General features: G+C 37.5%; 1 protein-coding gene across 1 annotated transcript; it reads right to left on the bottom strand.

The window, feature by feature from the left end:
• Nucleotides 1-35,313: 35,313 nt before the first annotated feature.
• Nucleotides 35,314-57,789, bottom strand: IL15 (interleukin 15). Its single transcript, XM_010219680.2, has 6 exons — nt 57,669-57,789; nt 40,066-40,175; nt 38,361-38,442; nt 37,875-37,916; nt 36,176-36,319; nt 35,314-35,615 (listed from the first exon to the last, which is right to left on the bottom strand). Exons 1-6 carry the CDS (start codon nt 57,729-57,731, stop codon nt 35,505-35,507), a joined length of 552 nt encoding a protein of 183 aa, XP_010217982.1. The 5' UTR covers nt 57,732-57,789; the 3' UTR covers nt 35,314-35,504.
• Nucleotides 57,790-72,089: the final 14,300 nt, after the last annotated feature.

The following is a 72,089-nucleotide window of genomic DNA, read 5'->3' as shown; positions in this document are numbered from 1 at the left end:
TATCTTTGCAATCAAATATATTTTACATTCGTCAAAACATCAGCATTGTAAGATTTGGAACTGGCTACTGTGCTGACAGCTAATACATCTTTATAAATCTACAGCAGTGAAATGATTAAAGTTAATTCTTCATTTGTACTTAGTGATGGTGTTTAGAATTTAGTTTTTTTTACTACCCAATAATTTTCTTTTGACTGAAGGATAAGATAGTAAAGAAACATATTTTGCATCTTCTAAATTCTAGGTTATGTTAAATTTATCAGATGGTTTTATAGGCAAAACAGTGACTGCAGTATAAAATCAATTGTTGCTTAATAATCTCAGCTTTATGAATGAACCAGCATACATTTTATAGACATGTCAGAACAGAGATCTCCCTATCCTTGACTCTGTTTTGTAGTCCATTGGAATAACTAAGGTTGGGAAACTTCAAATCATAGATGCCAGCTTCTTACTGTCATACTGGATGCACCTTAGAGAGTTTTTCAGTCTTCATGTGTATTTTGAACACCCCTTCCATCGTGATGGCAGAAAAACAGCAAGGGCAGATTAGGCCCCAAGTCCAGTTCTAGATGTGGAATTGGCTGTTACATTAAGTTGCTTGGATTGAAGGCAGCCGAGAACCCCTACATGGTAGCAGACATTTTCCATGTTTCATCCCCAGCGTTGTGATGTTCTTTCGAGAAGTGTTCAGGTGTTCAGGTGTTTTTCTTTGGCACTGCCTTGGATCTCCCTGATGTAAGCATGCAACGTTATGTTTGTCCAAATTGCTATGGAGAAAGCATTTCTGGAGGAAAAAAATTCAGAATGTAGATCGTATTTTCATGCATCTAAATGATTGTTTTATGCACTTAGAAGGGAAGTATGCAGAAGTGTTAAAATTCCTGCTGCTATTGGATCAGGTTTCACCAAAGAGCCTATGTGAAAGCTAGTGAAGATGGTACTTGGTATTTTGCTGAGTATCATCATTAATCATTTGTAGTCTCTTAAAAATATTCCTGGAAAGAGGAGAGAGAAAACAGCATAGCTGAAGGTATATTTAACGCCTGTGCCAACAAAATCTGCTTAAAAATTAGATGCATATTCAGTTGGGTGTTTTGCACCCATTGCTGCTGACTTTCCCAAACAAGAGGCTGATGATAAACTAGTGCAAGAATTTCTGCAGGCAAAAGCCTGTGGTGCAGAAATAGGAACAAAGCACTGGAGTCTCTATAAAGACAAGCTGCAACATCCTGGCAGGGTGATGATTTATATCTTCCAAAAGGCTAAGTGGTGTCCGTGGTTCTTTCTCATGTTGTTGCAGTGAAAGATAGTCGTCACAGTGGAAAGTAGTTGTCCATAAACATGGAGGGACTGTCATGAGGGCATTGCCTCCTGCTGTCGGCCCTGCACGTGATGCTCTCTGCAACAGGGCTGTCTTAATGGGCTGTGAAGCAACTGTGCTGAAATTAAACTATTCCAAGGCAAAAGGACAGTAATTTCCACCTAAAGGCAGATACAGAGGGTGTGGCAGTCTGAGTCCTTTGCTTGTGTTTTGGAAATCCTGCTATGAAGAATCTTTTAACTTGAAGAGGGATCACATGCTTCTTTCTTCATTTTTTTTTTTTAATTCTGTATTGCCGGCAGCTTTTGTAGAAAGAAATTCCTCTGATACTGCAGATGAATGCCTAACTTTTAATTAACTCAGTGAATGGATATAGATCAAGTTTGCTGTATCCATTCATCTGTATTTGAATTAAGAAAAGGCATGTGTTGAGAGCTGTAATGTAATGAAGTTTATTTTTAATTAACCTGATTTGCACTTGTAAGTTAAAGCTAATTAGTACAGTTAATTCATCGTTTATATCTTTGGCCACAGGAGGCTGTTTGATTTTCTGCCTGCTTGGTTCTAAGCCATAAGAATATATTTATTACCTGCAAATTTCAAGACTTCTATTGAGCTGATACAAACATTGGTAGGACTTCATATTCTATGACAGTACGGTTTTCTTAAGGATAGGTCAGGGAATTCAGATTTCTGAATCTTTGTCCACTTCAGCTTGTACAGTATATAAATGATGGATTTGAGTTTTGCATATTGGACCTGTTTTAATTTTTCCTAAGTAGTTGTAAATAGTCCATGAATAAATTCCCCTTTTGATCCTTGGAGAACAGCACATGGAATCACAGAGAAATGCAGCCTGTTTCCTATTTCATTCCTGAGTGATGTTTAATTTGTTCTCAATCACTGAGGACTACTGGGATTCCAGGAGGGAAAAAGGTAACTCTGCTAGCCTACGATAAGAGGATAACGCACAAACCTCCTCGCATGGTGCAAAGCAACAAGCCGTTTCTGGGACCTAAACAGATGGGAGGAAAAAAACAAGTTTGCAGCATAGGGCAGAATAGGAGCCTCCCAGGTGGTCAGAGGAGCAGTGAGTTGTGAATGGAACTAAGCCCAGTCAGTGCCTTTATTGTTATGGTCAGTGTGAGGTTAAAGGTGCTCGTGGATAGAACAAGAGAGGTTCTTGCTTTTGCTAAAATCATATAACCAATACTTTTTTTTTTCTTCAGATACTGCATTAACTTTCAAACAGTAAATTTCCTGAACAAGCCTTCCTAAAAGTGCACAGATTGCACTGTTCAACGTAAGCTGTGTTTTAACAAATGTAGTTACGGCTTTGTAAAAGGTTGTGTGGATCCTCTTGAATATATATTTATTGATGTTTCCAATGAGTTACCTTATAAGTAAGGCCATAAGGATTCGACCATTAGAAATAGAACCACAGAATAAGTTATTACAAACATTAATTTTAGTCAAAAACAAGCACTAACTTAGAAGATCCTTGATGTGACTGTCTTTGACGGTCAGGAATTTTCATGGTCTATATGAGATGGATGTCATTAGAAAAGACTTGGTGGAGAACTATAAGCAAACAACAGAGAGTGTGTTACACTTTCAGATAGAGAGCATGTTAATGAAGTAGAACCATTGTATACTTCTGTTGCAGTGCTGGCATTATTGTAACAAATCGAAACTTCCTTTCCAAAATCTTTTATATAAATATTTTCCAGGGGCAAAGAAGCAATAGTAGAGCTCACTATTAGCGTACTCTTGACCTTTTTGGTCCTCCAACCTCCTCCTGATGATTTAGCAGCATTTTAATTCCTTAGGTGTGGGGAGGGAGGTAGATGGAAAGAAAGGAGACTGGAATAAGGAGCTGTCCTGCTGAGATGTTAATGTTTTCCTTGGGAAGCCACCTGTCAGTGGAGACAGTTACTCACTTTAGCAACTACTGTCTTTATGCAGTGAAAGAGTTTGCAGTTCGTAATGTCAGCACTATCTTTGGGTCCTTTAACTGCATTTCATTTCTCAGAGTCTCTGTAACTGGTGCTTTCCTCTTGGACAGCATTTTCCATTTAGTCTATTCTTATTTATAGAACTTGGCTCTTAATTTCCCGTATGGAATTTGCTCTTTTATTTATTTTTCCTAGACTGAAGTTTTGATTTGCAGTACGATGTAGTCATTCAGTCACAGTCAAAATTGCAAACCTGTGGGTGTAGAGGTTCTGCTAGCGTACACTGTGGCTGTATAAAACCTCTGGAACTGTGTGGATGTTAAATTGGCTACGTTACAGCCAGCTACCGATCTAAGTTTCTGTTGAACCCAGATAAGGTGACCGTAAAATGATTTTTTTTGGTGAAGAAAATCCTTCTATTTGTAGTCATCTCATAGCAGTTTCGAGTTAAACTTTTGCATTCTGAGCTTTGTACGTGCCAGTGGTATGAAAATATAACTAAATCATGAAATGAACACTGGAATGTCACCATTCTGCCGCCAGGATGTTGCTACTACTTTTATTTGTATTGTGATAACTCTTGGTGACTTTGTTCAGAAATTAAGATCATTCTTTGCCTGGCTCTTCAAGCATGCGTATAATGAAGAGAGAGCACTTGTGCCAAAGAGCTTACACTAAAGCGAGCTGAATCGCAAGGGCACGTTCATGTGCATATATATGACGCTACTGGTCCTAGTATCCAATCCTGGGGTAAGTTTTCCTCTTATGCAGTATATGTTGTTGTTTAGCCATAGAAAATACTGTAATTCTTGGGGGAGTTGTGTTTTTAAAATACTTAGTTTCCAATTTTGAAGACATTATTTTTTATAAGTAGGCACTTGATGCTGAGTCATATAAAGACCCATCACCCTGTCCACATATTATTTTCATTTTAGCCTCAGACCAAACTAAAATTGCTGAAGAAATGGCAATAGTCTAATAGGCAATTTTTTGGTATTAGACTCTCCACTTCTCTCAAATGTTTGCAGAATGGATTCAAGAACCAGACCAGGTGTAATAAGTCTGAGAAGCAATAGAACTAGAGAGACCTGGTATAAGATCAGCATGATGATTTTGTGCAATTTAACGTGTTTTTTATTATATTTAGTGGTTTTCTGTCAAGCTCTGATTCCTTAAATTCTCAGCATTCATGAAAATGTGTTTGTATTCACTCCTACCCACATTGGATCTTGGTAGCCTGGATTTCATTAGAAAGTAATCACTGTATGCCATAAAACAGAATGAATGTGAAGTTTCAGTATAGAGTATGGAAAGAATTACCTAATTCTTCTTACATAAGTAAAGCTAATATGAAAAAATATTTTTGGACTAAGATTGGTGTATTTGTTTAAAAGGGGAATTGAAATTTGCTATCTTACAGAGCAGTAGGCTTTTACAATTTGTCTTGTAGCACTGTCCAGACCTTGTATAAGGATTTACACCTCCTACATGGATTATTTATTGTTTAACACATGTACATTATGCTGAACTAGCAAACACTTGCAAACTTTGAGCCAGCTTTTCAGTATGTGAGTGCAAGGTGTATTTTTTTTTTCTTTTGTTTTAAACTTTGTGGTTAGGGAGGTTTCTTTTTTTCCCACAAGTCCTGAATTTTAACAGGAAGAGAAGGGAGTAGACTGTAACACCCTTAAACATTTTTATAATTTCAGACTACCTGGTCAGGTCATATAACCTGGCTTGTACTGTACTTAGCAGTGCCAGGTGGTGAAAAAGACTCCTCTACCCTTCTGCCAATAAATCCATGGCTGCCATGTCACATGTAACTTGGATTCACTTACAGACTTCAAGAGAATTCTAGTTGGGAATTTAACCCTGTATTTAATAGTTTCTGTGGTGCTTATATATGTTGTACAGTCTAGAAAAGATTCCCTAGAAAAGACAGCAAGAGCTAGTATCGTGCTGATTAATGTTCTGACATAAAATAAATTTTAATATTTGTCCCAGTAGTGGATGGGATGCTGTTATTCAGTTATTTGCTCATTCTGGTAGTCTCTGGACCTTCAAGATAAAGAGTTAATATAAATAATAGATGGAACTGTCCGTAAGAGTAGTAAAGAATTGGGCTAATCAAAAAACAAAAGAGCAGGATATGGAAAAGAAAGATTATCTAAGCACAATGTTAACATTAATATTAAGTTAATCTTCTTGAAACACCATGCTTAGTCAGACCACAGTGCTGGCCAGTAAAACTCTGGTGCCTGAGTGCAGCTTGAGGCCTCTCTTGAGAGCACATTAAGGGGTTACAGGCTTGAGAGAGTCAGAGAGCAAATTTCAACCCCATTTCAGTTAAGTGGTGTCAGAGCTGGCCTACACTTGAGAAACACTGCCCGTCCATGGAGGATATAAAGTCGAGATTGCTTTTCCTCGGTATGAATAATGTCCCTAACACTTAAAAATAGAGATGATTTTCCTTACTACCTCATGTTGAGGAAATTACTGCAATAAGTGATTTTTCCAAAGAATTATATGCAAGTCCTATCAGGGACAGAGCAGTGAGTGAATCCATAGACCATTTATTCTTAACCAATGTAAATTGGCAGCTGTTTCCCTGAGGTCTGGTATTTGGAAATGCTGAGACCCTTGAACCTAGCTCTGCCTTCATGAACAAAACATTTTCTAAGAAGGGAAAACGAGGGAGGAGAGAAACAAGCAAGGCTTTTGATGCTGCAAAAGGTGAATCAAGTGCTTGCAGATATGCACTGGATCTGTCCCAAACTTCCATTGAGATAATTGGAAAGTTTTTCTTATTTCTGAAGCTTTGTTCTCACGTAGGAAGCTGCTCCATGATGGAAAACTTTTTACTTTTTTTTCCCCTCTTTCTATCATAGTATTTTAAAATACATTCTGAAAAGCTTCTTGAACAAATGGAGATTCCAGGGATGATGTGTTCCATCTGCTTGGACAGAGTGGGACCAGCAACAGACTGCTGTAAACAGTGGCTTTCTTTGCCCCACTTTGGCTTTGTAAGAGCAATGTTCTGTCTTCTTGCCAGCACTTGGAAAAATTTTTCTCATGAGTTAAATGGGCAGTATGCATACTTTTAAAAACTTCCTGTGCACCTCAGAAACTTCAGTGCTGGAATGCCCTGTTTGAAACAGAACGGGTTTGCCTTGCAATTAGTCTCATCTGAGAGTTACTCTCCTTGAAGGCTTGCTTTCCCATCTTGACCATCTTGAAAGCCCATCTGTGAAAGAGCCTGCATGATCTCTGCCCATGGTGCCCTAACTGAAAACAAAACAGAACTTTAAGAAGCAAGGATAGAAAACAGGAATTCTTCTGTGTGAAAATGCAGCTTTTGGGACATACTGGCTGTCTGGCTCCTATGCGGGGGAAAAAAAAAAAAAAAAGCTAAGCCAGGAGTAGTCTTACATACAACTGTTTTCTCTGAACAAAATATCTGGAGAGATTCTGTGTTCGTCTCGCTGAGTTTAAGTATAGCCATATTCTACTCTTTCTGACTTTCTGACATTAACCATTCCTTGAGGCAAACTGATTTTGTCGACAGCCTCTGCTGAGCAGCTTGTTGGTTTTATGGTTGCTACTTGGTTCATAGAAAAGCTTTTGTTCCTTGCTGTGCCATTAGGATGAGAAGCAACATTCCAGTAGGCACCATTATTTTTGTTTTCCTTCTCCTGGCTTAATGATAGTTCTGTGGAGGGACTGAGAGGGTAAAAGGACGGAAGTGCTGAGAAGCAAATGTGAGAGCTGTCCACTGCAGGTTATTAATGCATGGATCTGGCATACCTGAGAGCTTTATAAGGGATCTGACATATGTCAGGGTGCAGCTGGTTGCTTCTCCTGAAACTCCTTTTCTGTCAGGCATACTTACCTTTCAGACACACTGTCACTGCCCCTGGGTACAGAAGTTTCAAAGTAGAGATCAGATAACTCTGTCCTTGATTTATGGTGAGAAAGATGAGAGAGGATGTAGTGCTCTGTAGGTGAAAAATTTGCCTTTTCCTATATGCCTGAGAGTGGTTTGATCCAATACCACCCACAGAAAGAGGAGGAATCTTTCACATTACTGTCACTGTAGTATTTCTCACAGAATTTGCAGCAGATTAATTTGTTAGCAAGTATCCCTGGAGGTGTTGCTTGACAAATCCCTAACATTTGTGCCTGTAGTAGATTTTCTGCACAGCAAATCCTCAATAATTACACCATTTGTTGATTGGAGTAGAACATAACTTCAGTGGGTTGAATGCAAAACAGGAAATTCCATACTGATTCTGCAAATTGAGTCTTCTTCAAAGATCTTTTGTAGGAGTATTTTTTTGTGGACTGAAATCCAAGATTAACATTTTTGGATCTCTCATTATTTGGAAGGTAGGTCCCTCATTTCCCCACTAAGGGTGAGCTCTATGTATGCTCGATAGAGGTTTTCTTCCAGGGAGCTATCAAAAGCATTAATGTGCTTATCAGAAATTGCATAAAGTCTGAAACTGCATTTTGAATTAAGGTGTTCTCAAATTCAGCAGATTTAACAGATTATTTTCAGGGCTCACCTACCAGATCAGTTGAATGCTCAAGAAAGACAGCCTTTTTCATTGCAGACAGGAGTCCTGAGGCTTGCAGCGTTTTTGGTCCTTTATTTTTCTGTACTACCCTCATCTACCGTGACTGGTGTGGTAGGATTTTGTGAAGGGAATCTCTACATTCCCTCTACAAGGCTTTCTCTGTTGAAAGAGTTTTTTTCCTTCCTGATCTTATGTTTTGTTACCATTTTTTTCCAAATAACCTGCTATCAAATTGTTTAACATAGGATCATCTTTCTCAGCGTTTGAGCTGTTCATTAGCGGCTGTGCTTTATAAATCGTCTATAGTTCTTGATCTCATAAATCTGCCCTAGAATATGACCAGCAACCAAGATGACAACTGAAGTTACTCAAGCCGGCCAGACTGAGAAATTAGCTTTTTTTTCCCTCTCTGCAGCAAACACACATGCAGCCATGAGTAACAGGATCTGTTCTGTTGAAAGCGGTTGATTCAAACTGATGTTCAGGCTTTTTATCTCTTTTTTTGGGAAGCAGTGAATAACCTTCATATCTTTAAGACAGTTTCTTTGCTCTTTTTAATACTTTTTTTTTAATTAAACAAAAAGATTTTTAAATCTTTCAATTTTTTTAAAAAAGAACAATTTAATTGTTTGTTTTGCTTTACCGAGAAACAAAGCAGAAGCTGTGAAATTGAATTAAAGAATGTGGTATAAAATATATTCCATGCTTTTGATTAAAAATGATTGTACTGACAGCATGCATTTCATTTATATCTCCAAGGCTAGGAGTCAAAATGATTAAGAACACTCCACTGTTAATCTGTTTGGACTAATTTTTGAGGTTTCTTCTTTTGTTGGAATTTGAGTTTCTAAGGAAGTCCTAATGTTCTCCTGTCTTCTTCCCTTTTTTTGGAGGATAGCATGTTAGGAGACCCCTCTCTACCTTCCTCCTGGAAACTGGCTAATGGGCACCGAAGCTCATGGTGAGCACTGTGCTGGAAGATTAGGTAACTGGGGCCCCCAGTTGCTTCTGTGTACACAACCCAACAGGGCCATTCAGCCTGCCTGATGTAATCCAGCAAAGCTGAAAAGCAGTGTGGCTTTCCAATGTGGCTGCAAGCAGCAAGCACAGAGCTGGCAACCAGGAGGGTCCAGATTCTCCTTTTGGTTCTCCTGTCAGCAAATTGCGTGGTTTGCTCTCAGTACACTACTACACTTGATCTTAGCCAAAACCCTCATCCCCTTCCAGCCTTAATGCAAAACCTGCACTAAAGGGAGCTCCCTCTCTCCCTCAGTCTGGGCAGCAAGGAGGACAAATATGTTCAGCTGCCAGCATCGCAGAGCTGTTTGGAAGACTCGCTACTAAAAGCCTAACTCATAGCCCTTAACACATAAATCATTGTTAAAATAGATAGTCCAACACAAAACGTAGCAGAGGAAGCCATTGGAAGGCATAAATAGGAAGAAAGCACAAAGTAATGGACAAAGAACTGAGAAAGTCAATACAACAAAGTGAAAACATGGGACAAAGCTGTGCAGAAATGAGGGAGGTGGAGCAGCAAGTGTTTTGGAGGACGATGCTCAACAAAATGGAGGAGATGGCAAAGAACTGAAGACATGAAAACATGCAAAAAGTTAGTATGTATACAAGTGTGTCTATATAGCACTATAATTGATTAATAGAAACGACTTATCGCTACTAGAAAAGCTGCTATTTTGACAAAGTAAAATCTTCCTGTAATGCTAAAGGAAATAACTCCAAAGCAACCAGAGAAGAGCAGCCTGTGCACAAGACAGCTCTTAATACTGCTCCAATATCAGAATAAAAAATAGGGCAGAGGAGAAGTTATAAACAGGGCAAGAACATGGTAGCAGAATTGTTAAAATCTATTTAGATAAACATTATCAAAGCTTTACGTGTTTGCCCACTCATTTGTTTTAAATTCTGGTTCTCGATACCCACTACTTCCTGTGAGGAAATAAGAGAGTCACATGATCTCCATCTGATGCAGGGGTGCTTGGCAAGTCTCTTTGTGCAAGTATGGGACAGTAATATTGGAGTATAGTGACTATAACACCTTTGGAAAAAAAGAGCATAAAGGAAAAGGGCAGTAAAAGAAGCTCAAGAGAAAGTACAGGATGACCAGCTAAAGGTAACATTTATGCCAATTGTGTGCAGAGTGTTTCTGCTGATGATGATTACCCGATTACTCAGGTAATTACACAGAATCTTTGCAAATTGCACAGAAACTCTGAAGTTCATGACGGAAGTTATTTTCAAGGAGTTGCAAATTGCTTTGGGGAGAGGCAGACAAACTCAGACTGCATAGATAATATTTTCAGGGGCTACAGCAAAAACTATCATTTCTTCCAGTTACCAGACATACAGACAGTCTCACTTCCTAAAATAAAAGATCTAGTTCTATACTGTACCACATCTTCACCTTCCACTACATGAAATTCTTCTATGAGTTAGGAAGCCAGCTTATTCTCATTTTCTTCTACCTTCCTGTTATGGTTATCAAAGTTGGAGAATCCCATCGTATAACTGGAAGGGACATTTAATTGTTTGTGATACTACTTAGAAAATTGGATTCAATTTGGATGTAAATCCATGTAGTTGGATTACTGTACATACCATCAGTGCTAAGAAGATGAAGTGGTTGCACCTAGAAAGAAAGAAAATACATATATAGAACATTAAAATGCAGCAGCCATGAAGTAATAGAACAAGTAATATTCGTGGGTGCATTCAGGAGGCTTGATAAGTGCTGACGGTTCAGCCAAGGCTGAGATTAAAAAGACATGCACCTTGAACTAACAAAACTACTGTATGATAAAAATTGTATTTAATATCAAAGTGAAACTCTAGCTAGGTAGTGCACTAATAGTGTTGCTCTCTGGCCTGGGAGGAGGTGCATAAAATGAAACAGAAGACTGTACGCAGAGGTGAGAATTCTGCAAAAGCTGACAAGTGGAACAATTTAATATCAAATATGAGTATTAGAAAAGGAATAAAATCTAAAATCATGGGGCAGAAATAGCTACAGAAAGATTAGGAACAGGATGAGCGATGACCAGACGGGAGACTAAAACTCAAAGAAAAGAGTGGGCCAGCCAAAGAATAGTCACTCTAGGAGACTCCAGCTATGCCCTTCTCCTATAAAGGAACATGCCCATGATGCCCTGAAAAGAGTTGTGAGACATTTCTTGTGTCTGCAGAGATACTTTAAGACAAAAAAAGTTTAGAGATTATTACAGGGACAGCCATTACAGCAGCGACTGATTGAAAAGTACTGCTGTGCCCTTGAATCCATTAGCATCTGTTTGACAAACCATGGCAGTTATGCTGACTACTAACCTGGCTCAAACTTTCGTTTGCCAGGAGGAAATTGGAGCAAAAAGTATTTTATGTCCTCTAAATTATAAGGCATCAGTTAAGAAAGTTTTTATGAAAGTTCTGAATACTCATCATCATAACTATTCATTTTTACACTATAGCATTTGTCATTTATTAATATACTGTTGACTTGAAATGTCACAAAATATTTACAACAAATATTTGGGTATAAAACTGAATTTGTTTCAATTGCATATGATAAATAATGAAATGAGCAATGTATTTTTTGTTGGTAAGTAATTTGTGAAAAGTTATGATAAAAGGTTTCTCAGTGCAGACAATTAAGCTACTTAGTATTTTTCTAACTGAGCTGGAAGGGAAAATCTATTTCCACATCTTTCCTCTGAAGCTTTAAAAGGTCTTCAGCAGAGCTGTATTAGCTTGGGCACACAAATTCTCTGCTCATACAAGTGGAATGCTGTCCTGCAGTGTGTGCCTTGACTTTCTTCTTTCCTTCTGCTACTGTGTCTTGTCACTGTGGCTCATCTTGTTGTGTTAGCCCTTGAGGAGATTCAGGTTCAAACTGCTCTTCTCTGTAAGCTCATGCAAGTCAGGTAGCCCTGCTGTGCCAGGGTTCTCATTAGCATGATGCTGCTGTTACTCACGGAGGATTTTTAAGATCAAAGCTTTCTGGCTAGTAAGTCTCTTAGATACTAACATGATGAATGTAGTCTTGATTCCAAACACAAGGAGTGCAAACGAGAAAATTTTACACACATTGCCATTATAAACATGAAATCTTTAGTGTTATTTTTCCCCCTTCTACCACAAAATGCCTGCCCAAATATCTTAACATCTTTCCCATTCATTTCATTTCAGTTTAATATCATGTCTTTCTGAAAGCACACATACTGAAATTGGTCTGTTTCTAGGATTGCACATAGTGGAATAAAGTTCAGGTTCAACAGCGCAGTGGGATTTTGACTCTGGTAAGTGCAATATAGATGATGACATTCCATAACCTAAAGCCAGGCATGTTGGTTTGGCAGCTGGTGATAAGGAGGAAGTTGATGCTGGCAGGCATGTTTTGTGCAAGTTTGAGTCTTTCTTCAGTTTGTTATTTCTTTGTTTGTTGTGGCCTGTGCTGTTCTGAAGGCCTAGACCTGAGGAGGACTTGTCTGGACAAAGATATGTCAAATGAATAACTTGAATTAGCTTATAAACCAGCACTGTTAAACTGTGCAAAAAGCTGTGCAGGAACACTTAGTTTGGTCTGAAGTTGGATAATTTAATTTTGGTTTTACAAGATATATTTGTATGAAGCCAGATCAGTGAGGTTTCTTTTTGCAATCATGGCATGAATGCATAAGAAACTATTAAGCAGAAGCAGAGGAATAGCATTGCCTGTATGTGCAGCAAACACTTGGCCATTAAAATACGGTGTTTGGTTCTGGTGTTCATATAATACATAATTGAAAAGGAGAGCTTAGCAATGGACTACATAGGTTAGGCAGAAAGCAATCTGTGTGATCCTTGTAGAATTCAATGTACTTTATCAAAAGATCTGTCAATAAGGCTGAATAAGTTTTTAGCACATGTACAGATGCTTAAATATGGAGATGCATTACAGCAAGGCAAGGCAGTTGGATTGGCTTTTCAATCTCAACAAGAGTCTAACAGTATCCAAGGCTTTGGAGTAATGAAATCCCAGCTATTGGAATCTCTTAGACAAGTTTATTACTCCTTTTGGAAAGGTAAGGTAGTAAAATGGTGATTCTCACTTTGGCATCTGTGGAGGATCTGAGTAGCTGAACTCATTCTTTTCCATGTTCTGAATATGACTCCTGTGTCTCCTCATTGAAGTAATGATTACAGTTAATTGTAATGGTCCATGAGCTTTGGTCGGGTGCCTGAAGCAATCATTTTTCCTCACATGCTTCATTGGCTTCTGTCATTTTTGTTTTCCTTTCTTACTTTTCTCTGAAACATCAGAGATGGCCCGGAGTTGAAGAGAGAAGAGTCAGGCAAGCAAACTGAGATCCTACAGAAGGCAATTCGAAGTGCCTTGCTACTATGCCTTGCTCATAAGAGCATAGTGAGTTTTTTCACAGATAAAAATCTAGGAACCTATAGAAATGTTTTAACCTATTTTACTAAGAAAACAAAGTTTTTGTAGACACGTCTGGTTTGCAGTATGCATGGTCTGCAGTAGGCTCAGAAGCTGTTGCTATGTTTAATGAAACAACATGAATATAAGTGTCAAAGATACAGAGTTTCCACAAATTTGAGCAAGGTAGTGACAGAAGTCGAGTTCACCACTGAAACGTTTAACTATGGCAACACATTCCAACAGACACCAAAGAATCCAACAAGAGATACCCAAATATGGAAAACTTAAGGACCATGGACCTGCTCATTTGCTTTTTGGCTTTTTATGTGGTAACGTTTTAGGGATTACCCTGCTATAGTTCAGTCAAATTCCTGCTCCTGCAAGGCAGTGGCACAAGCCTCTCTTTCCTGTTCCTTACCCAAAGTAGGGCCCTCTTCTTTTTTAAGAACTGACATCTTTTCTCTAACTGAAGTATTATGACTTGGTACAGGTCATGTCTAAACTGTAATTCACTTGGATATGAAGGTTGGTTTGCATGATCTGATATTGTCCTCTGGCTTTTATTTTTTTGAGACAAGTTCTCTTAGGAAGTTTACACTGTCACTTTAACACTGGCTGTACAATGGAACTTTCTCAGGTAGTTAACAAAGCCTGTTTTAAAAGCAGTGTCCAATTTATGATCATAAAGAATAATAAAAAAGTGAAAGAATGTTTTCCAAATGAATATGGAGGCCTGGTTTTACTGGAATTTCTTTTTAATACAGTAATTTATCATGTTTCAGAGGTTAGAGCACTTAGTAAAAGCATATGGTATATTCTAGAGAGGTTTGGATATTTGGATTTATCAAGGCAAATCCCCTAATAGTAGCTAAAAGCATGATTTAGTACCATGTCTGCAGCTGAGGAGATAAAAGAAGTATGGTAGCCATACACAGTGTTGCTTTTGATCCTAAACTGTAAATTAATCGGTTGAGGAATTACATCTTTAATGTGCAAGAGAAGGTTCCTATAAAGTCTTTGTTCCATTCATGATTGTGTTTCACTAGCATTTCAGTCCAGTTTACAAATTTACTCCCTAGGCCTATTTTATTTAAAACCAAAACCATGAATTTTATTCTTACGTATTTTTTCTGCGGCAAACTGTAGCGGCAATTTCAGTTAAATTATATAGTAAAAATCTATAGTGTTTCTGGGTGAATTTTCCCATGTATTTGCTTGGATGAAATTAATTCATTCGGTTGTTATGGATTAGTATTTGATTGTTATGGTTGTTAGTCTGATAAGTTGAATCGCATGGCAAAAAAGTTGGTTTTCATCAAACATGCTGAGCTGATACTGAAGGTCTAATTCTCACTCTCTATATATAGTGTATATATATATACACTGTGTGTGTATATATATATATATATTTTTTACAAAATAATACAGGTGATGAAATGTCAGTGAATGTGTCCTAGAAAACTGTCAACTGACTTGTTGCTTCAGTTTTTTTCTTTGGATCCTTAAAAGACTAATAAGTAGTTCACCCTTGGTTCACTGGCAAAAAAAATATTGTCCATTCATTTAAACATTGTCTTCAGCATCAGGGTAATGAAACATCTTACCAAACAAGGATATACATTCTCAAAAAAACAGTCAATGTACCCTATGGGCTACAAAAACTGCAGTAGAAAAAAAGAGCATGTGATCACATCATTGCCGATACCATAGCTGATTATGACTTGAAATGAAAAGTATCATTAAAAAATATGTATTTTGCCTCACTGATTATTATAAAGACTCAAGGTGAAGTAATTTTCAGGGAAAAAGTGTGTTTTCATCTTTTCTCTACTTTGTAACTGTGGGAGTCCATTTTGCTGTTGAATGTGTGTAATTACATCTATGTGTTTCTCTACCATCCCACTGATTTTAGAAGAGATTTCATGTAGGCGATACAAAAATCTATCTGCTTTTACCTAGAGTAGTATATGAAAGCAACCTCTCTCATTGCTTGGTTTCATCAAAGATTTCCAAGAGCATATATGACAGACCAGTGTACAAAAATTTCTTCTGACAGTTCCTCAGAGTAAAATGAGAATTGACTAAGCAGGTTTAATAGATAAGTTTGACAGTCCATAGAGGAAAAGGAAACAAAACCTTTCCTTTTTCAGTCTAGTATGTGTTTCAGCATTCAGTGTGTATTTTCAGGGTTTTGTTTCTTTCAGTTTCAGGTAGGATTTCCACACATTGGAAGTTCAGCAAAAAGGAATATTTCAGTACCAAAATCTTGTTAAAGGCCTGCTATGTATTTTGGGATTTTCCCCAAGTCTGATGAAGCTTCTGAAAAGGGTTACGCATTCTTAGAAGCACTGAAGCAAAGAAGGCTGCCCACATTCTGTGCAAATGTGCAGCTCCTTTTTCCTATATATAGTACTGCCTCTGACACATGAGAAGCTGACAACCGGAAAAGGAGTGTCACACAAATAATTTCATTGGAGGAGGCTAACTTGTACTAGCATTCTTTTCAAGTTGCGTCCTTGTCAAAAAAGTGGTAAGAAAAGGTTCACTGAAGATTTTGTTTTAGCTTTTTTGTAACTGTCAAAAAAAGGCTTACTCTTTCCAATGATTAGGTGAACATGATTCTGAAAACGGATGTCTGGAGAAGGTCTTACCCTGTTTTTTATTTTCCATGTAGGTGCCATCATGGCAACAGCTAAGGGTTTTCAGCTAAGGTAAACAAAGGTAAAAAATAAATTACCACAGAGGTTATTCACAGGTCTGCATGATGCACCTTTGTCTCTACAAAATGCTAATTCCATGTGAAGCAATAATACCAAGAACTCCTTTACAGGAGCTGACAGAGGCATCTCAAAGCATTCAGCTGTGCCCTTCTGCTGGCTCTGTAGGTTTGCTATGTAGGTCACCATGTAATGTCTCACTGGCTCCATGGACCATTTATGTCAGAAAGGTGACAATGACTGGTTCAGTTAGAATTTTAAATGAAAGAGTATTGAACTAGAAGTTGAGACCATCCTAAGAAGACTTCCCACAAATGACAGAAACCTGGTAGTAGGTTTCTAGCTGTGTCGTGGAGATGCAGTTTTCTTAGAATTGACTGCCACCAGGTTTGTATAATGGGAGTAGATTTGTCAGATTGCATGTAGCAGCCCCTATTACTGACTACTTAATTTGTAAATAAAAGAGTAACAGAATAAAACCTGGTCTTTTGTGAAAGTCTAACACTGCCAGTTCTAATATAAATCTCTGTAGGTCATTCCTATGAAGATGTGTTTTGTAACAGGAAAATGGTCATAGAGCCAATATCCCTTTCATATGATTAAGACCTCCTATATCTAAAAGTTCATTAACTTCTTTATTCTTAGACCACAGCCATCTTGGTAAGAAAGCAATGCTGCAGTACTCCCTATGGGGTCTCCAGGATATTTGAATTATGGGTCATAGTAAGACCTGGGGTTGGCCATTTGCCTTTTACCTGATTGTGCCTTCACCTGGCTGTTTAAGCTGCTGATATATGTCTTCTCTAGATCCTGCATCTTGAAGAATTTGCTTCAGATAAGATGTTGTCTCTGGCACAGGTTCATGCTTGCTCAGCTCTACACTGTTGGCCCCACAATTCCCATAAGCAATTCAAGACCCCCTCGGGGACAAGAGAGGAACAGGTGACACATTTGGATAGGCTTCTGCTTGCCTTCTGCATTTTCAAGCGCTAAATAGAAATACTTTCCTCCATTTCCCAATGACTTCCTCTTGCAAGGAATACAGGCAGCCCTCTTTGCTTCAAAGCTCTTTAAGGATGTGCGTCTGTTTTCAGAAGCTTCATTAGGCATGGAGGCCACTGGCAGCAGAAAACAGATTGTTTCGGTATTTTGTTATGGGGCACCAACTGTATTTTATGTGAAATGGAGCAGGTTGGGGTACAGATGGAGAGCTATGTAATAACCCTGGGCAGAAAAAAAATAGCTGGAGATAAGTGATTTTGAAATATCCTTTGTATTCCTAGTTGCCTAACTGAATTTTTGGAGATAGAGTAACTAATACTAGCAGGCCGTGTCAGTCACATTATTGAGAAGGTCTTCAGCAGCTGAGTGTGGCTGGGCCGAAACCCTGGTTAGCCTAAGACCTTTCAGTTTCCTGTGTCGAATAGCCACAGCTCATAGTAAAAAAAAAAGCCATTATTGCACTTGGAAGAGAGCATTAAAGCAAAAACATAGAATTCCTGCCAGAGAAACAGTATGAACAAAACAACAATTGCTCCTTTTGTTATGGTTTCACATAGGAGATTTTTGAATTTCATGTTAAATTTAAAAAAAAAAAAGATTAACAATAATAATACCTGTTTGGTGATTGTGCTAGGAAGTGATCTGACCAGTTTAGATAAGAACTGAGCTCCTTTAAAGAACAACTTGGAGCAGGAGTAAACTGATGAAACGCCAGTCAGAGTTTTCATATCCTCGGGGTATGATGATTTTTACTTTTCAAAAAGTAAAGAAAAAGATAATTTTGAAAGCATTAGATCAGATTTCTGAAGGGCAGTTCTAGTACAATATCTATCTTGCTGAGATCTGTTCACTTGTTATCTTGGTTCTGTTACTAATTAAGCTCTGAAAATATGCTTATCTTTTTGAAGCAAATGATATGACATAGAATTTTGTGAAAAGTTGGATAATTCAGAAGATAAAACACAGTAGGATTCTGAAACAGTAGGGAAGGAGTAATTCTGAGAAGAAAAGGTGGAAAGGGAAGTTTAAGGATTTCAAGATCTTCATTAAAATGGTAAAAATAAAGTGCCCCTTTCAACCTTCCTTTCCAAAGACACCCTATTCTCTCATGCCAATAGTCTTCTTTTTTATAAGGCAACTTCAACTTTCATCATTAAATGACTTTTTTTTTCTATAATATACTAGGGAAATACAGTTCAAAGCAATGATTTTGTGTTCAGTAGGCTATGTCAGAGAGCCTTATATCTGTGTGTAAAACCGAAATGAGAAATTGGTGTTATTCAACAAATGTACTTCATTTCCCTCGACTATCATATTTGAGATGTATTAATTTTTAGACTAACCCAGGAAAAATATTCCCTAAAAATAAAATCAATGCATGAACTTATGACCCTTGTCTCTACTAGTGTCTGTATTCTTCTGAAATTCTCTCCAAAGGGATCAGCTACTTTGCTATTAGCAAGAACTCTCTTGAATAAGGAAGAAGAAATAATCCATTAAGCAGTATCTCTTTATAGCAAAACAACAAAGTTATAGGTAATTTAGACTATGTTTCTCAGCGAGGCAACAGAAAATGAACTTTTTAGCAGATGTTGGACTAGATCATTAGAGAATGTAAATAAGTATAACTACTTTCTTCTTTATGAGGTAATGGCATTTTTTTTAATGCGGTTGAAAGACAGGGATTCAGATTCTCAGATGCATGGAAGATCAATGTAAGTGGGATAGAATGTGTGAGGCTCCATAGGTCTCACTCCTGCTCTGTCCTGGTGGTTGCAGAGGAGGAAGTCTGGCCTTCATGTAATTCAGATCACCTTGAAAGGTAGAATCAGCACAGCCATCATTAAAAACAGGGAATATATTTATAAGGTTATTTTATGACATATGCTAGTCTGTTGTACAGTATCCTCTCTCATGTGTTATGCTTTCCTACTTCTGGACATAGAAATGTCAAAGGATTCACTGCTGGTCCAAGAACATTAACTTGGAACACACTGGCATGGTCCAGGAGTGTAAAGGCAGACAGCTTCTGGGAGCAAATCGGAGAGAAGAAAAATGAAAGGGTTCATTAGACCAGGCATTCTGCTTTCTTTTTGCCCAGAGAGATCAGATATTCCTATGGATATTATAGGAGAAGGATGTTTAAATGAATATTAACTATCTGCCTGAAGACAGAGCTCTTGCTGTGGGAATAAGAAAGTAAGGAATTAATTTGTTGGAAACTTTCTTGCTCCTCTCTGTTACAAAGTTGAAAAGGTATGATTTACATACCTGGCAACAAGATTCAAAGGACTGCCTGTCTGAAGGTGATTTAATGTAGTTCTTGTAAACCACTTTCTCCGAATACAAACTTAACTGAGCAGCGTATGCTTCCTTAGAGTACGCTTATGAAAAGTCATCACCCTTGAAAAAACACCTAAGGCAACATATATCTGTGGAGAGGGAGAAGATACAGCAGTACTGTAGTTCACAGGGTGGCATTTACCAGTATATCTAAGCCTGTAGTTCTGTTGTATCAGTACAGTACTGAGTGTGGTCTGGCCTATTTAGCAACAACTTGCCAGTGCTCAACTGTAAGATAACGAGGGCCTAAGTGTGGTTACTTGCAGGTACTTGTTATTCCCTGCCCTCCCTGCCTCTCCTGTCATCCCCCTGCCCCACCTGCAACTTCACTCTGCATGTGATGCACCTGGCTGGATAGTTAGAGCTGGCAAATGTTTAGGAAACTGTCCTACTTACCAAGCACTAGGCATTGCTTCCTGAAGATTCCATTCACTAACCTAGCCAATGGAAATGTGATGCTTCCATTTTAGCAGGCATCCTGTGAGTGAATTTAAGATCAAGATCTCTGCCTTATAGATGTATAGACCCCTAGTATGCTGAGACTTCAGCAGATACCTTCTATCTGCTCTGTTTCCAGTGCACGTTTGACAAAAGTTCAGAGAAGCATTTGCTGTATAATATAGAAAAAACAAATTATCTATAATAAAGCTACTTACTTATGCATGCAATATTCTATTTCAGTTTCTTAGTAACAAGATGTTTCTTCTTGCTTCAATTAAAAAAATGTTGAATTTACCTAATTTTTACATTTTTTCAGACTACAGGTACTTTGATACGCAGTTTCAGGCAGATGAATACCGTTCCCTAGAGAAGCTATCAGTTCAGGTAATTCAGCTTCTTCCTGTTCATATATTGATATGTTTCTTCACAGGGCATCTGTGCAAGTCAAATTTATTGTAGAACCATGAGGGCAGGGAATTTGAAGAACACGAAACTGCTAAATAGGTGCCAGCTGTGGGTGTAAAAATTTGGAGTTGTCTCCATAGCATACAAATGCAATGCTGAAAGCTCGGTTATGATTAAATAAATATCAGTAAGAATGGGCCAAGGAATTTGTAATAAAACCTTCAAAGACTCTATTTATGAAGTGTACAATGTATAGGGAAGAAAGTAAGGACTTCTGTTAAGCCAAGCAAAGCTGAAGTAAAACTATCCTTTCAGCTGCCTGGAAAATAAATGCTTCCTTCCATTTCAAAGCGAGAAATTTCCAGTGCTTTTGTTTGAACAACTAAACTGTCTTAATAATTCTACAGTATATAAGATCTTGTAAAAGCCTTACTGAAATAGGTTGGAATAGAGTAACTGATTTTAGTGTGCCTTGGAGCAGACCCAGTCACGTTAAAGATTGAGAAACGAAAATTTGTTTTAGGACAGAGTTTGAAAAATACTCAATACAATTCATTTAATAAATTCCAATAATATATAGTCCTGACATATTTGTTTTTTAAAGTTTTCAATTAAAGCATTTTAAAGGCTTTTGCATATTATGAAGTTCACTTGCATTATGTGGTAATATAAGTTGAAAAAATGTTAAAAAAAAAAAGTAAATCCCACAAAATATGTTATATGCATTTTCAAATAACATAATGGTTTTGTTTTAATGCTTTGACTGAAGCAGTTCTAAAACTTCAAATATATCAGCTTTAGAATGCTTTTCAAATTGAACCTTGTCTGTTGAACCTTCAGTTTGTTCGCACTCTTCATATCAAAAATACTAAGAGAAACCAGGGGATGCAGATATGCCTTTACATAGACTTATTTTTCTGTATTGACTACGTTTCATGTTTTCAGTGCTATAAACCATAATTGACTTACATGACCTACTTCCTATTTCTGTTATGAATACTTGCGGTAGCTTCTGCTCTGAATCACAGCAGTGAAAAGGAAACAACAGCTATGCTGAATACAGAGGCTTTGTGTGTCTAGTCCCAGCACTGTGAGATCCGAAGCATCCTTTCAGTATGTGCCTCCTGCTGTAGCTGGATTCTTTAGCTTCTGTCTCAATGCAAGTTGGAAGTGATTGGAAAGGCTACTCTTATGCTTAATCTCTACTTTTGTGGATCTTTATCTTGATTGACCAATGATCACTTTTTTAATGTTTTTTTTTTTTCTTTTTTGCCTTCATGAAATTTGATAGCAAAATGCCCAAAAGGGAACTCTGCCGATTCTTCAACTTTATTCGAAGGAATGTTCTTCTCTCAAAATACTTAGTGGACAGGGCACAACATCAAAGGGCCATGAACTATCCTACTAAGTAATAATATCCATAGACCTCCAACATAAACTTTCTCACTTTCATAGTTCGGTCCTTTCTGCATGAATTCTCTTTGCTTCTGTTTTGCACTTCTCCTTTTGGGTTGGACTCCCAAGAAGAACAAGCTAAATTTGTGGTTCAAAAGAAGCTACCAAAGCTAAATTCAGGCCTAACATGGATGTAGGCCCTGTAGTTATGTTTGACTGTGGGCTCCAAAGAAGTTTATGGAGTAGGGTGCTTTTAGGGATGAGGTTGGTATTGATGTTGGAAGCTAGTGATAAGCAATAATTGGAGATAGAGAAAACCCAGAAGAATCAACAGGAAGTTGATTGGGGTTGATCTTGGAATCAACTCCAAAAGTTGGAGTGACTATGGTACACACTTGTCAAAGTCCTGGTCTAGTAAGACCCTCTGGTCAGGGTTATGTTTAAAGGATCTGCAAGGGTTAGTGAGCTAAATTCATGTTGATTAATGGGAAAATTTTTGTTTGAAATATTTTGTTGAGATTGAGCAGATTAAGGATATCAAAGTATATGTCTTTGGCATTGATTCAGCTTTGAAATAAGCTTTCTAACAATAATAGTGGATTGCTAACTATTCCTTACCAAAGCAGTTTATTAACGTTTGTAATTGTTTTTTTTTTTTTTTTTTTTTTTTCCTGCAGGAACGTCCTCAGTCTTTGAGAGATTTGGGGAATACAGGCCTCATGGAGTAAGTTTTCTTTTCTTTCTCTCTCTCTTTTTTTTTTTCTTTACTAATGTTTTCTTGGTGTTGTGCCCCTGTACAGATCTGTACAGATGTTTTCACATATTTTAAACTTTCTGCTATGTTTTCATATTTTTAGAAGAGATTATTCAGGCTTAATGTCCAGTGCTTTAAACTGTTGCACTGACTAATACAAGTTTTGCTATTTATCTCTGTGCAGGTATGTGCATTATATATACATAAACAGTATTACATATGTCCTTTTATGCACATATATATATATATATATATATGCACACACTCAGGCATACACATGCTATTAACATAGGTTATAGACATCTTTTATAAATTACTAACAAAAACCCAAGCCATAGCATTAGATAAAAATTAATTTCTCTGTAATTATCTCTGTTTTTGCTAGATTATGAAACAGTGCTTATTAAATGAGTATAATCTTTCACTTTCATGGAGTGATTGCATTTGTTAGTGAAAGAAAAAGTGATATTTCTGCTAAAGCAAACAGAAATTGCTCCCTGCCTATGTAGGAATATACAATGCATGAATGTGTTACAAATGTTCTTTGCAATACTTTCCATTAGAATAGGTTTTAGATGCTTTAATATGTTAAGCATTTAGGGAAGAGCAAGTTATGGGTTTTCCCGTACATGCCAATTTAAAACATTTTATTTTGCTTTCCTCTAAAACGTGACTGAGGTAGAAAATAGTTGTGTGGGGTTTTTTTCTTCATTTGGGGTTTTTTTTTGGTTAGGAAGATTCCATAATGGCTCAATCAGTAGGCACATAGAGCATGTTTTGCTAATTTGATTTTTGAATTTGACTATTTAACTTTCTCCCTGACATTCTTGCTGAGAAATTTTAGATTGAACTATAACTTAAATCATCTCCCTTTCCCACATATTGCTCTTATAGAAACAATAAGATAATATTTTGGTTTTGATTTGACACAGCTGTGTTTGACAGAAATGAAGGCAGAGGCTAAGCCTGGCTTTGCAGCTGGGGTCTTACAAAGAATTCAGCTGAGTGTACATGAACAGTAAAGCAATTAAGCTTATTGACAGTATCACCACTGTTTTGATTCATGTCATCATAGTAGTTAAAGGTGCTATAAAATAAAGGTACTATAAAGGTACTATAACGGCACAAATTGTAAAATTTTGTTGTTTATGTAACCCTTGACTAAATGCTCCATAAGTTGAGATGGGTATTTGTAACTGTTACCCTTCAATGATGACCAAGCTGTGTGTAGCTCAAAGAAACGGGTAAATTAGTTTCAAGTCAGGAAGAAAACTTCAATCCTCAAGGAGGACTCAGAATGCCTGGCATTTGACTCAGATGCTCTCAGATATCTGTATAAATATCAGATATCTGAGGCATTTGTAGAAAAAATAGATTAGATTTAATAAAAGATCATGAAATTCTATTTTTAGAGCTCTGTCTGAAGGTTATTACTTTGGGTTTTAAAGTGACTTGAATTGATGTGATCTCTATTTGGTTTAAATGTGAAAAAGCATAACAGAATGGGAGGATATCTTCATCAACAGAAAACTCCTCAGAGAATAAGTTTGTAATGAAGTCATTACTGATGCTGAATTAGAAACTGAGGGAAATCAGTGTTTCAGATTTGTAAGATGGTTGCCATACCCTGTCCATGGCAATGGTGTAGCCTTAAAGGCACGAGCTCAAGCCCAACTGCTTGCATCACTGTCTCTTTTCCATTCATGAAGAAAACACTTTAAATTGAAATAGGCAAAGAAAGTTTCATTGAGAGTAATTGTGATCTTGAAGAAGTCTATCTAGTTAGATTGCAATTTGACTACAGCTAGAGTGTTGGTTGTTTTCTCTCACACAAGGGACAAAACTTGACCTACAAAACACCTGATCCTTCTGCATTCTCACTTCGAAGGATAATTTTGTTGTACTGGAAGTGCTACTTATAATACTAAAGGTAATGGAGGAAAGAGAAAGAGAAAAAATTGCGTAATGTACCTCTGCTATTGGACTACCTTCTTCCCAGTGCTATACCTATATAAAATAATTGGCATCATTATGATTTCATTATATTTCCTCCTCCTTCTTGCAATCATTCTTGTCACAATTACAAATTAACATCACTAGTAGTCAGAATCAGCACAATTTTAGCCATAATATAAAAACTGGCAGCTGTGAGGCCACCATCCTTACTTCTGTTGGGAAGTCCCATGATAAAAGTCAAATTTAAGACCTTTGAAATGCCATTTGCTATTTATAATTGATGTGGCTCTGTGACAGGCAGTGCAGTCTTAAAATAGAGGAGAAAAATGTCTAACATTTTTGTCACTTAGGGGAGTAAAATGAGTTGTGGACATTAAAGAGACTAGGCAAGGAACCATGAGTTCTACTGATACTAAAGCTTAGAACATTATGCTGCATTCAGATGTATTTGAAATAAGCCTTCTAACAAAAATAGGTATATCACCACTATGAACGGTGAATTCTAAACTCTTGAACATGTTTGCATAATTACAGTGGAAAACAATAACAATAATCATACCTAATCATTATTAAATATGAGAATGTTTTACTATTTAAGTACTCTTGTTGGCATTCTGGTGAGGAAGCTCATAGGAATCCAAGATGAAATGTGCCGGGTAAATTGATAAGACAAATACCATGTTTTTGAAGAGATTCAGTCTTCGGTGTTTTAAGATTTGTCTTCAAACCACATTCCCAATATTTGATCTTATGCATATAATCTGTGAGTTTTTTTTTTTAATCAATCTTATAAATATATAAAGCATATAGGATTTTAAATATTCAAATCACTGTGTAGGAATTATTGTTAATCATGTCTCTCTCATTCCTACACAAAAAGAATGATTTCTTACTCCCCAGTGTCCTTTTTCCCCTTCAGTGAAGGGGAATATTCAGTGCTGAATATTGCAAATTTGCAGGACTTCCCAGGTAGTTGCATGATTAATTCATGCATCACATTTGATGAGATCTTTCTATGTCTCTCCTTAAACTGTGTGTGGATGTACTGGAGAATGTCATGGTGTAAGGTAGAACTGTTCAGGTGACAGGAGAGCATAGCTCACATCTGAGCAGGAGGGAAGCAAGGTTCGAGAGGATTAGAAACTAAAGTGCTAAACCCGTGCATTGTCCTGGAGCTGAGTTTTACTAGTTGTCTATGTATGCTGCAGTAATCTTGATCTTAATGAAATAACGTGATTAAAGAAATCTGAAATTTACCCTAACAGGAATTTAGGGTCCATGTCCCAGGAGGTGTTTCAGCAGCCAGTCATAAAGTATTTTGAAACTTTATTTTAAAGTATTTTCCAACATAAAGGTTTGAAACAGGAAAGTATTTAGAAAGGTCAGAGAAGTAGGAGTATTGAAAGTTAACGCAAGGACTAGGAGGAGCTAAGGTAAGAAAGAGACGTCAGGGAAGAAAGCCCTCCTTCAGGAACACTCGGTTTTTCTTGCATGGCTATGTAGCCTTGAGTCTCCTCTGCAATAAGGTAATCCAACAGTTTAAGTGGCGAATAACTTTGTCAAAGCATCATGTTTTTAATATGGACTGTACTTGAAACGCTCTTCCAAATTCTTCTCTGTTAAAAGGTACATTCTGATAGGAGAAAAGAAGAACTATAACCAGACTTAAGGCTAGAAAATAATCATAATCATAGTGAAAGTAGCTATAAGTTCTCCATTTAATGATGGGATGTTGAAAAAATACTTAATGCTGAGCAAAGCTGTCCTTTTCATCAGCATTCTTAAATTAGGGAAATGTAAGTGAAGGGTGAGGGCTTTTCATGTTTGTGCAGTGACTGTTTGCTAAACAATAAATATTTGTTTACTGGGGTATAATTGAAAAGTAATATTAAGATGAAATGTGCTCTTAAATTTCCACGTCTAGCCTTGGTCAAAGGAAAGTATTTAAAAAAAAAAAAAAGAGAGGTTTTAGGTCTGATGTCCGAAAAACTTCCTAGTGCCTAGCAAGATGAACACATGTCAAGGGGAAATGTTCCATTATCAGGCAGGTATGAGGTATTGATGGTTGGCTGGTAGCAGGAAATTACAGCTCAGTGTGGTTGATTCCTACTCTGTGTTTTAATGCACAGACAGCTATTTTCTCTGTACTATTCAGTTTTAATTGCCTATATTGTTGTTAAGTACCCATGAGAGTCATGGGATTTTGGCTGAATGCAAAAATGTACACTAGGCTATTAAATTAAAAAATAAAAAAAAATCTAATCTATCCTTACATGTAAAATACTGCATTCCTCTAGCAAAATATTAATCCAGGTGTGACTTTTGCAATCTGAAATTTATACCAGCTTTTATTGACCATTAAGCAGATGTGCAACCTACTTAAAATCCATTGGATATAACATTAGAAATCCGTTATTTCTGTTCAGAATTATTCCTTGAGATTGGCAGTGTGTACCATATATGTGTTACCTTATCCACAATCTTCTCAGTAATTTTAGCGTATTTTTCATAGGAGGCTGAGGCAAAAGAGGGGCCAGTGTTTTCTGTTTCACGTTTCCAGAAAGGGAAGTCTTAAATTCCTATATGTAGCCTTTGTCTTAGGATATGTATTTATCCTAAGCACACATATCGTGATCACTTTCATTCCATTTCATTCCATTGTGGTGTGCTAAAAATTGCTGTCTCTCCGAAATATATTCTTGAACTCCGCCTTCTGGTGCAACTCTTGACATAATATGAGTGCACTGTTTGCTGGTATGCTACTTTCTGCTAATTTACTATAAAGCACAGAATCATGTGAGAGAAAACCCATGAATGAAAACCAAGCGGGGGAGGGCTTCTAGATTTAAACACGTATTTTAACTGGGTCTTTTCCGAAAAGATATTAACACACATTCCAGCTACGTAGTACTTACCAGCTGTCTTTTCTTAATGTGTTGCAACACATCTAAAGTCAAACCTTTCTTTGATAGGCATTAGCATCCATTTTAAGTTGTAAATACATTTGCCTGGAATATTCTAGTCAATATATTATTCAATTGGCCTTTATATTTGATGAGTCATGAGCTGAATTTTGGTGTTAGCTATGTTGTTTTAAATTCTTATTACTGAGACAGCAGTAAAGAATTAACCATTTTGCGCAGCAGAGAGGTCTTGATCGATTTCCATTCAGAGAGCCCTCGATGTAAAACCCAGCATTCTAGGAAATCGCTTGTCACTGTTTGCCCGCCAGCAATTATTATCTAGCTGACGTTGCCCTGTTACATGTGTGTTAAAATGGATTCCAAATGGTTTTTATTTTTTTAAGATATTTTTTTCGAGAGAGATTTTTCCAGTAAAAATCCAGAGGTATATAGAGATGACTTTAATACAGATTTTATATTTAGCTTCTGCGGTTGTCATTTGGGTATTTGTTTGTGGGATGCTTCAGGGTCTCAGTGTGTTCCTTTTAATTTCCTGGAGTGTACCCAAGTTTTCAAGACTAGAAAACAAAAAGTTGCAAGGCTATCCTGTTTGTTGTATGTAACACTGGTAGTACTCATCCATTTTCCCCCTTTTTGATCAACCATACACTTCTAAAATGGCCTGGCATCTATGGAAATTCCTATTTTGCAAAGTCACTAGAAAAAATACTTTTAAAAGACAGATATGAATCCTTGTTTGTTCAGTCCGTACTATTTCTAGATCTGGAATCCAGGCACACATAATTTATTTTTATTGCTGATGTTCATTTTTTTTAACTAGCATATAAACTCTAATAATTGCATTATGCATGCTCCAGGTTTAAAGAAGGAGAATCTTAAAATATTGGCTAATAAAATTCATATCTCTTGAAAACTTACAAGAAGCGTTCTTTTCACTGAATTCACTGAGCTAGACTGTGCCATTTACTGCGGTCAGGTTGGCCTCTCTTGATATTCTATAAGTCATTTCAGAATTCCTTCAGCATATTTATGTCCAGAATTTGGCACTGATGATAATTTTTCTGTGTGTGTGTGTTTTTTTTAGTAACTGTTCTAGTAAAATATTTATATCCAATGTGCAGCTGCTTAAATCTCAAATACAAAGTCTTTCATTTCAAATATGGAGAAAAAGTCTTTCTAATTCTAATTTGAATCTAAGTCTTGAGAAAACCATTTTTTCAACAATTTTGCTCTGTTTAAGTAAATCATCTTGAATTTTTAAATAACTCTGAGTCTAGAGTCAGCCTTATGCTGTAATTCAGGTTTTAGATATTAAAAAGAAAACCAGCTCTGAAAGATTTATTTTGTTCCAGCTTTCAACAAAGCTTCCTCTGTCCATTTTGGTTATTAAATTATTTAAAACCTTTGGTCCCTGCAGCATTTTCAGAGAGTATTCACAGTCATGACTCATTTGTGTTTTCTTCTGTGATAGAGTGGCTGCTCTATGAGGAGAAGATGCCTGCACACATTTGTTCATTAACACTGGTTCTCTTGGTATGCTAAAAAGCCCTCTCTGGGGCTGTGTGTGCAGAGGAATTGGGAGCACTAGAGAATTCATATTGTTAACCTAGTAGTGGAGTGCACTAATTACTTCCGGCAAAGTAGTTTTATTCAGCTAAATTGGGATGTTACTGGGTGTAGCATCTTAGTGTATTAGCTGAGATATCGCTCTTAAAACAAGTGGCACTTTAAAGATGAAAAACAGATTTAAAAGCTTGCTTATTAAATGCAACATGTTGTATCTTAAGGTAGGTATCTTATCAACACGTTGTATCTTAAGGTAGATCAATATTTATTTGAGTTGCTATTTAAGCAAATGCTTGGATCTGCAGTACTGCTTAATTGGTATTTTCCCCTTGGTTATGTGGGTTGAAAAGTTCAGTTTGTCACAGCCAATCTTTAATCCTCAGCAACTCTCAAATGTATTTAGTGCACTGAATATATTGAGTAGAACATGTTGAGGCTGGAATAATAAATTAAAAGGTCAGTTGTGTGCAATGAAATATGATCAGGGATCTCTGCAATTTGCACTTCTCCGAGCTCAGATATGTTCTGGCAGCAATTCTATACTGGCAGTGCACAGTATGGGCCAAGCTGCATTCTCATGACAGATGTTTACCTAGTTACTTTGCTGTGTTCATCACAGCAATGTAATGTGTACGAGCCTCCCTCTGAAAAGTCAGAAATTCCATGACTTGCAGGTATATACAGCATACACCTTCTGTATATGAAAATAAAGGCCTAGTATAACTGTGATGGCAATAAGGCGGCTTTCAGTGGAGGTGCTGAAGACAGGAATTGTGGCAGTTACCTTCAGATCAGTACTAAAGAAACATCCGCCGTACCTTTGGCTGTCGTGTGCTTTGACTGAAGAAGTTCTATGCTGAACTCAAAACTCTTGGCCTAAAGCATGGGAATTGGGGGTTTAAAACTGTTTTTGCATTGCTTCTAGTGTTACTAGAACTTTCAGTATTCATCTGATTTATCTGTCATTTATAGTTTAATGTTGACTCTCAGATATTGTTTACATGGATCCTTAATAAGGATTAAAATTACGCATCCTTTATCCCTCTTCCTATTAATTATGTATTTCAAAAAAGGGCTATTAGAATAAGCAAGGAAATGGAGTATTTATCCTTTTGAGAAGAGATTGAAAAGTTGACTAACTTGGTCTAGTGAAGTCAAATTGTAAAGGTCATATAAGGACAATTATAAATACTTCTGAGGTTAAGCATTAAAAAGAAAAATATTTGGTTAATGAAAATATGGTGGTCCCTTGTTTTCCTTCTGCAACTGGGAAACTGCATGAGTATCCCACTTTTTATCTATGGTTGTGAACATTCTTATAATTGAGAGCTGTATCTCAGGTTAAGATGTAACTTACAGCATAAAAGTTGCTGACAGTGCTTTATGTCTGTTACTCTCTCTCATTTTCTTTCTTTTTGCTTTCATAATGTTCTTCAAAATAATGAAAAGAAGGGATGGACACAATACATCAGCTATAGCAAGCTGTCTTAATTTAAGCTGTCCTGAGCAGCTGGAGCATGGCGCTCACAGTAAAAGAGCAGAGACGCACAGCTTTCTGTAAATGCTGCTTTTCAACCCAAAGGGGTTGTCATCTCCCTGCTCTGCATCTCCCTTGCTATGCTAAGCAGGGAATTACCATGCTCTGCAACTCGCATTAACCTCTGTGCCCTGAAGAGAGTCTAGCCATCAGGGTGTAACAATACCTTTCCATTTTAAAAAGGTATCTTTAAAAGTCTAAGCCAGTTAACAGAAAGGCAGAAACAGAGAGTATAAAGCAGACATTAGGCAAAAAAAATGTGAAACATGTGATAATAACATTAAATTATAGTAATCTGACACATGTTCAAATTGAGGTACTGTTCATTCACTTTTGCCTGTCAAGAATGTGCTTTTTTTCTTGTTGTTCTGTATACCAGGACATTGTTGGTTTCTTCCTAAAGATATATTTAATTGCTAAGAGTTGGGATGCTTACTTTAAGTTACAAAAACTCTAAGCTAAGATTTACAATACCATGACCAGCTAGAATATATTCTAAGAACGTTTTTGTCATTGTTAGATGAGAGAAAACTCTCCCTCTGCTCTAAAGTCACCTGTATATGGTTTGGACAATTCAAGTCCCAGAGCACAAGCAGCTTTCAGATTTTCTCATCAGGGAAACCTGATGAAAACCATTCTCAACCATAAATTGGGCTTTGCCATTGTATTTACAAAACAAGAATGAGTTTGTACTTGTCGCCGTGCCCAAGGTACGTATCAGATCACGTATCAGCAATCCAGAGGAAAAATATTGCACAGAAGCACTGTCTTGTGTTGAAAACAGTCTTTGAGAAAATTCTTCATCACTCTAGACATAGCTGAGGCTTCAACTCTAGAGCTGATTTTGTTGGTTTAACTAGCAGTGAGCCATTTCAGAATAGTTTTAAGCCGACAATTTTTAAGATGGTGAAAGTTGAAAATTCCGGTAATTCTTTATGTAATATAGAATAAAAACACTGTAAAATTCCTTTAAGTACTGAGAAAGTTTGAGAATGTGATCCATATAATGTTTATGTGCAGTAGTATCATCACGCAGTATTATCCTAGGGAATGAGAAAAATGCAGACTGCTTCAGTAAACATATTTTGACTTTTATTTGTTACCCTCTTTTCACAAGGAACTCAGTAGCATTCTGAGCTCTCTTGGCTGTGCTTTGTCACAGCTGTGAGTGAGTGTTACTTGAAATAACATCTCTTCCTTGTAGAAACGTTGTCAGCTGCACTGCTGATATTACAACAGATGTGTAAATATCCTAAATGTTTGAAGTGATCTTGTCCAGAAACTGGCCTGGAGAACTTTCTGGCATCACCTGAGGAGTTGAAACACTTTTGGGGGGTATGTTTTATTTATTTAATTGGTGGGGAGAGGGAGTGTGGATAGAGATGTTCATATGGCTTTTCATTTTCTTTTACGAAGTAATTCTGGTGCCTATTTGATATACTGTAGTTGATTAACAAAAATCTTTGATACAGAGGTAAGGCTCCTTGGAGGTATATAGTTCCCTTCTGTAATGTCTGGCTCAGCAAAACTCATGCTTCTGAAGACCAAGAAATAGTACATGTACAGACAGCTCTTAAGCTCTAGAGCTGTGAGAAGTCTAAAGATTTACCTGCAAGCACTGAAGCCATATTATTGTTTGTAAGTGTAGCTTCTGTGAGCATGGAGAGATTAATTATGGAAGGTTGGCAGGGAGAGTGCAAGGCAATCTGGAAAGGACCACACTGTGCTAGAAGAGAGTGAACTTCTCTTTTCTTGCGGGGGGCTGCACGTAATGGCAAGAAAAGAGTGGACGGGGTCTCAAGATTTAGCATGTCTCTGTTCAGAGCTGTTTCAGCTGTAGGACACACCGGCCTCTTGCTGATGACAACAGTGAGGTGGGAAAAGAGTGTAGTCTGTGTGTTTAATGATAGGAAAATGAAAGTGTAACACACTTGGACTGTAAATGAAATGAAGCACAGAGTTGTTTTTCCATGAGGTAAGAGAGTCTGTCTGTAAAGCAGATAAAGGCAGATCTTGTTTTATACTATTCAGAAACAGAGAGAGAAGTGTTCATGACAAGGGATGCTGTTGAAAACAGAATATGGGTAGGTGCACTCCTTAACTCTTGCTCCCTACTTCTCAGTACCATGAGGGTTGCTGAACTCAGCATTCCCAGACAGCGCATCCAGCCAAGGAGACAACTCTGCTGTTCCTTATCTTTGAATTTCCAAGGTTGTGTTAGCTCTGGTGGAGACAGAGCACCTCTGGGTGTTAGTGATCACAGTTACCATGGTATTTCACACTTGAAATGCTACTGAGGTAGGCAGAGAGAAAGGAGACTGGTTTCAGCATAGAATATCGCTTAATGGCTTGGTCTTTACTGTTAGGTCCAGACAAGCATGCTGTGGAAAAGCTCATGTCCACCTTCTGACACAGTCAATGTCTGTTTTGAGCAAGTTTACCTACTTCTGAATCCATTACCAATGCTGAAATGGAACAGAGACTCTCCAAAATAAGCAATGCCTTCAGAAATTGCCAGATAATAGCAAGAGGGGAAAGAGGGACATGAAACGGAGAGGAGAGGGGAGGGGAGGGGAGGGGAGGGGAGAAAAAAAAGATCTTTGGGTATTTAATGCATTAGTTAAAATAACATATGATAGTTAATATCTTTATAAATATATCTTTACATGTAGTGGCTGGAAAGTTTAAAATTTAAAACCAACTAAAGAAAGTCATGAATTTTATCTAAGCTGTCACAGGTAGATCTTCATAATTTATAAATGGCATAAAATACTAGAGGCTGAAGTCCTAAAAAGGAATTATGCCAGTGATAAAAATACAGTGCAGCTGAGAGATTTGGGCTACTTTATCCAGATTCCTAGTATCTACTTGCTGAGAAGATTGTCTAGGGTAAAGTGAAACCCAGTCACTTAAGAGAGGAAACAACTCCCTGAAGACATCAGTAAAAGCTGTAAAATGCTGAATGATGCATGAAAGCAGGGAGCTTGTTACAGAAAAAAAGTTGCTGAAATTATCTGTGATGGTCTACTTATCTTTGAATTTAGCAGAAGAAGGATACCTGGAGGAAACAACCATATGTGGGGAAAGAAAAAAGTTCCTGCAAAAACACCTTGCCTTTAGCTGGGTGTTAATGTGGATTCTTATGGCTACTGTCCGGTAAACCACATGAGCGTCTCACTGACGGCATTTTGCTTGTTAAAAAAGCATTTCTTTGATTAAAAAGAAGGGACAACTGGACATGTGTGTCTGAGCAGTGATTAATTACTGCAGACTTAACACACTGGGTAGCAAGTGTCTGAGAAGAGTCACTCAAGGCGAAAGCTTTCTTTGACAAGTATCAGAAGGAGTGGTTGTGCTGTATTATAAGCTTATATTAAATCAGTCTAAGCTTGGTCAGAAACTTTTTTTTTCTTTTTCCCAAAAATGCTCAGATACTACTTCCAAGGTCTAAATGTCTGCTAGGGAAAAGAAACTGGTAAGTATTCTATGTCAGTAAAGTGTAACAGAAAGATGGTCAGACAGTGCAAAAACTGAAATTGTGCAGGGGAAATTGCTAAGTAGAAAACATGGGCTGCACAAATTAGCTTACAGTTTGGAAGAGGGAGGTATTATAGCTGATAGTCCTGTTATAAATTCTGATCCAGAGTTGACTTTAATTTGTGTTAAGACTTTGAAATGCCTGCATGATATTTTCTAAACACTATCTGACCAGTAAGTATTTAAATATTCTGTGCTATTATAGGCAATGGTTTCTTGAGGAACAACCAATATTCATCTGCATGGTCCAATGAAACAATGTGAAGGCAGAGAATGGCAGAAACATAATTTCTCATCTGGACTAGTGCTATTTCTATTATCCTGTCAAAACATACTCAGAAATATGGATATTGGGTGCCAGGCCTGGAAAGGGAAAGATAAAAGATTTAAATTACTGTTAAGTCAGAAAGCCAGAGTTATGTAGCCCAGAACTTCTGTGGAAAAGCGTTTTTCTTCTCTTCTGGTGTCAAAAGTTAGAATTATTTTTCCTCTGAACATAGAAATACTCTGCTAAGAGTCAGCTTAGTTACAAGCAAAGTTGTATGAATTGTAGAAAATACAGTATTAATCCTCTTAATAGAGGTTGATCATTTATGAAGAGCAGCCGGAAGAGATTAGATCATACAAATGCCTAGAGGTTGAGCAGAGGAAATACCTCCTTTCTCCTAGGGATATTTTAGGGGGCTTAAGGTAGCAAGAGTACATGCAGTGATGCATCCATTAATGCATACTGATCAGATAAGAGTTTTGCAAAGACCTGAAATAGGAGTTTAAGTCCAACTTTTGAATTTTCAGTAAATTGTCACTTTTTTCTCTAAAGTGATATCTAACAGAAAAATATTGTCAGGACCTTACTTAGAGAGAAGGCCACCAGAATTACCCTGAAGTACTAACAAGTCGGGGCAGGTTGATGCATATCTCGTATTGATTATTGATATTATCAGTGTTGTTACTATTAAGATACTGATTATCTTCTCCTGAGATAAGTATGAATTCCCTCACCAAAAAAATACCAAAGTGGTCTTATTTTATTTCATCCTTTGGACTGATCAGATAAAAGTTGTCACTGAGGAATTCAAGATGGTAGGTTAGCTCTCTGGAAAAGGAAAATAGCATCAGAAAGATGAGAATTCAGAGATGAAGTAGAATATTCCAGAAGCACAGACAATAAAATAATAGATTTCAGATAACAAAAACAGCTATAAACAAGTGTTTTCATAGGATAACATAATTTTATATTAATAATAAGATCTTTCTTCTGGAACAGTGTTCCATCAACTCTGAACTGATGTTCACAGGGAGATTCCCACTGAAGATATTCTGAGATCTTCCTACAGAATTTCTCTGAAAGATTTTTTCCCCCCTCTGGGCTTACCAAATAATAAATATACTTGAAAAAAAATAAAGGTTTAAACCTTGTTAAATTCTTTTCACTTATGTTTCATAAGTAGTAGTGTTTGTATGTATCCAATTACAAATCCATTTTGTTAATAATTTTATTCTTCTTTGTCCATTATGCATCATATGTAGGATTTAAAATAGTATGTAGGTTAAATAAATAAACTTTTCAGATTATTGTTGGCGAGAATTCTCTGAGGCATATTCCTTGAATTCTCTTGGTTTCCAGCATCTTGGTCAGGGTACTATTTGCAGTCCCTCTGTATAACCTTTACAAAATTCTGTATAAATTCTGTAAAATTTTTTTCTTCATATTCCTCACATTCTTTGCATTTTTTTGATGTTGTGGAATTCACCTGAAACAGAAAATGTCACTGTAAAACACAGGATATCTGATCTGTTTGTTCTGATAGAGAAGTAGCTCTTGCCCAGTCTGTTGTTTTGAATAATTCCACTGCAGACAATTGACTTAAGAGCACCCCGGTGCTCATGTGGGCTCTTCCTGGCTTGCTTTCTGAATTAGATGAGCTTTCAGAGATACAGAGTTTCCGTGAGACATGCAAAGGGCCTGTCCGCTTGAAAAGTAGGACACCTTTCTGTATGTGACTAAACATATTTGACTTTAGATGCTGAAGTTACGTTTTTTTTTATGCAGACACACATTCATACACCCAGACATATTCATGCATGCATGCACTGTATTTGCTTTAAAAGGAATCCTGTTTTTTTTTTTTTTTTTTTTTTCCCTAAAAGCCACAAAATCTTTCTTTTCATTGATAGGGCAAGGGATCACATTTGATTTGATCTGTACCATCCTACCTTTTACAAAACTATAAGAACCATCCCCCAAAAAGTATTTCTGCTTCTGAAGAAAAACATTTGTTTCTGTTTTTGACAGACTGTCAGTGTGACTAACCTGTTTATTTTCAAAGCTTGCATTTCCATTTTTCAAAATGTTGAATACATCTTGTGTTTTACTACAATTTGTTATATAACATTCATGAAGAATCACTTTCATCTCTAAGAAGAAGCATCTCATTACAAGTTCTTGACATTCCGTCTGAAAATAAGTTATAATAGTTTCACAATTAAAAATGAACATAGAAATGTGAGATAAAATTTACCTAGGAGTGGCCATTTTTACTTTATTATAGACATCTTTTTACTGTTCAGAGACTTAGAAATATCTGCACAGATAGATTGTGAGAACTAACAATGTGTAGGCCAGCTAATTTGCTATAATGAGTTACAATGGTCTTGATGAAGAATATAGTAATTAAATAGGATAGCAATTTGGGAAATAATTAAAAATAATGGAATTAAATTAGTATTATATGGGTGGAGGAGGAGAATAAAAAGTAGGTTTGCATTTCACAAATTAAGAAAAAGAAGAGATACAAGTTTCTCCATCAAGTAAAGAGTGGAGCCAAGATTACATGCTGTTGTCTGATTTTTAAATTCAGGCTTTTTGTTCTAAGAAACTCTTCCTAATATTACCACCAGGTATTAGATCAGTCATTACACAATGTATTAACTTCTCAAGAGTTGGTTCAGTTAAGGAGATGGGGTGTGCACAGGTGGATTTGCACATTTTGTGGCCCTTTTTCCTGTCAGGTAGAGGTCTACTGCAAAGACACATCAGAATCCCTGCTGTCCCATGTTTCCACATCTGCTGTACATGTCAGAATTGCTGTGTGCTCTGCATGTACACTGAGGCAATTCTGCTCCAACATAGTAAGTCCAACATTTCTACAAAGGCTTGGGTTAACTTCCTCATGTACTGGATTTATGTACTCTCTATGTAGTAGTGCTCTGGAAGTAGTCAGGAAAGGAGGTACCTCAGAAGCAGGCTACTGCCAGCATCACCAGAGCAGTGAATCCAGCCCAGAGTCCTCCACAGTTAGCCCAGAGATATTTGCTGGGTGGCAAGTATTGACTGCATTACTTTTTGTAATAGGCTAGATGTGTCCTAGGGAGTGCAGACTGATCTTCCCAGCAATGCATTATGAAAAAGTCTCTTCAGGAATTAATGCTGGGAAGCTTCTGTAAAGATGATCATATTTTAGATAGGTTTTTATGATTGTATTTTGATTTATATCACCAAAATTGCATAATTTATCCTTTGCAAGATAAATTATAATTTCCAGCTATTAGAAATCTAAATCCTTGAGAGTAGGTGGGCTTTTTTGCCTTTAAGGCAAAAGCAGAGAAATGCAGAGGTGGATGCCGACACAGTTATTCTGCACATGCCATTAAATATGGTATGAAATAATCATCTTTGGAGGTGAGATATAATGATCTTGATACAGTAATTAATTAGTATTTTCTTTGTCCCTTTTCCTTAAATTACAAATGAACGCAGTTATTTTAGTAGTATTTGCTATTTTGATTTTGACGCTCCATTTTAATTGACTAATTTCAATAGCAGGCAATCCAGTAGAAATAAGTAATACCTACTGACATAGTTAATTTAACTAACTGAACCATTCCAAGGCAAATGATTTGATTTCTGAAACATTTCTCAAATTACACCAAGCTTGCCTTAGGAGAAAGTTACTAGAAAAGAAATTAAGCTATCACATTTAAACTATTTTGGCACATTAAAATGTACTTACATCCTCATCTGCGTTTGCAGTGTATAAACTGACATCAATGTCCTAAAAGAAAACAAAAGAATATCAACAATAACTTGTATTTAGAGACAGGAAAGTTAGCTCCGAGTTCAAAGGAACAGACTGTGCCAGTACTGGGAGCCAGTAAGTTAGTAGATACTAGTAACCTGTAGGATGGACTTAAATTCACTGTGATAAGGGCTGTTTGGAATTGAGGGGAACTAGTACTTTCTCAGAAAGGAGCAAATGCCCAAGCCCTATGCCTCCTTCCTTAGGAAGTTTCTTTCTGTTTTGCCCAAGTAAAAAGAAATTCTGAAACAATGCAGATGGAGCATTCAAGACAAAATTTAAACCTAGAGTATGCACTAAGTATGCAGTATTTGGTCAACTCCATCTCCCTTAAGCCTCCTATTCCTCTGTTTTCATCCATGCAAAAACATTAAACAAACCCACAGGTTATATGAAACATCAGCTTTTTTATGAACTTACTTCAGATGTTTTGATCTGCTCCAAATCCTTTAGAACTTCTGCCCACTTGCAATGACCAGCTGCTGTCTTCGGTAAATAAGTACTAGAAGAAAAATAGTAACTGTTAGGCTAGATAGTAGATATACACATTACTAACGCAGAAAAGGAAATCAGAGACTAGACTGTTCACATGCTATAGGTATGTATTTTTCATATATATAATTTCATATATTTATATATTTTTAATATATTTTGTAAATGTGTGGGGCAGATACACATTACAAATCATATAATCATACAGTGAGCCACATGTTCTATACACTGTTTATATGAGAGTAATGTATTGATCAATTATGGGACTGTTGTTAAATGGGACCACACCATACAAAGAATGCTATCTAGGAAGTACCGTAGACAACTAAAGATACATATAATATAAAGATTTACAAAAAAAAATTTTTGATTCTCTTATTCAGAAGATAAAAAGTCATGAATAATTATGTGCAGTATTTCAGGCTGCTAGTAATAAAAACCTTTCTATTGTACTTCATCTGTCAGAGGTATCATGTATCGGTGCAAATCTTACTTTTTTATTCTTTTTTTTTAAGGCCCATAGTATAGGAATGTGATATGAGAGGAAAGTTCACCTACTTAATGTAAAATACTTCATTATTTTTTAGGTACCAAAAAAAGCCCCCGCAAATTTTGCATTTTCTTATACCATGCTTTTCCAAGATAATACATAATCCCTGTCAAACACTGAAAAATTTTCCTTCCTGTTACTGTGGAATTTCTATCTTAAGCCCTGTAGAAATATTAATTGTCATTTTACATGTAATTCTTTGTATACAGAGAAATTTCCTTATGCTGTGAGTAACATTTTGCTTATAATGAGCTGCTAGAGTGAAGGAGAATTTCTTTCTCCTTTTTAAGACCTATAAATATTAATTGTGGTTTTACTGTGTTCCCACTTTGATCCTTAATTTAAGTATTGAAAATACTTTCCTTTGAGGATTGCTGTACTATAAGTAATGTACCACAATGAAGGGAAAGAAAGAAGATATGTTGCTTTGGCAAGTTAGTTTTAGCGATTAAAACATTTGAGCCTTAATAAAAGCTCAGTAATTAGAAGGCTTTTGGAAAAGGAAGAAAAAGGGGGGAGTTAAAAGAAGAATCATAAGGTAGTTACCATCCTTTTCTTTTCCCAGGTATAGAAAGAAGCCATGTCAGACCTCAGCGAAGAGATTGGGCTTTTGCCCTCAACAGGCACAGGGCAAGAACAAGTAGGACATGTGAGCACTAGAGGCAGGGCCAGTTTTCTAAAACAGGAAACCAGAATGATAGTGGAAGGAGGCCTCTAACATATGCAGTACGGCATATACTTTTAAATATGTTCACATGTTCTAATGTGTAAAGGTGAGGAGATCATGGTGTTTTTTCTTTGTTTGTTTCATTGCAAATATATACAGCAAGTGATTTATATTTGTAAGGTAATAATTCCAACAATTGACAGTTATCATGGAGATAAGGGTGGAGATGCATTCTTGACCAGACTGAGCCTAGTCAGAGGAGGAAAGAATGAAGTGAGACCTAAGACTAAGGGTCTGCAAAGTACAATGGGAGAGGATCCGCATTCTAAGATGCCTGGAGGCAATTAAGTAAAACTATAATAATACAAGGAATAATTTATATCTACTATCTAATTAATTGTTAATTTTGTAGTTACCACAGGAAGAAGATGGTTAGTCCTTTCTCATTCTTTAAAAGGCCGAGAATATGGCTGTTCAGAAGAAGATACAGCTGGTATTGCAGACAAAGATTTTTAAGGTGTGTTTTCTGAAAGACAACCAAGAAGATAGCTTGTCACAATTTGTTTTCACAGGATTTTGCTTTACTGCTGCCTGAATTAACCAATTTGACAAGATGTCTGATCAAGACAAGACAACCTGTTGTGTGTAGACTGAAAGACCAACTGATCTGCAGCTTGCAGAAATGTATAATCACTTTACAAAATAGCTAGTAGAAAATGAGATGCTGAGGACACAATCAAAAAAAAATCTGGGCTCAGGAGTTCCCTATTTATTCATGTGTTCATTTTGCAAATTGCATTTGAATACAGGATCCTGTAATCCTGTAATAAGGATCGCTTGCTGTCTTGTTTTCAGTTCTGCAGATATTTTCCCTGGCCACTTTCTGCCTCCCAAAATCAGAAATGATCTATACATAGCTGTACATGGAATACTTATGTGTATGGATATTATTCATGCTAGTTAGATACAGTATATAAGTATATGGTTAAATAGTATGTATGTACTGGGAAGTGACGCATGTAAGATGTCTTACAGTAGTTTGAAAACTGGAAATTAGGAGGAGGTGTGAGTTGTGCATTTTTCATCAGCAAATGTTTTGCTGGGCACAGCCTGAGAACCACTTTGATTTAAGGTGGTGCAGTTCCTTCACAGAGCCAAGTTAATTATTGCCAGTTAGGCATTTGGTCCAAGGTAGTTGGGTTTTTTTCTCAGCATATGAGCAGTATTTCTTAATAACTGTTTCAAACTGTGTTTCTTTAGCAATATTTCTACAGCTAATACTCTTTTGAACTGAAGTTTGTAATGTTTCTTCTAAAAACAAAAGAAAACTTTTTTTTCTAAATTTTCATACTAATATTTGATTTGGCAATCCTAAAGAATTACTCTTTTTTGATTTGGGCCATTTTTTGTTTAATTGAAGTTCCAAACTAGTTTGACAGGGAAACTCAAAAGAATTGTGTTTGCTCACTGTGAAGACAATGGAACAATGTATTCCTATTGATAAATAGATTTCTTAAATATTTAAGGTAACTATGTTAACGTAATGTGACAAACTTTGCTACTTAGAAATAAACCTTCAGTTTTTAGAAGTAATAGAGAACTTGTACTAATTTTCAAATATCCAAAAAATACATTATGTGCACATTCCAAAGGGTAATTCATGTCTTCCTTATGCTTTAATTTATTTTTAAAGAAAGAGTTTCTTAAATGTCCTGTATATCACCTAGTACATTTCTTTTTACAAGTCAGGTCTATTTTCTACTTGATTTTCCCTAAATATTTCATCAAACTAGTATTCAATAACATAAGCACAGCTTTGACAAATTGTCTTGAACATATTGTTGTAATTTAAATATTTTCTTTTGCTGATGTCAGATTTCCTTTCTCTCTCTGTTTTATTAACTAATCATTAACTAATTCCTCTCTGTTTTTATTACCTTTCCCTTGCCCTTGTTTTATGGAAGCTTGAACTTTGGACTATTTGAAAAGAAGAGGGAGCAGCTCATATCACCATGATCAGATATTTTTTCCCATTGGAATCCTAGTCTTATTAAAAAAATATGCATTTTTAACAGAGGTTGTGGAGTCTCCTTCTCTGGAGATCTTCAAAACCCGCTTGGACGCAGCCCTGTGCCACATGCTCTAGGTGACCCTGCATGTGCAGGGGGGTTGGACTAGATGATCTCTAGAGGTCCCTTCCAACCTTAAGCATTCTGTGATTCTATGATTCTATGATTTTTATTTAAGATTTTTCTTTTCACGGGAGAGGCCATAGTCATTAAAGCACTTTGTAAGCTAATGGAAATGATTAAAAAAAAAGGGAGTGAAGCCCATTGTGAAAGCAATACTTTCCTGAAGTAGATAAATATTTCAATAGTGAGATCTTAAATAATCAGTTTCGAAATCAAATTTCCATGGTCACAGGTAAGTTTTAAATGATTAAGTTGTTTTTAGTTGAATATATTCTGGGGAACACAGCTTGTAAAGAAGCAGAATCACTGAAGTTTCTCCTATTCCTGAGTTTCTACAGACAGTTCAAAGGGAAATTTGAGAAAGAATTGAGAAGAAATTTTAACAGTTCCTACCTATGAGTCTAAGCCTGTAAACAAAATTCAAGAATATTCTCATTTGTGTATAATCAATACAGTCAGAGATTAATATTTTGCTGTGATGTGATTTAATACCAGTGCCTTGAATTCTTCTCCCAGATTATGCAAGTTATTCCTGTCTCTCAAAGAAACATGTATTTTGTAGCTCTCATAAGTTCTATTCCAAATGCAGTTTGATGCAACACCCATTAAAAAGGATGGCTGCTTTGACATCATGGGACCTGAACCTACCAGGGTTCCACAGCCCTTTTCATTTCTCTTCTCCCTTTCTACCTGTCTTTGCATAGAAGTCTAGAAAGTGAAAACCTAACTTCCATCAGTTGTTATCAGCAGTTCCCTTCCTGAAGGTTTAAGGGCAAAGAAAGAGCTTTCCATGTTTATGTCTGGCTCGTATTTACTGATTCAGAAAGGAAGTCAGTGGAATTACCAAGTGTTCAAGTGAATCACATGCTTTAATGCTAATCTGGATGATGAGCCAAAACATGTCCTAGATTGTTAGGTCCTCAAGCCTTTATTTCACAAAGCTCAAGTGCTTTCTCAGAACTTTGTTTAACCAGAACTGGGCAGGCTAAAGCCTTTCTGTGACTGCTGCTTTAACATAGGGCATTCTTAAAATCTGTTTGATTCCTCTGCCTCAGCAAAGAACTACAGCTTTCCTTCTGAGAGAATCTTCTGTAGATACTCTAAGTTCTTTCTGGCTTATTCTGCTTGCATGTGAATAATGAGCCCATGTTGACCTTTAAAAGAAAATAATGCATTCTCAGTAATTAGCATGGAAAGGAGGAAATCAGCATGAAACTGAGAGGAAACTCTTAGTTTAATCTTAAGCATTTATGTGTTCTGGGTTTGTTGACACTGTTTATTTGCTTTTGTCAGTCGTCTAGAAGAGCTTCTTACTCTATACTCTTTCTAACTGTCACTTAGGCCAGGTGAAGTAATCAGGAAGTAAAATTTGCGAAGTGTATATAAAAACTTTGCCAAAAGATCACAGAGTCATTACTATTCTGAATACCTTAAACACGAGATTTTTAAATGTAAAAAGTTAAATACTTCCTTTGACTTTTTTTTGCAAAACATTTTTGAGGCCTGATATTTACCCCTTTGCCTTTTATGAAGATGTGTCCTATATTTAGCTTTTGCCCTGGGAGGAAGTTTGCTCTAGACCCAAGGAATAGATGTTATACCTTGAATAAAACCCTTACACTCATGACCATAGGCTTCCTGCAGTGATATGTCTGCCTGCAGTAGAGGTTTTAGGTCCCCATTTACATGATCAAGGGACCAGAACACCAAGCATATAATTGAGTAGAGTTACACCTTGCCTATCAGTTCAGTATCTCTCTTGAGCATGCTTTGGCCATCTGGCGAAGTAGAGAACAGAAAACTAACATATAACATATAGCTCTCTCTCTTTAAATCCTTCCTTGCAATGTTAGTCTTCCCAAAGTCCTATTCATTTACGAAACATAAGCACACAGCTTAGCAAACAGCTGTGAATACAGAAACCCCAAGTTTTGACAGAGGCAAAATGCAAGAGTTAGTAAACCATTCAACCATTCCTCTCTAGCAATAGTTAGTAAAAAAGGCTTTCAAAATATATTGTCCTAGATTAGTAAATCATAGGAGGTGATTAATGAATCATAGGAGATTAGTAATGTAAAGGACATGAATAAAACCAAGAGCAAGGGCAAAAAAAAAAACAGAAGAGCCACCCACACTGACATTTGTTATGGTGTCTCTGTATTACTATTTGTGATATTTTTATGCTATGGTAACAAATATCTAACAGGGAATTGGAATACAATTAGTAATGAAGTCTCTGTGCATTTAGAGGTAGAATGTTAACATCCAAACCAGTGCCAAATACAGAAACATTAAAAAAAAAGTAAAGGGTGTCATAATTATGCACAAAAGTTAGCAATCCCTAGATTGCTAACCATCCATAAGTCCATAGGTAGTAAACCAAGCCGTAATATAGTTATCATAGGAGCAGCTATTGGGCAATTATCTCCATTTTAACAGAATACCCAGCTTAGTGATTGTGAATATTATCACATATTAATAGAGTTCTTTAACATGCTTGGAATAGACAGACTAAAAACAGTCCCCAAAATGAAAGCAAGGCAATACTTGATGAGATCTTTTTCTTTTTTAAAAAAATATTTGGTCTGTGACCCTCTCTTGCAGACCTAACTCTACACTGGAATTTACTGGATCCTGAGGTAAGCAGGCAGGAAGCAGGTAGTTTGAAATATTCTGTTAGTTTCCTATGATTTTATTCTTCTTTAAGGAGCAGAATGAAATCCTAATGTGTATGAATTGCCATAGCTCTATTCAAACTACTGAAGTTATTTCCATTTCTAGAGTCACTGAAAATATGGCCAAAAATAAACCTTGAAAAAACAGATTTATGTGACAAATAAGGAGAGCAGCACATAAACTTCCAAAAGAAATACTGTAATTAGATCAATATACCAAGTACTGTCGGGATTCACAGAAAGAATATAATTTCTCTTTTAAAGATTTGTTTCCTATTTCTACATAGAAGAGGCAAACACAGGCTTTAAATTAATTGAAATCACTTACAACTACCATACTGGTAAGACTTGAAGCAACTGAGCAATCATCCTTAGTTTCTTCCCTTAGGATATAGGAAAACTGATTATTGTAAAAGCTACATAAACCTCCCACTTCATGAAATTTTAATTATATTTTGCGGAATGTAACAAATTATGATACCACACGGAATCACTCTTTCGATAGGTATGCAAATGGTGAGAGCTATACAGTAATTAGTATTACTTGAGGTTTCTTTCACTTGTATGGGCGATGGATTTGCCTCATTGCTGCTATAGCAGCCAAGCCCAGAACGTGCCAGTGGAATGAAAGATGTGTATATAAAAACTAATAAGAGCTGAAGGAATATTTAAATATATTATGCTGTTGTATACATCATAGTTCTTAAAAAATAAGAACTAAAAATAATAAAAAAAACAAAATAATAATAAAAAACAAAAAATAATAACTGTAGCTATATTTCTTAGCAGTGCAGCACAGTACTCATACAGAAAACTCTTAACAGGTTTTTTTCCAGGCAGGGTAAGATGAGACTACTAGCCAGTATGTTCATTTAGTCAAAATAGTTTTAAGAATGATTCAAAAAAAAAAATTCACAAGGATGATCAAAGCAGTTATATAGTATATATAGTTATATGGCAGTTACATATCTTTTTGGTGCCTTTTTTATATTATGAATCTGTGTAAAAGCATTATTGAAAAGAAGTAAACTTTGATAATTTTAAAAGTGCAGTTTTGGATTGCTTACTTCATTGATTCAGCATTCAAGACTGCTGAGTCAAAGGCAACAATCTGTTGACACTAATTAACTCACAGTACATGTTTTTGATCTGCATCACACAGATGCAATGAAGCATAAGATAAAATACACATTTTAAGTTTAACTCGTCACATTGCAAAAAAGTCAATTATGTTAAACTTAAAAAGTTGTATTTATAGAGGGATCGTTCTTGCTAAGTAAGTGAAACATTTTGTGCAATAATGTACTATGCCAGACAAATGAATAATTTTCTATAAATTGGAACATGCACATCTTCAGGTCAACATCAACTGAATAAAAAGGTTTAGTCTCATTTTCAAAATGTATAGGTCTTCATCAGCTCCCACTGAGATAAGTGACAGACTCAGTTGTAGGTAGGAGATCTAGTAAATGTGCCAAAATATATCCACAGGTAAGATAAAGACAGTATTTTTCCAAGGTCTTTTTTTCGAGGAAATCTTTTTTCACTGCTTTGAATTGTAAGGCTAGAAATTAATTCCGTGTCATTGTAAGCAAGAGCTGGCAGAACACTTGCTGTCCTGCACAATAATACAGTCTCTCTCTCTTTCAAAAAATAACATCAAAAATATTAGCTACTGTGTCACCTACTGTTTGCCTGGATAGTTCGTTTGCTGAAGACATGTTAGCCCTGCTGTCTTACATGACTTTGCTTTTCTTACTCCATCAGAACTGCTCACTGCTTCCTTGTCCCTGAAGGAAGGTATCTAGCTGTCCTGAGTAGAAGCACAACATCACAAGCTAATTTACCTTGCTGTCTTTGGTTTGGGCAGAAATTCAGTGAAATGGCTTGTAGGGCCTGCATGACTGGTACCGCTAGAATCAAATTTGGAATTCACCAGTAATATGGCCACTCAGAAGCTGTCTGAAACGTTCTGGTATTAAACCAAAAAGGCAGATAGTATATTGCACTTAAAGGCAAATTACTTCTGGAATGGTCAAGGAGCTGTCTCTGTCCACCTAAGTGTCCCTTTGGTGATGGGGTTGGGTGCTTTTTTCCCCCAGTGGAAGGACTCAAGGCAAAGGCAGCACAGCATGGGGCTACACCTATCCAGGTTAGAACACATGTGTGTGGTCTTGCCACTTTGAAAAATAACAGCAAGTCCCAGACCATACCCAGAGTTGTCATTAATGCAGATGCTTGTTTCCTAGGATCTGGATAGTATAAGAGACTATCCTTCACTATGCTTCCTAGAGGCCTATCATGAACACATGCAAACAAGACAGCATAGCAGAGAGAATAGCTGGAATGGCATGCTGAATATTTTTACTCTTTCCTAACTTCAAGAGCTCCTTCATTTCCTGCTGAGCTCACTTTGACTTTTGCTTCAGCTGTCTTCTGCAGAAGTTGAGCTCCAGTGATCTGCTGCATTCTCAAATTATTAAATCTTCTCTTGTTGCTCATTAAAGTGCAGGTAAGCTATGGTTTCACTGGGGAACACGATAATTTTATCTCAATTCATTACATACTGTTTTTTAAAGCCACCACAGAGCAAATGGCAGGCTGCTCTTTCAGTCATTTTACTGAAATAGTCAGAATTCATAGAATCATATAATCATTAAGATTGGAAGGGACCTCTAGAGGTCATCTAGTCCAACCCCCCTGCACACGCAGGGTCACCTAGAGCACGTGGCACAGGACTGCATCCAAGCGGGTTTTGAAGATCTCCAGAGAAGGAGACTCCACAACCTCTCTGGGCAGCCTGTTCCAGTGCTCTGTCACTCTCACTGTTAAGAAATTTTTCCTTAAGTTCCTGTGGAACTTTTGGTGTGTCAGTTTGTGGCCATTACCTCTAGTTCTGTCAGTGGCCACCAGGGAAAAGAGGCCAGCACCATCCTCCTCACTCACTCTCTTGAGGTACTTATAGACACTGATCAGATCCCCTCTCAGCCTTCTCTTCTCCAGGCTGAACAGGCCCAGCTCCCTCAGCCTCTCCTCATAGGGCAGATGTTCCAGGCCCCTGATCATCCTTGTGGCCCTGCGCTGGACTCTCTCCAGCAGCTCCACATCCCTCTTGTACTGTGGGGCCCAGAACTGGACACAATACTCCAGATGTGGCCTCACCAGGGCTGAGTAGAGGGAATTCTTCAGAGTTTTCAGCAGTTTTGCAGATACAGGTCAAGCCTCATTTCAGTCCCAGAAGACAACATGGATGAGCAGGAAAACTCATTTTCAACTACAGTTATCACTAACAGAGCTGTATCAAGGAAGCTGAAGATTACACGTTAAAGACAAAATCAAAACAAAAGAGGTAAGACAAATATGTTCATTACTTCTTACTGTGTATACAGAGTAACCATAGAAACCGAAAAAGTAAATACCTTATAAACATTCCTTATAGCAGAATCTCCCTGAAGGTAAATTACTTCCATAAAGGGCTAGGATGTGGTGTTAAATAATGGTACTTCTTTTGCAAAACTGTTCCTGATGAGGGCAATTTAGAAATGGCAAATTCCTAACTTTTCATTCCAAGAAAGAATGATGAAACTTGAACTTTCTTCATAGTGTTCTCAACTACATCTGCTTGATTTTTCCAAAACTGTATTCATTCCTGCCACTCTGCAGTGCCCCTTCCATGTGATCTCAGAAAGTATTCCTTGTAGTCTCTTTAGTCCAGATTTAATACTGTTATTTGTTTTATGCTAGGAAATTGTGCTGGCAAGTTGCTGTCTCTTAGTTTCTCAATAGGTTTTTCCATCTTTTGATTCCAGATTTTTACTGGAATTGACTGTACTGATCTTTGTCTTGGATCTCTATAGGTCATCAGTAAAAGAAGATGGAGGAGTCATCCTTATGAAAACCTGGGCCTGTTTTATATTATGGATTCTTTAGACTGCTTTGGTACATCCAAAGGGCTGCAGAAAATCCTGTTGCAAGAGACATATAACAGCATAACAACTCTTCATTGGCTTGTGCTGGTTTCCAGATAGTATGAAATTTACAGGTAGGTTGTAACAGGCAGATGAAAATAGGATTATAGTCTTTGCAAATAAAACTATAACCATGTCCCTGAATTAGAGAATTAAGAGAATTGCAGAGAATTTAGGAAGAGCTGCATTGGCCCTAAGCAAAGGCCCCTCAGATCAGTATGCCACAACTGCAACCAGTTATGATTGCCAAGGGAAGTATATGCCTCCTTGGTATGTTTTCAAGCCTCCAGCAAAGAATGTAGCTGAAGATCTGAGACTAGTATTTTAATGTCTATTTCTTCTCCAGCTTACTCATTGTATATCAATATAGATAAATATTTGCTCTGTAATGGTGTTTGAGAATTTTAATTAGCAGTTTCTTAATTTTTTCAGCTTCCATTTCTAATCTTAACAGGGAGTGGTAAGTTATAAACTTCATATATGATTGTAAATAATTAAAATGTAAAATAATACATCCATGAGAGCTTCCTAATTCAGTTATCTGAATAGCATTGCTTTTTAAAAGCATATATAGCCTAAGGGATATCTTTCCTTTTTTCAGGTTATCTTGAGCATTCTAAAAGTCACAATGTCACTACTTTGAGTAAATATCCATATTATTTTCAAACATTATAATGGAACAAATGCTGATGTTTACCCTTTTCCTGAAGACAAGTATTTCAGATGTTATTTTACTGTATTTTTGCTTTAATTTATTTTTGTTTCAGTTCACCAAGCTCTGTGAGAATATTTCCATCTTTTGAAGGAGCTATTTCAAAGCTGAGTAACCTAGCTAGAAAAGAAAGGAAAAAAAAAACATTTCTGTGTTCTCTTGAAAACTATGAATAAAAAATGATTGGAAAGGTTATTGTTTACTAATTCTTGGGAATTTACTAATTCTAATTAGTAAATATTAGAATTTACTAATTTTAATTAGTAAATTTAGAAATAGTAGGAACAATGTACCATACTTTCAAGATTATTTTAACACAAAGCCATATGTCTATATTCCCAGAGAACTCAGTTTGAGGTCAGTTTTCTTTCATTTGCAAATTTTTAAAGGTTATGCTAGCTAGAGAGAACATTTTTTCTTAGAGAATAAGTGTAAACAAAATCAAAATTAAGGTCCTTCATTTAAATCGATGTTTCATTGCTGATATTTAAGTCAGGATAAAATAGGTGATTTAAATTGCTTTGAGATAAATCAGTATGTGCCAGTTCTTCTAACGTACTTTTGATACAGTATGAATACTGAGCTGTAAATACAGTTATTAGTAACACAGCGGATTGGATAGCTACTAGCCCTCCATCTTGTTGAATGCCATCACTGTTGAAAAGTCTCCTTGCTGAGTAAAATACAAAATTTGTATTAGCCTTTTCTACATTTATACGCTAGTGCACATTTGACACTGTTTTGATCAGAGTGGGAATCAAATAGTGTACCAGTTCTTGTAAAAATTGTCACATACACATGGCACATAAATTTGCATTACTGGCAAGTCATTCATCTTTAACTGAAAGACTATGGCAACTGCTTTGTCCTCACTCTGACCCATATATCTTGAAACCTCCTACAGTTTAAAATGAATGCTGAAATATTCATGTATCATTTAAATTATGCAAAATAATGTACAGGCATCCATAAAATCCCATGAATCTGAGAGATATTTTCAGTTACACGCACGCAGGAGATGAGTTTTTTGTCCTTCAAAAAAAAGAAAGACATCAAAAAGATGTTTAAAAAGTGGAATATGAGAAAAGTTTCATGAAGATTCCTTAGCAAAAGAGCTACATAAACCTTTGAAGAATGAATGTGTCAGTAGTGTACATGCTCCAGACATTTCTATCACCATACATTTAGCACCCTGAGCCAAGTTTGTGGATGATCGACTGGGTGGAGTGATCGACACTCCCAAGGGCTGTGCTGCCATTTGGAGAGACCTAGACAGGTTGGAGAGTTGGGCAGAGAGGAACCCCATGAAGTTCAACAAGGACAAGTGCAGGGTACTGTACCTGGGGAGGAATAACCCCAGGAAGCAGTACAGATTAGGGGTTGACTTGCTGGAAAGAGCTCTGCAGAGAGGGATTTGGGAGTCCTGGTTGACAACAAGATAGCCATGAGGCAGCAATGTGCCCTCGTGGCCAAGAAGGGCAATGGGGAATCCTCACCTTTATCAGGAGGAGTGTTGCCAGCAGGTCGACAGAGGGGATCCTGCCCGGCTGCTTAGCTCTGGTGAGGCCGCTCCTGGAGTATTGGGCGCAGTCCTGGGCTCTCCAGTACAGAAAGGACATGGAACTTCTAGAGAGGGTCCAGTGGAGAGCCACAAAGATGATTAAGGGACTGGACCATCTATTATATGAGGAAAAACTCCGGGCCTGTGTAGCCTGGACAAGACTGAGAGATGTGATCAATATGTATAAGTACCTGAGGGATGAATGTAGGGAGGATGGGGCCAAACTCTTCTCACTGATGGCCAGTGATAGGACAAGGGTTACTGAGTACAAGTTGAAACACAGGAAGTTCCATCTCACTGTGAGGAAGAACTTCTTAACAGTGAGGGTGACAGAGCACTGGAACAGGCTGCCCGGAGAGGTTGTGGAGTCTCCTTCTCTGGAGAGCTTCAAAACCCACCTGGATGCCCCCCTGTACCCCATGCCGTAGGTGTCCCTGCCGGAGCAGGGGGGTTGGACTAGGTGATCTCTAGAGGTCTCTTCCAACCTCAACCAGTGTGGGATTCTGTGATAATATATTCAGGTACTGTTAGGTAGTGCCCAACTAGGATAATGAATGTTAGTAGTACAGAAGTCCAGTATTATTGAGCATAGGATAATAATAGGAAAATTCGGAAGCTAGTAAAACAGCCTGAAGTATATATCCTTAAGGCATCTGTATCCAACTGCTGACAGTGAGCTATTTTCTCAAAGCTCAGGATAAAACTGAGTATTGGAAAGGGGAGCTGCACTCTGTTCTGATTAGCTACAGACATTGCAAATGGTAACAGCAGGTATCCATAACAGAGTTTTCATCCTGTCTTGCCCGTGTGGAATTCAGAGGAGTGCATTGTAATTCTTCACTAGGGTTCTTCTAGATTTTCTCTAGCTCACAGTTTTTTTCCTCTACCAGATAAATAAATGAAAGCAAACAGATCGATTTTAAACTACCAGTTCCTACAGGGAGAAGTTACAATATCAGCTGAGAAATGTTTATAAAATCAATGCCCGTAGTGGCGACTCAGCTGTTTTATATTCCCCAGATGTTTTCCACTAATCAGGGTAGGCATCCATTCAGTTAGAGAATACATGAGAAAAATTGCACTCACACCAGTATGTGGAATAGGCCCAGCCTATGAATATCAGCTTCTGATTCCTGGTGCTATTTCCCAGCATCATTGAATTCATTGGTATTGCATAAAATCTCTAGATGGTCCTGTTCATCCCCAAGCTGGCAATCAGAAATACTCGTTACTGAATTGCACCACAGTAAGTTAGAAAGTTGAGATGAAAGTTTCCAGTTATCTGCTTTTGAAACAAATCATATAAATTCAACAAATTGACATATATTATCCTTCAAAAATAAAAAATTCCTCTTTTAACACAAGGTCCGCTGTTCCACAGCGGAGTTCTAAGGCACCTTCTTGAATGGAGCTCTCTGTTCAGAGCAATCCTCTATTCTCTTCTTTCCCCCTCCAGTCTTTGCTAGCACCAGGTAGCAGATTCTGTTTTCCCCAGCGTACATCCCCATGTCCAGCCGGGGAAGTAAGCTCCCTTCATAAATCAGGATGCTGAAGGCATTGCCATGTCTCTCTTGCCCTTTAGGAGTACTAGATTCCAAATACTTCATCACGTCTTGCTAATTTTAGGAAATCTTGCTAAATTTAGGAAATAACAGTTTATATTGTTTGAAAAAAAACTTTGAGTAAGCATTCTGGCATTTGTAAAAAAAAAAAAAAAAAAAAAAAAGTGGTAATATTCTGATTTTTCTGTGTGCTTTTAATGGTCATCCATGGGTCTGCAGGAGCAAAGAAGTCAGCAAAGCTAGGCACAAGAGTTCACTGTGAATGGAAAAAATATACAAGGAAGCTTCTGCAATTTTCCTGAAGGTGAGATTGTTTTCTTTCTTGTAATTATATATTTAAAAAAAATCTTCATTTTTGCAGGACTTAATTCTTTGAGAATTTCTGCTTTATGCTAGTGCTATACTGCTTATTTGTTTTAGTTAATTGATTTAATTTAATAGTGTGTAACTCTGCAAGCATATCTGACAGTACATTCTAGTGAAATGATTAAACAATTTTCTTTTCTCTGAAAGACACAGAAAATTAAAAATACCTATTTTCTCGGGTCACTTCATATGAATGAGGGAAAAATCCTCTAATAACAACTTCTGAACTTTCAAGTTCAACAAGAGAATATCACAGTAGGAACAACAATCCACTAATGTGTTGATCTAATCTAAACTTGTGGTTTCAAATTATATGCTAAAATACTGTAGAGACTTCAAGATACAGGAAAATTCTGTTTGTACTTGTAGCTTTAGAATCAGTGAAAAAAGACTCAGGATGGAATGCACATATGCCCCTCTTTATTTTTTTCACATTTTTATTTTAATTTGCTTGTTTCTATTAAAGATTAATTTTAGGAATAAGTTCTTATAAATTTCCTTTGCCACTGCCTTGTTCACTGCTGCTTCAGAACAGCAAAGAAGTCTGGCCAGGGGCTGCTTCCGTGTACGCAGGGGCACTGTTGAGTGAATTCAGGCTAAGTAAGTAATCTGGCCTGAAGGTCAATAACTTCCTTGCCTGTCCCCATCAAATTTCCATGGGCTAAGCACTCAATATTAACTCTTTCTTTATGGCCTCTTTGATAATATATAAAGATACAGTACTCATTCCAAAGTAGACAGTAGACAATGACTCAAAGTCATTTTGCTTATTGAGGGCTGATCTGATTTTTGGACACCTTGGGAATCTTAGTTTCTGAATTTCCAGTAGTGTCATAGTTTTGACATAGTTACCTGTCTGTTCTGTAGTCACTGGTACCTCCTTGACAGCTATTTTGCAGCCACTGTTCTACTTGCTGCAGTGCCCGCTTGTTTCCTGTTCATTCTTAAATGATAAATGAATCTCTGGAGCACTTCAGAAACAATCTCTAGACTAGAATTGTTATTTTTGTAATACTTAATTTAGAAAACCGTCTATAAATTGTCATTGAAAACAGAGTACACAGTGAGGCAGGGTTGTCCACAGATCAAGGGGAAATTAAAAAAAAAAAAAAAAGAAGAAGAAAATAAGAATAGACAATTTACTCTTGCGTACATCCCACCATTAGGTTTGTCATATTTTTTTCTCTTTAAAATGACCCAAAATAATAACTACCTATTGCTGCCAGAAATAAGTTCTGGAAAGAATTATGCCATGGTAGTATTAGGGATACTTGGACAATATGATTTGTTCTTAAAAAATATATAATTATGTGAATATTCTTAATTAGCTTTTGTGTAGTACTTTCTGAGATAGTATTTGGTATAAATTTCTTTAAATATAAGCACTCCATAAATATAAGTTTCTTAGGCAGCACTTGAATTAGCTTAACTACAAAAGTATCATCCAGATCAAATCTTTATTGATTACTGTATATCTAGAGTAAAACAATATTCCTATAAAACTATTGCACAGCACACAATAAAGTCCCAGAGAATGAATTCTGAGTTCTTTTTCCAAAATAGTAGCCTGTTCTGCCATGATTTAATATTTTCAACTAGTCTGCACATTGTTGTTCTTTTAACAGGCACAGCCTAGGTGTTGTGAATGGCAATGTTACAAATATTTTTGGATAGCAAACTGTATTGAGAAGGATGTCTTTTTGCATAACTACATGGTTCACAATTTATAGATGAGAAAAATGGTATAAAGTGATTAACTTAAGAGGTGATGAAGAAATAAGCAGCAAAAATATCAGAGGAACAAAATCATGCAGTCTTTAAAAAACAGGGGTGCAACTGTAATTAAAAATACTCTGTTGATTTGGAAGAGAACAGATTAACTTTCAGAAGTCATGAGGCCTCTTTGAAGTTTAACACGAAGAATGAATGAGGTGAAATAGCTAAGTGAGGACAGAGGCAACGTTATAACCAAAGGGGAAAAAAAGCTCAATTACTGAGACAGTCATGTGATCCTATTCTGCATCTTTTAGATGACTAATAGCTTTTTATGTAAAGCAATATAGGAAATGCTGTGCTCAAAGTAACACCGGCTGTATTTGTATTTGAAATACTTCATATAATTTGAAAAAAAAAAAATCCTGAAAGACATTTCATTTTTTTATAGTCCTAGAAGAGTAAATAACCTTAACTTGACTTGAATGTATACCACTGGCAATCATTATGCAGCAGCTAGCATACATGAACTTATTCATGTGCAAGGCAGTGGCTCATGACCCAGTCTGTCACATGTTCAGCACCATCTATGAAGCACTAGGACCTGCATTTTAATACAACATGGGCAAGAGACTGACGAGGTAGGGACAGAAGTTCAGAAGGGAGAGTCTGGAGTGGAGAGGTAGAACGTAATGGAGGAGACAGCAGATATGTAGACTAGCAGGAAGGAAATACAGAAACACGAGCCCCATAATGAGGTATAGCTTTAGGAGGGCCCCGTGACAAGTGAGGACATGCGATAGTGTAGCCCACAGTACTAGCTGATACCTGAATCTGGCTAACATAGAAGACACTGTGATTTCCTAAGAATTACATTTTATCTTTTACCACTGTCTCCCAAGAGAATAGAAACACTACAATACTATGGAATTAAATAAACACAAGAAATAAGCTCTATGTACAAGTGACCTTATAAGCTCAAAATACTCCTGTAGTAAGCAAATCTCTACAGGTCTAGCAAAGGGCATGTCAGGCCCTTGAGCACTGACTCTTCCTAGGAGTTAGGCCAGCTGATACGAGGTGTTGTGAATAAAAAGCCACAGCAAGGACCTTCCCTTTCCTCTCTCTGGAACTGTTTTTAAGCTAAGGCTCTCGCACTTGGCCCCCGTCTGAACTACATTGTAGCTGCTCTGCAGCCAGGTCTGCTTGTGTATCTTGTTGATCTGGCCCTGAGCCTGGCTAGTGCATTTGACTTGCCAGCTTTGATCAGATTTGTACCTCATCACTATGGATTTGTCTGGCTGTTGGTGGCCTATCTGATCCTGGTTACCATCCCTGGACCTAGCCCTAAGTTCCTGACTTGCTTTCCTGGCCTGACCCTGGACTGCAGATCACTGCAGATCTGGCCAAATGGGACTCTGGGCTGTCCCCAGCTGCCACCTCCAAGCATGCCATGCTGCGGGATGGGACCCTGACTGGAGAGGCCTCTGCTGCTCCCAGCACTGTTCCCTTAGGGATCAACCAACCCTTGCTGCTCCCTCACGGTAAGATAAAACTCTTTGGGGATGACTTAGGTACTTTAGAGACAGTAACACCCAGTTGTTCTCTGTAACTGAGGAGCTTCTCCCTGTAACATTTCTAGCCTGAGGTGCGCTAATGGTGTAGCATTTTATCAAATTCTTTGGTTTTGATGAATCTGATAATGAATTGTATTGTTCTAGTAGTGCAACTTAATGAAAAAGAAGTGGTACAGTTGCAGGTACAATAAGTACCAATCAATCAACATGGGAACAATTTTACCATTTAGCCTTGTAATTATTTATATATCTTAAAAGGGTGGAGAGAGGCTATTAATCTGAGACATCTAAGAGCAGTTCGGGTGTGTGATCTAGCTATGCTACATTCTTTGCATGTTCCATAAAGCTTCTGCTGGATATTCTGATCTTCCCAAATCCCCATGGGCTACAGGGGTGGGATTGGAGTTTCAGATTTTTCTTCATAATCTCGAGGGCTGCATTTCTTCCTGTTCAATGTAATCACACCATGCTCTAATTTCACTCTGGAAACTTCAGAAAAGTCATATGAAGCTACTGGGTGGTCAATGATTAACTATCAGTTTTGAGCTGATTGTTTCTTTGATTTCTGGGAAAACAACAACCTTGGCACACCAGTGAAAAGATGAACTGTGAATTACATGATCAAAATTCATATTAAAAAAAAAGAAAGTTCACCTCATCTAAACTGCCATCACAAGCATGAAGACTTTGATATCTGGCTTTTCTTTTCCTGCTGCGTATTTAGGCAGCGGAGCAGCATGTTGGTGGGGCAAGCCTGGAGGCCTGGGGCTGTGGGGGCACTGTGCAGAGCTGTCTGCCTCGAAGCCCTTCAGTCCTGCATGTGCAGGGGTTTAGGCTGGTGTCCAGCGGTGTGCTGGTGTGGCTGGTGGATAAACATATCTCAGTCACCTTGCAGCTTTACCCCTGAGACTTGTCTGGCAGCTGGTCCCAGTCCCCCCAGCTGCAGCCACCAGCGGCACGTGGCTCTGTCTCAGGGTAGTGGGACAGGCTTCGCAACAAGGCAGTGTGCCACCATGACAGCTCTCTGCTTGTTGCTGTGGGACAGGCAGTGTTGGGAAGTGGGAGAATCCCACCTCAGGCTGCCCCTGGTTCCTCATGGAGAGGTGCCCACTGCTCAGGAAAGGGGCCTGCCCAAGGCAGGGCAGGGCTGGCCTCCCAGGAGGCAGGCTGCACACAAGGGTGTGCAGTGTAGCCATGCTGCATCCTCTGGACATGCTACATGCTGGGGACACCATCAGCAAAATTATCCACAAAGAGTGCTGGGGAACTGTGAGGAGTACTGCAGCCATAGGGCACTTCCAGGGTTTTCCTCCTGCCTTAAACACCCTTGGCAGGAGGTTATGGCCTGAAAAACAGCACACAAGGTCAGCTAGAGATGTAGACATTCAGTCCAGGCAAGAAGGAAGGTATGTTACAGCTAGATGTGCCACAGTTAAACTGTGAAAAATACAGATATAAAAAAAAAAACAGGCCTAAGGCCTTTTCCTGTGTAATTCTTGTGCAAGTGAAGAGCAAAGTAAGTGGAAAAAAATGGGATAAATCTTTAATAAACTAGTGATCTCATGTAAAATACTCAAAATGTTTTCAATCCTTAAATCTGTTTTATTATGTGGTATACTTTTTAGGCCATAAAAGTAATATTGAAACTTTGCTGAGCCTTCATGAAATTTCATGTTGTTTAAATGGCACTTACTTGATTTTCGAGCCTGCTCCATGGTCCAGCAGAGTTTCGTTGTGGCTGTGCTATCCTCGGCATCTTGTCTGTGAGTACATTACTCAGAACCGAAGCATAGAATCTGGGTTAGGAACATGCCTTGTGGACCTAATACTGGAAGAATATGATTTATATTGTAATAAACTTCTGCATACTTCTAAGCCCAGCTGTTTAAGAGCTTTCAAAACAAATTTTCTGGAATTTTACAATTTGTTCTTGAAACATTTCAAATCTAAACAGATGAAAAAAACACGAGATTTTTTAGATGGGTTTGTTTAACTGCTGCACACCAGAAACTCACCTTAGGCTGTCTGCTTTGACAGCTGCAGTAAATTTGAGGTGGTTGGAAGAGGTCCCCTGGAAAGTCTATGTTGTCACCAGTTTGTTTTGTGGCTTGTTCTGACAGCTAGAAAAGAGGTTGTAGCCAAGTTAGATGAGGGGAGCACTAGTGTCATTACCACCAGTATAATTTTTTGTGAAGGAGCAGCTCCCCTAATTACCACAACACAGCATGACATTGCATTTAATATTACAATACATTTAATCATTGCCCTCTGTGTACATAAGGTACAGCGCAGACATGCAATTTTACTTTTGTTCTCCTCTGACTTATGAAATAAGTTAGAAGAGAATAAATAAGATAAACCACATGGAAGCAAGGTCAGACGAGCAAACAGTCTACTATGGTACCTTCATTTAAGCAGTGTTTTCATAATAGGGATCATGGCAGCTGTCTGGCTAGCTCTATAATACCTCTTTTCTTTATTTTTCAATTATGTTTTGTTCAGCTAAAACAACAAAAACTGACTAGAACCTTCCCCTTTTCTTTTAGAACCTGCTGCTTCCTCGATGCATTTTGAGTTCTTGTAAGTGTTTGGGTTGGAGAAACAAGCATTTTTTAAAATTTGTTTAAGCAATAGTTTTGTATTCACAGTAAGACCTGAAAGTTATAAAGCAGAAAAAATGAAGACTTTGGCAGAACAGTTTATTTCAATGTATTTTGATAAATGTAGTCCTAGCACAGTCTTAAAAAAATAAAGCTGCTACTTTTTATGTATATATATTGTTTCTTGTATTGTACAAATGACCTGAGAACTAGCCAAGTCTCGTTTTGTGTCCCATGATTGAATTTGGTGCCTAAGGAGATTGAAGACTGATAGAAGCTTTTCTCAAATGGGTACTTACAGGACACTGTCATGGGGAAAAGTCTTAAGCACTCTGGACTGCTGTGGGATCACCTGAAGTGCCTGTGCGCTTGCACTGCATGCAGCCTTGGGAAACAGGAGGACGTGCAGGACCACGCAGAGCCACAGAGTTAAGGCCCCGCTGCTGTGAAAGAGATGAGGTGGGATAGCTCTTATCACTGGGGCACCACGGTGGGTTGACAAAGGCTCTTAAGAGAAGACAAGCAGAGAAGACAAGGAGGACAGAGTGCCTGTGCTATCCAGTTGGTGCCAGACCTGCTGAAAGCTCATGGTCAGCATCAGGCGGAGCCCAGCAAGAGGAACATGGGGGTGAGTGTCTGCTAACGGCTGCCTGATTAAGAGGAAATGCACGAAGCCATCTGTATGGACCAATAGAGGAAGTCTCCTTCTGATGACAGGCCTGGTCCTCATGGAGAACTTAAACTACCCAGACATGTGATGGAAGGTCAACATGGAGAGCACAGAGATCCAGCAGACTTCTAGAGTGGTGGTGCTTACAACCTGATACTGAAGCTAGTGCTGCATAACGTCTTCATCTGGACAGTCATCAGTAAGCAGTGGAACAGGATGAGCCTTCATTAAGTTCAGAGGTGACACCAAACTGGAGGAAGCAGTTGATGTACTGGAGAGCAGGCCTGTTATTCATATGAACTGTCCTGGGCAGGAACCAAATGATGTTCAAAAAAGACACAAGCAAAGTCCTGCATCTGAGATGGAATAAGCGTATGCAGCAGTACAGGTTGGAAACTAATTGGCTGGGTAGAAGCCTTGCAAAGAAGACTTAAAAGTGGACAGCAAGCTGCGTTAAGAGTCTCTGCAGTGGAGAAAATGAACTAATTCATGTTCTAGAAGCAATAGAATACTGGCGCTGCTGAGTGCCATAAAAGGAGGAGAGAAAAAGATGAAATTGATTATTCTAGGTTTAGCACACGGTGCAAGGAATGTGCAGCAAATCAGACATGGGACCATATAGACAAAGAGTATATGAAGTGCAGAATATCTGCTTTTTCTATTACATATACGTTCTAGACAGAGTACAATTACATTTTGTGTAACTCATGAAACTCCTTATTTTGTAAGATATAGCTGAATCAATGCAATAGATTATTATTTTTTGATTTGAAATAAAAGAACTGGAAGAAAACTGTAAGTAACCAGGCAGTACTTAAACCCATCTGTCTGACTTAGGCAATCACCAGTGCCCAGTTTTGATATCACAGAGCCAGCTGGGCACTTGGAATGTCCATGTTGAGCACACCAACGAATGTAATTCCACCTTGGATTTGGAGCCGCCTTATCCTTCAGCTACACACCAGTGATTGATGCTGCACAGAGCTGTCCCAAGTACAGGAAATCACGTTTGCTCTAGTGGGACTAATCTAGCCTCAGGAATGTGAAATATCACCTGACCTATTTATCGTGACAAGAAGCAGCATAAAGAAAAACTTCACCTAGCAACTATATCAAAGTACCCTGGAAGGGAAACAAGGCATTTTTTACTTCCTGCCCCAGGCTGCAGTAGCCTAGTCGGTGAAAGTTTGCTGTGAATGCTTTCCGGTATTCTTAAGCACACATTACAAGATCTCACTAGCCGCAGGTATGCAGATGTCTATTCTATTTTTTTAAAATACTTTAGTCTAATATGACATTCAGATTGTGGCTACTTGGCTCAGGAGAGAGCCCATATGGATAATACAAGCAAATATAATTAATGACTTTTAAATGAGTCTGTTTATGTTGATACCACTTTGTCTTACAAGCAGATTGATTGCAGCAACCTGCTGCAGCTTTCAGATTTCAGGCAGCATTGTTTTCCATATTCCTGCAATATCCCCTAGTCCTGGAAGGGCAGACAAGGCTCCCACTCTCCTTCCCAGGAAGACAGACAATGACCCTTTGTCACTGGATGGAGATAGATGAACATCCCACTGGTACAGGTGCCACAACTCGTAATCAGCCAATGCTGCATCAAAGGAGACTATTGAGTTCATGCCTAATTTCCCATCATGTTGGATAGAGAACTGATATCTTAACAATAGTAAAAATGTATTAACAGTTAATTTGAGATATGTGGAATGAAACTCTTGTCATTAGTTTATTCCTTTACATAAAACTGCTCTTATACTGGTCTGGTTGTTTGCAAGATCATCCATTATCACAGATTCCATATTAGCATATTTTCTGTCTGCACATACAGGACTTTTGGGGGATGGTGTCATGATATCTTCCATGAGATAAAGTCCTTTTTCCACAGGGAGAAAAAAACTCCACAGGGTCCTGATTTATTGCTTAAACTCTAGAGAAGAAAACTACTGAATATGTGATGTTCTCAACCTTCTGGCAGAAACTGCAAACAGAGAAAGGCAAAGTGGGAACTGTTTTTTATTGGCTATTTAGAATATGATCCCTCTCTTCAAAAATGAATTACATCCTGTAAATTCATTTTATCTTTATTTATAAAAAAGCACCCTTAAACGTATTATAGATACTACTCATGGACAGGTTGGTTTAACAGCTTTGGTATTATTTTAAGATTTTAAACTGCCATGGTTTCAACTCTTACTGCACATCTCTAGACTTCTAAACACAATTTTTCATTGAGGGAAAAAAAAAAACAGCCCCTCTTTGTTAAACAATTCTTGAGCATTGGCACTAAAACTAATTGTTAAACTATTAAACTGTAAATTGGAGCCATGATGGTAACAATCTCTAAGTAATAACCTTGTGCTGCCATTAAAGACATACTGCATCTGTTGTAGCATAAAGCATTGTAAGACTGCTTGAAATGATATAGATACCTTACTACCTGCTGTTTATAACCTGTCAGTAAGAACAACAATTTAATTATCTAGAACATCTTTTTCTGGCCGATGACTGGTTTCCAAATATTTCTGCTGCTCTTCACCAATTTCTTAGCAAAAAAAAAAAAAAAAAAGTCTCCTGATTATTCATTATTGTATTGAGTGGAGGTGAACTGGAAGATAGAAAGGTGCAACAACTGTCTTGTCATCATGATGCACAATTCCAGCCTTACCTCTTCATGAATCTTGATGGATTATGGAGAACAGAGCCTAGAGACCTAATCAGCTAAAGGACATGGAGGAGACCCATGCAGTAACTCTCACAGAGACTAACAAAAAACTATGTTAAAGGTGGCAGTAAGCCCTTGCCTGTGGAATCTCAGCTGCACTGATGCAGTTTAGAGAGCTTGAATGAAATTATGTCTTCCTACTAAGAAAAATATTTTCCTATGTCTTTCTTTCAGATATACTCTGAGCCTGGGCTCATAACATCAGTCTTTGGAACAGAACTGCCCAGCAAGAGCAGAAGAGAATTCAGTACCCAGGAACTTGGAGATGGGTGCAAGAGGCTAAAGTTCATTGTTTGGCGACAGAAGAGTGAAAAGGTAAGTTGTTCTGGGACTAATGATATGGTATTGAAAGTCCTTTTGTTTATGAAAGAGTATTAATCTGTGTGTTTAGGTACAGGGAACCTGAAACATAGTCCTATTCCTTTGAACTCCTACTTAAAAAGGCAGGACGCCTAGAGACACCTAGAGAGGATCTATCTACCAAAGTTCAGTCTCTGCAGAAACAGCTCTGACAGCTTGTCTGTGAGTTTTTATTCCTGGAGTGGATTCCTGTGCTATTGAAGTCTGTTGAAGAAGAATCAAAAATTAAGGTTGAGAGAAAAGAAAGGATGTCTCTGAATTTGGGAACTACTTGTGAAAAATAAGATGTTGCTTCATACACATTTTTCTGGGTAACCCTCAGTTGCATACAGTCCACTAAGGCTGGTCTGTGGAGCACCAAGAGATATATCTATATTTGTAACAGTGTCTTGTATTTCTGTTTTCACCAAGTCCCTGTCATGTTGGCAAGTGTTTTCTCCATCATCCCTGTGATGCATCTATTGCACTGTCAATAAGCTCTCATTAAGCAACTTGTTAAAATGAGTATTGTTATAGATAGCATATCATACGTCTGTTAACAGAAAAATAACTAGGTGTGTATAATCAAGATGAAAGAACTCAGAATTTAACTGCTCTTCAGTGTAATTTCAATCTGTCCTGAAAGACTGATACATGGAACGTTGTTGCTATTAGGAAGGAACCTTCAGAATGGATATTATTTAATAATAGCTCAATAAATTGTAAATAATATATATATATATATGCATACGTTAAATAATGTATACAAAATATAAATAATAATGCCTAAAATAAACTATTTTGCGATCCTGCAACAAAGACATGCAATAGTCAAAAGCTAAACCTCATATTAAGAATAAAAGTAACTGTGCCTCACCCTCCTTGCATTTGCCCAGTGCAAATAACTGTTCAAACAGCTGAGATCCCAAGATGAGGGTGGGCTGCTCTGCTTTGCTGACTCCCTGCAACTTTTACACTGTACTGGCCTCTTCCTGCAGAACAGTGATTTACTTTACAACAAGAAATGCATTATTCTGATGGAAAATATATCATGTAGAGGGGCTGTTCCTAGGTTCTTCTCCTCCCTGCCATGCCAGCTGTATAAAGCTCAAACCCCTGAACCAAAGGAGGGAAACATTTAATCAAGAGAACACTGCAGGTGATACGATGAAGTTTGTGTCAAACCTGCCACCAGTCACAGCTTGGGAGTCGTTGGTTTTAGCTGACTGCTAGTTAAAGTGGTTAAGTGACTCTTCATTCTTCAGAACAGATGTAGCATTATGTTATTCGTGCTACCTACCAAACTGCTCCACATCAGCACGTATCTCTGTCCCCTGTGATCATTCTCTGTATTCAGTGAAGGTCTCAGATGCCTCAGAATGAATTTGACTTTTTATAATATATTTCCTGGAAAATTAAATACGTTCCTAAAAGCAACAGGCTATTATGTTATCCTCTGAAGAACTGGCAAGGTTGAATGTTATTTTTAAAGGTTCTGAGATAAAATGACTGTGACAGGGTTCTACACGTTCATTAAAGTTTAGAACAGCTCAGCAGGCTTACAAAGAATGATTGTGATTCCTCCATTGCTATATATATATATGTATATATATAAAAGAACATTTGTCAAGAATAAACTGATTTATAATTCAATATCTCCTTCCAAGATGAAATAACTAAGTGATGGCTTTCTATTTGTCTAGCATATGACAAATAAATTGGCAGCTGTTAAGAGAAATAAACATATTCTTAACAGGCAAAGCAATTGCCATGATATTGACTATTTGGAAAATAGAGCAAAACATATTCTAGGAATGATATCAGGAATTTCAACGTCCTGTTTACACTTGTTCTACGGTTATTGATAAGAAGCACAAATGTACCTGCCGTATACAGAAAGTATCACACAGATAGGGTTTGCACACTGTAGGGGCAGTTTCCTATTCATAGATACTGAGGTAACTTTGCAGGTCCTAGCAATATAGATCTTCATAAATTCCTCTCCCACACATCCTTTGCTTCCTGTCTATTATGCGAAAATGGTATTTTTTAACAGCAGAAACATAAATGCAATTGCTTAGTTGGTTTACTGACCAGCTAATACTTCTCTAACAGCTACTATATAGGCATATCCCCAATTCCAGTAAGTAAGATTGTACTTGTCTGCAGATTTTGAGTTGCCTTTCTGTATTAAACTGTTTTTTTCAAGGATATACCTTAAGATAGCTAATAACTTTTCTCCCGGCCTTTTGTCTCTGTCTTTGCTATGCTGGCTGGGCTCGCAGCAATATATTTTCTCGTTTTTGTTTTGTGCAACTCTTAGAAAACAGTGACAGATTTTCAATGGCTAATTTCCCATATTGGCTGATGTCGCTTGGACAGTGGAAAGAGCAAAACAGGTACTGCATGGAAGGTTATATATTAAAACTATTAAGCTGTTAACCTTTATGTTTAAAGCAAACCTTAGCAGACAATTTTAAAGGCATTAGAAGCTAAGCGATACAAATTCTTTCATCTTTTCAAAAAAAGCAAGAAACAAAAGCAAAAAGATGTTTAAAATACTCACAGTTCTCGGAATAGCTGTGTAGGAAGCTGGCACAGAAGTTAGGATGAAATTTTTACCAGTGACAGGAGCACACGCTCCTCCCCCTCCTCTTTTCTCTTTTACTTTCAGTTGTTATACAATGACTAAGGGCTACATCTGCACCTAATACACTGTGCAAATTACTCCCACAACAAATGGCAGAGGAGAGGGATTCCCCTTCTCTTTCTGTACAGTTTTCAAACTTGGAAAAAAAAAACGTGGGGAAAAGCGTATGACTCCTGCTGAGAAGGAAGGCTAGTGACAGTGATGGAAAAGCACTGCAGGCAGCTGCTCTTGCAGCTTGTGGTGTTTGAGCAGTCACTTCTACACATGCTGCCTCTTACCATTCCCTAAATGGAAGGCAATGCACAGTGTGCGTCCTTGTCTCTACCCAGTCCCCGCCCCTACGTAACTACAGTGTATCTTGCTAGCCAAAGGTCCTAAGAGTTGTTTACTTTGCAGGCAAGTAATGATACTTTATGCTGTAATTCCTCCGCTTCTCTGAAGCCCAGATAGTATTTGACTGGGGCGGCTGCCTGAGGAGAAGTTGCCTTTTGAGGCAACTTGAAGAAGAAAGAGCAGGACCATTAGGAATGGCTGGTAGGCCAGAAAAGATCTTCTCTGAAGAGGGTGGCATCTAGCTTGCTTCAGGGTGACAGGGCACAGAGGTGGCATGAGTACAAATGACATGGGAACAAATCCTTATAAAGGAACTGAAACAAGTACCTTGAAGATTATACTGAAGTCAAGCACCATGAATTTTAGCCATAGGATAAGTGTGGGTTTGGTGCCTACGATATATGCGAGGCACGGCAGTTCTAATTTTGAAGTCCTGGTTTGATACCTCACAACAAGAAACCTTCCTACCTTGAGCTTAAGTTACATTAGTAGCCAGAAGATGAAGCTCAGCAGCTCTTTAGGAGTGCTCCCAGGTTTCAGGCAGTATCATGGGATACAGTCCAGAGGCAACTGTAAATATGGCCATATCTCTTATCTGTGCCATCTTCTTTTTGTCCTCTTCTGCATTTTTCTGAGTATGGTCGTTATTCTGTGTATGTGTCATTCTCTGTGAGGTGGTAAGGATATTCTGTGGCTAGATCGGGGGATTTTAGCAATGGCCATTCTAGTTAACACATGAGCTTCTCCTGGAGTTCTGCATTTCCTTCCTGTTTCTCACAGAAAGAGCCTTTTTGAAAACCTGGGGAACAATGCTGGTTGGTTCTCCAAGTTGAGATATTCTAGTACAGACAAATTCAAGAAATAAGTAGGACTTATTTGTCTTCAGAAGCAGTTAGATAAAATAGAGAAACAGGGTTCAGGGTCTGATTTTAAAAGCCTGCATGGTGAATTCACTTACCTGAGGCCGTGTACTGACCACCACAGAGAGGGGATCACTTCATTTCAGCGTTTGCATGCACTGCTGCATTCCGAGGTTAGACACAGGGGTCCAGCGTCCGTTCTGCAGAGTGAAAAGGGGGGTCCTTTATTAGCTCTTGTACAGGATGTGGTTCTGATTCACAGCCACTGCAAAGAGCCTTACAACCATTTAAGACAAGCCATAAATGCAGAACTCAGTGTCGTGCTCCCTGTGGTTCTCACACATGCTCTGTGCCTCCAAAGGAAAAGCTGTGCACACCTCTGGTCTGTCTCAGGAGATAAAGTTAGTGTTTCTTTAAAAGGGAGGTTAAGTCTGCCAGAACTGGCAGCCAGTACAAGTATGAGCAAGACTTGAAAGAGAAACTAAAACTACAAAATTACACCTGATGACTTAGCTGGAATTCTTGCAGTGACAGGATATGGAACTGCAAGTAGAAGGGTGTACCAGCACTGCAGGAAAAATATCAGCCTAGATAAATATTTATACTGAAGGAACATATTTATTTATCAGCTGTCTTGTAATTAAAGAAGCTTCTTCTAAAACAAGAATAGTCATAAACACTTCTTTCAGTTTATTGTGGCTTTTTCCAAGATTGACAATAAATAATTCCAAGTAGGTGTGTGCGTATGTGCATGTGTGTATTTGGACTTTAGATCCTTAAGTCTGTCACATTTTGCCAGTGTTTTTTAGTAAAAGAAAATAGATGAGTTTCCATTTTTACTTGCTTTTTGGTGTGTTGTCTTTGTTAAACTAAAATAAGTCAGAATGTTCTTGGATTAAAAAAAAAAGGGCAAAAAAGCTTTAGATATATGTAAGTTCTATTATATTGTATGGGAAAAGGGTGAAAAATAACACATTTTAATATTTTTAAAAATCACTTTCCATACAATTTTCTTTGAACACTGCAAAGTGGAAATGCTATGTATGTATTTTTTTTTTGTATATGTATATATATTTGACTCTCTGTCTTTGCTTTTTTTAAAGACTATGTTTTGCTAGTATTTATGAAGTTAAAATATACTTTTCCTAGCTTAATTTAGTAACTGTTCCTAAACTGTTCATTATACAGTAGTTGTATTTAAAAATGATGCAGGTGTCAGTATATATTATGTTATGATAGGGTCGCAGTACCACCTGCACTCCCTCAACATTTAATTTTCATTCATTTTCTTAATTAAACAAAAATGTATTTACTAAATACACAAGGGACATTTTACAGTCATCTAAACACTACTGGCCGTAGCAAGGTGTTTATTTATAGCATAAATTATTCTCGTACACTGCTGCGAGCAAAATATCCCTTTCTAATTTATGCACTTCTCATTTATAGTGGACACAGACTATTTGGCAAGATATTGGCAATTACTTTCACTAATGAGGTACTAAATTGTAATTTAGTATTATAATTGCAGTAGCAAAGAACATGAATAACTTAAAACATGCAAACAGTGAAGTGAAAATAGATCTATGAATATAATTGTGAAAATAAAAAAAAGGATAACTGAAAATTCAAACATGAGCATCCTGATTGGAAACATCACCCAAACTGTGTGGCTGCACTACAGCCCGCAGCAGGTTTGATTTTGTTGTACTCCTAAAAATTTGCCTCTAGTCATATGAAGTGACCTCCTCTAAAATTGGTGTCTGTTCTGGCACTAAGCACTTGGGGAGCAGAATGACAGCCCTGGTGTTACTACAGGAGCAAACGGGAGAAAGAGGGAGGGGAAAAAAGCTCTTCTAGAGCAATGGGGTGCGCATGATTGTGCAGAAGTGCTCTCCTATCTGAAGGCAGTCCTGAAAGAAGCAAGTCTTGCAAAACCAGATCACCTCAGTGGGATTCTCAAACTCGGACCTAGCTTTCTTTTGAAAAATTTTCAAATGACTAAAGATAACTCTATCCCGTTCTTTTCTCATGTTCTGAGTATCTGCTCTTTTCAAAAACTGTTCTTGAAATGGAGGTCTTCTGTGACACTTTCAGAACTCCTACAAGAGTTCCCTACAAGAAAAAGCATGATATGGAGCCTTCTAAACAAAATTACTGAATTTTTAGCATACCTGTAATCACATGTGCTGACAGATGCACAAGATAGCATTTGCAATTTGAATATTGTCTCTTTCATCAGAAGTGTTTGTTTATTTTTTATAGTATTCGTGCTCTGCTCGAGAAGTTACTGAATATAGAAAAGGAAGAACTGCTGAGTGAAAAAGTGGCTGTGAAGAGCTGATAAACAGGTACAACTTCTGCTTACCTCACTCCCAGTGGGGCAACTGGTGGAGGTAACTCAGGGAGAAACAGCCTTCTTCCTCTGATGAATGTCCCTGACATCCTTCAATACTGAATGCCGAAAGCTGGGGTTATTGGGCCCACTTGGACATGGACAAAGCTTGAGAGTTTGGATGCTGCTGGTAGTGGCAAGTCGTAGAGTGCCTTACTTGTGAGGAATACTGGGGAGCTTGTGTGATGCAGAACTTAGATAAATCTGCTTGATATATCCTAGGGTAGTGCATTTCTATAAACTGCAATCTTCAACAAATCATAATGGAATTTGTAAACTGTCCTAAACTAGCTCCATAACAATGCATAAACCAATATGCAAGTGTGAAATGTGGCAGATCTGTATTAGAACATGCAAAATATGCGAAGGATGTTACCAACTGGGAATATGTGCCTTCTGAAAATCTAGCAGTTCCTGCTTCATGGTTGGTAGAGTATTTTTAGATAATCTGTCACTTTTTTCATATTAAATTATAATGTGTCCTAAATTATAGACTCTTCAGATAGGTTATTAAAAACTTTAGGCATCTTACAAATGCTATTTATTTTCTAGATACATCTGGAGAGACATTAATATTCTGCCTTTCAGAAGCTTGCACAGTATTTCTGGCATTTTATAATTTGTTATATGTTATAATTAATGTTATAATAATCAACTACATTATAATCATCAACTAGCCATTAAACATGAGCTATTCCCATTAAAGGAGGTAGTATTTCCAAGTAAAATTGTATCCATTGCTAAGTTAGCAAATCGGAACAAAAGGGAAAGGCATTTAATGAGTAGGATTGAGTGTCTGAATTTGTGCAGAAAGTTATCAGACAAATACACGATGAGGCTTCAGCCTGTTAGTTCAATTTGTGTAAGGAGCATTTGATTACATAGATTTTGTTTAGCACCCTATGAATAAGTACTGCCCTATTTAGACACAGTATTTACAGTATTTCAGTCTAAAACCTTGGCAAAATTAAGAATTGCTCCTTCTTAAACAGGATATATCATAAGTGACTTGTCATGATACAGCAAGTCTTGCACAAAATAAATGTATGAATAAAAAGCTAGCCAACATGATTGATTTCTGGGCTGTGTCTTAGCACAGTGTAGAACAGCAGTGCAGAGGCTTGGCTTCACCGTGGCAGTGCTCTGTTTGTATTGGCGCTATTTCCTTCTGAACTAACCAGGGAGAGTGGAGCAGCAGCACCACAAAATATTCCTGGTCAGCACTGTGGGTACTGTGGTCACTGATGTACAGAACTACAGGCCAAGTCCACAAAACTGCTAGAAATCTAATTCTTAGTTAACCTCCCAGCTAGTTCCTGTAGGACTAATTCTCTATCTCAGTGCTTTTTTAAAGTTAAGTGCTGGACCACTTGAGCTCTCTGCTGCTTTCTGAAGTGTGTGGCTCAAGAGTCTATCTGTTTAACAGCTAGAGTTTAGTTGGCAGGCTTCATAGCACTTATCTGGAGTGAGTTTAACTATCTGACTGCACTGGACATGCCTCAAACAGGATTCGTAGCTCTCAATCCACCCTTTTTAAATTTTTAACATGACGTGAAGATGGATGACAAATGTATTTTTAATTAATTTTAATTAATTTTAAAGTGTTCTGAACAGAAATTCTAGGCTAGTGAATTAAAAAATCAAAATGATTCCGCTATGAAAGTATAAGTTTAATGTTTATACTTTTTGTGAGAATTGTAGAAGTCCTTTGGTGTAAGATAATTTCTATATAAATGAAGAAAACAAGGTATTTAGCTACCATATAGATATAATATATCAAACACTGGGAATTTAAGAGACTGTGTGTTTACCCAAAAGCAAGATAAGGACTTTTCCAAATAGTTTAGACCTTCTCAAATGCAGGAATGTTTTAACCCAAAAGGGATATGATGAAATTTAATATGATATATGAGGAACCTTTGCATATGTTGTGGAAAATTCCTACAGTATTAAGCTCTCCTACATAGCAACATAATGCTATCCCCTTTGCATGAAAAATATCAAATGTGGTTTTTTTTAAGGGGATCTTAATGAATGGCATGCTATATACAGAGGAAACAAATGCACTAGGAGTATTCAGAAGTTTGATCAGTTCATGAAAAGATAGCTTTTTGAAATTTACTGTCAATAGTTGGACATTTGTCATTTCAGTCCTGGGGTTTTATGATAGCTTATTATTCTCAGACCAGCAATTTTCCCCATCTGTAATTTCTTCTATTTCCCTTGGACGTCTGTTACTCAGAAGTAGCAGCTCCCTCTGAATAAAATGCCAGTGTTTCACTGGGACTCCATGAGATACAGAAATGTTCAATGTGCACAAGAATAGACTCCCCATTTTTAACTCCCACAGCTTACTCTAAGTTCTTCTATCCAGTGCCTCGTAACTGTCTAGCCAAAGTCACTGAATTTCATTGCAGGAATCATACAGCACCATGTAGCAATAGAATTGCAGGGTATTTCCAAACCTCTCCTTTCCCCTTCTGAGGCGTAGTTATCTGCATGTATTTTATGTATCCTTAAAGCAGCAAAAGACAAGGTGCCTGTGGAAAGGATGTCTAGTGTCGTGGCAGCATGCCCTGTTAGTCATGCAAGCCATTCAGGTAAAGTTTCCATATAGGACCTTGCTGCAATGTGGGGTTGGCTTGCTAATTCAGCCACTGGCCTATGGAGCAACGGGAGCCAGCAGGGACTGTGGAACGTGTCACTGTCCCCTGCTGAAGCATGTTTCTAGGGCCAGGCCCATCTACAGAGAAATGAAAGGGTCCTTGGTTCCCATAGATGAGACCGGTATGAAATGATTCTTACCTGTGTGAAAATTTCAGTGTGTTTCCTAGGATCAGGACATCCAGCTACCCCTGACTTACTTGAGACTTTCACTTCTTGTTATTTAGCAGACTTACACTCTGCTAGAGATTGCTTAAACTGTAGAAAGGCAAAAAAAAAAAAAAAAAAGGATTTATGGTCTGTGTTTTAGCAAACGATAAAACAGCAGCAGTCCTTTTATGTTGCTAATGTTGCAACTGCACATTTTGCTGGGAAGACAGACAAATAATCCAAAGGCTTAAGTCAATATGGTTGGAACAAAGTTTCCATGCATTAAAATAAATGGTGATAGTGTCTCAACAGATTATGGCATTTTCCACAGAGACAGAAATGTGGGGAAAAAAACATGTAAAAGAAGTTATTGAAGAGATTAGATTTAAATCATGCAGTGTTGATAACATAACTTCTGTGTGTCTGTGGAGCCTGGGCATACACTGTTTTGTCACATGTGACAACATCACAGCAATAGCATGGTAATCCCCAAAACAAACCCATTCTAGATTTTATTGCAGTCTGTTCGGGGTAGGGGAGCGAGAGCATGCACACCTGTGTTGTAAACTAGCAGTTATTTAAGATCTTGATTTTTAAAATTCATATTTTTATAAATATAGATTTTTTTTTCACCAGAACCAAGTTGAGGCTTTAAAACCGCAAACAGGAACTAGTTAACAAGTCTGCAGCGAGGGCTACAACTAGGAGCACAT

The sequence above is a fragment of the Tinamus guttatus genome, unplaced genomic scaffold, assembly GCF_059628265.1.
Source record: "Tinamus guttatus ecotype Peru unplaced genomic scaffold, ASM5962826v1 Tinamus_guttatus_pri_ptg000247l, whole genome shotgun sequence".
Lineage (NCBI taxonomy): Eukaryota > Metazoa > Chordata > Aves > Tinamiformes > Tinamidae > Tinamus > Tinamus guttatus.
This window is presented reverse-complemented; position numbering and strand designations above follow the sequence as displayed.

Bases quoted from the DNA above. Each gene is read 5' to 3' on its own strand.
- IL15 (XM_010219680.2), bottom strand. From the start codon at position 57,731: ATGCCGAGGATAGCACAGCCACAACGAAACTCTGCTGGACCATGGAGC. The intron at 38,443-40,065 runs GTAACTACAAAA...TTTTTCTTCTAG, and splicing joins CTAACCATCTTCTTCCTGTG to TACTTATTTACCGAAGACAG. The intron at 35,616-36,175 runs GTTAGTCACACT...TTTCTGTTTCAG, and splicing joins CAAGCTTTGAAAATAAACAG to GTGAATTCCACAACATCAAA.